General features: G+C 47.1%; 2 protein-coding genes and 1 pseudogene across 6 annotated transcripts; 1 reads left to right on the top strand and 2 right to left on the bottom strand.

The window, feature by feature from the left end:
• Positions 1 to 13,934: 13,934 nt before the first annotated feature.
• LOC148118484 (uncharacterized) lies at positions 13,935 to 31,788 on the bottom strand. Of its 2 annotated transcripts, none has more exons than XM_087900247.1 (3): positions 31,457 to 31,788; positions 29,139 to 29,383; positions 13,935 to 16,819 (listed from the first exon to the last, which is right to left on the bottom strand). In XM_087900247.1, exon 3 carries the CDS (start codon positions 15,977 to 15,979, stop codon positions 15,113 to 15,115), a length of 867 nt encoding a protein of 288 aa, XP_087756373.1. In that variant the 5' UTR covers positions 15,980 to 16,819; positions 29,139 to 29,383; positions 31,457 to 31,788; the 3' UTR covers positions 13,935 to 15,112. The 2 variants fall into 2 exon arrangements, 1 of the variants encoding a protein (XP_087756373.1); XR_015735934.1 differs by lacking the exon at positions 13,935 to 16,819 and adding an exon at positions 19,216 to 22,096.
• LOC148118485 (sentrin-specific protease 2 pseudogene) lies at positions 16,319 to 18,265 on the top strand (annotated as a pseudogene).
• A 939-nt stretch (positions 31,789 to 32,727) lies between the features above and the next one.
• On the bottom strand, positions 32,728 to 68,744 carry Slc12a3 (solute carrier family 12 member 3). Of its 4 annotated transcripts, none has more exons than XM_048428677.3 (25): positions 68,341 to 68,744; positions 67,329 to 67,475; positions 65,886 to 65,961; positions 63,977 to 64,072; positions 63,609 to 63,748; positions 63,175 to 63,285; positions 62,212 to 62,323; positions 61,882 to 62,012; positions 58,545 to 58,629; positions 57,541 to 57,695; positions 57,202 to 57,309; positions 56,749 to 56,872; positions 55,005 to 55,106; positions 54,006 to 54,161; positions 53,332 to 53,431; positions 52,388 to 52,499; positions 51,828 to 51,968; positions 49,761 to 49,867; positions 48,651 to 48,733; positions 46,754 to 46,855; positions 45,169 to 45,280; positions 41,668 to 41,754; positions 40,944 to 41,079; positions 39,785 to 39,852; positions 32,728 to 33,672 (listed from the first exon to the last, which is right to left on the bottom strand). In XM_048428677.3, the coding sequence occupies exons 1-25, from the start codon at positions 68,614 to 68,616 to the stop codon at positions 33,531 to 33,533; spliced, it is 3,009 nt and encodes a 1,002-aa protein (XP_048284634.1). In that variant the 5' UTR covers positions 68,617 to 68,744; the 3' UTR covers positions 32,728 to 33,530. The 4 variants fall into 4 exon arrangements, with proteins under 4 accessions (XP_048284634.1, XP_048284636.1, XP_048284635.1 ...); XM_048428679.3 differs by having other exon boundaries at positions 46,754 to 46,852; XM_048428678.3 differs by having other exon boundaries at positions 67,329 to 67,472.
• Between the last annotated feature and the right edge of the window lie 2,417 nt (positions 68,745 to 71,161).

Below are 71,161 nucleotides of genomic sequence, written 5' to 3'. Positions count from 1 at the left end.
TTAGATATTTTGAGGAAATTTTTAATGCTATTTGAAGTCATTTTTATGTTTAATTGACACATAGTACTTGTACATGTTCTGGGGATGCTGTGTTATTTCAATTTGCCTGGTGATATACAGCCACAGACATTCTTTTCTTTAAGTTTTAGATAAATTTTGTTTAACATTTTTAAAAAGATTTATTTATGTATTATGTATTGAGTGTTCTGTCTGTATGTATGTCTGCAGGCCAGATGCGAAGAGGGCACCAGATCTTATTACAGATGGCTTTGAGCCACCATGTGGTTGCTGGGAACTGAACTCAGGACCTCTGGAAAAGCAGCCAGTTTGCTTAACCACTGAGAAATTTCGCCTACCCTCACCTCAGACTTGTACTTAAAATCATCCCACCACAACAAAGGTGGTATTTCTACTTGTATTCTCACCTGCTGTATCCTCTTCCTCCAGTAGGCAGCAGTAGTGAAGCTCGGCAGCCACTGGGAAAGATGGGAAGTGGGGAGAAGCTGCTGAATGTATGGATCTTTCCCCAGTATCTTTCCCTGCACTGTTTCCCTTGCTGGCAAACTTTCAGAGAAAAGGAGGAGACATCAGTGATGCCTAGGTGCTGAGACCTGAAGGAGACTCAAAAATAACTCAAAAAATTTTCAAAAAGCAGACAATTATAATTGACTGTACAAATGCCCCTCTCTGGGCCCTAGTTGTGGTGCATGCCTTCATTTCCAGTACTCAGGAAGCAGAAACAGGTGGATCTCTGGGAGTTCCAGGCCAGCCTGTTTTACAAAGTGAGATCCAGGACAGCCAAGGCTATACAAGGAAATCCTTGAAAAAAAGAAAGAAAGAAAGAAAGAAAGAAAGAAAGAAAGAAAGAAAGAAAGAAAGAGAGAGATTGGATCAAAAAAAAGGTTCCCTTGCCACATAATAATTAAAACACTAAACATATATAATAAAGAAGGAATATTAAGAGCAGCAAAGGAAAAATGCCAAGTAACATATGGAGGTCATCCTATCAGAATTACACCTGACTTCCCAATGCATACAATGAAAGCCAGAAAGTCCTTGTCAAGAGTTGTGCAGACATTAAAAGACCATGAATGTCAGCCCAGACTACTATACCCAGCAAAACTTTCAATCACCATAGAAGGACAAAACAGGATATTCAATGAAAAACCAGATTTAACCAATACCTAGCCACAAACCCAACACTAAACAGAGTACTAGAAGGAAAACTCCAACCCAAGGAAGTTGGCTACATCAACAAAACACAGACAAATAATGATCTCACATCAGCAAATTCCAAAGAAAGAAAAAAACACACAAAATGACATCACCAACAATGAAAACTAAATTAATAGGAGATAGCAATCACTGGTCATTAATATCCCTTAATATAAATGGACTCAACTCACCTATAAAAAAACACGGGCTAACAGACTGGATATGAAAACAGAATCCATCCTTCCGCTGTATACAAGAAACACATCTCAAACTCAAAGATCATCATTTCAGAGTAAAGGGTGAGAAAAAAGTTTTCCAATCAAATGGACCTAAGAAACAAGCTGGTATAATTATCCTAATATTTAACAAAATAGATTTCAAGTTAAATCAATCGAAAGAGACACAAAAAGGGCATTTCATGTTAATCACAGAAAAAATCCATCAAGAGGAAGTCTCAATACTGAACATCTATGTCCCAAATACACGGCATCCTCATATGTAAAAGAAACACTTCTAAAGTTTAAATCATACATTAAACCACACACACTAATAGTGGGAGACTTCTTTATACTCTTACCATGGGAAAGGTCAGTCAGACAAAAAATTAACAGAAAAATAAGGGAACGAACAGATGTTATAATTCAAATGGACTTAACAGACATCTATAGAACATTTCATCCAAACATAAAAGAATATACCATCTTCTCAGCACCTCATAGAACCTTCTCAAAAATTGACCACATACTCAGTAACAAAACAAACCTCAACAGATAAAAAAATTTGGAACAACCCCAAGTATCTTATCGGACTACCATGACTTAAAATTGGAATTCAATGGCAAAACTAATTCCAGAAAGCTCATAAACACATGGAAATTAAACAATGCTCATCTGAAGCATCAAATGGTCAAGGAAGAAGTTAAAGATTTCCTAAAATTCAATGAAAATGACCACACAACATGCTCAAATTTATTGGATACAATGAAAGCAGTGTTAAGAGGAACATTCGTAGCACTAAATGCCTATATAAAAAAGCTAAAAAAATCCCTTACTAGTGAATTAATGGAACATTTGAAAACTTTAGAACAGAAAGAAGCAAACTCACCTAAGAGAGCTAGATGGCAATAAATAATCAAAGTGAGAGCTGAAATCAACAAAATAGAAACAAAGGAAACAATACAAATAATCAATGAGACAAAGGGTTGGTTCTTTGGGAAAATCAACAAAACCTTTATCCAAACTAAACAAAAGGCATAAAGAGAATATCCAAATTAATAAAATCAGAAATGAAAAGAGGACATTACAACAGACACAGAGGAAATACAGAGAATCTTTAAGTCATATTTTAAAAACCGGTATGCCACAAAATTGGAAAACTTAAAGGAAATGGACAACTTTCTGGATAAAGATCACTTACCAAAATTAAATCAAGACCAGATAAGCAATTAAATAGACATATAAATGCTAAAGAAATAAAAACAGTCATCAAAAGTATCCCAACCCCAAAAAAGCCCAGGACCAGATGGTTTCAGCTCACAATTCTACAAGATTTTCAAAGAAGAACTAATACCAATAATCCTCAAATTGTTCTACACAACAGAAACAGAAGGAACATTACTGAACCTTTTTATGAGGCTGTAATTACTTTGATACCCAAACCATATAAAGACATTTCTAAGAAAGAGAAATACACACCAATCTCACTCATGAACATTGATGCAAAAATACGAAATAAAATACTGGCAAATCGAATCCAAGAACATATCAAAACCATTATCCACCATAATCAAGTTGGCTTCATCCCAGAGATTCAGGGATGGTTCAACATATGAAAATCTGTCAACATAATCCACCATATAAGTAAACTAAAAATTATAAACTACATGATCATCTCATTAGATGCTGAAAAAGCTTTCAACAAAATACAACATCCCTTCATGATAAAGGTCTCGGAGAGAGCATGGATACAAGGAACATACCTAAACATAATAAAGGCAATATATGGCAAGCCAACAGCCAACATCAAAGTAAATGGAAAGAAACTCACAGTGATACCACTAAAATCAGGAACAAGACAAGGTTGTCAACTTTCTCCAATCTATTCAATATATCTCTTGAGGTCCCAGATACAGCAATAAAACAACAAAGGGAGATCAAAGGGATACAAATAAGGAAAGAAGAAGTCAAACTTTCACTATTTGCTGATGATATGATTGTTTATATAAGCAACCCCAAAAATTCTACCAAGAAACTTCTGTAACTCATAAACACTTTCAGTAATGTGGTAGAATACAAGATTAACGCAAAATCAGTAGCCCTCCTTTACACAGATAATAAATGGGAAGAGAAAGAAATCAGAGAAACATTAGCCTTCACAATAGCCACAAATAGCATAAATTATCTTGGAGTAACTCTAACCAAACAAGTGGATAGAAGGCTTGTATGACAAAAACTTTAAATCTTTAAAGAAAGAAATTGAAAAATCAGAAATGTGGAAAGATCTCGCATGCTCTTGGGTAGGTAGAATTAACATAGCAAAAATGGCAATCTTACCAAAAGCAATCTACAGATTCAATGCAATGCCCATCAAAATCCCAGCAAAATTCTTCACAGACCTCAAAAGAATGGTACTCAACTTCATATGGAAAAGAAAAACCCAGGATAGCCAAAACAATCCTATACAATAAAGGAACTTCTTGAGGCATCACAATCCCTGACTTCAAACTCTACTACAGAACTACAGTACTGAAAACAGCCTGGTATTGGTGTAAAAACAGACAGGAGGACCAATGGAACCATAGGGAAGACCTAGATATTAATCCACACACCAAAGAACAACTGATTTTTGACAAAAAGCAAAAAATATCAAATGGAAAAAAGAAAGCATATTTAACAAATGGTGATGTAGGAGGGTCACCTGTCTATGTGTTACTTTCATTGGTTAATAAAAAAACTGCCTTGGTTTTTTGATAGGGCAGAATTTAGATAGGTAGAGTAGACTGAACAGGATGCTGCAAAGAAGGCAATGAGGCAGACGCCATAATTCCCCTTCCCTAGACGGACGCTGGCTAGACTCATGCTGGTAAGCCACGACCTCGTGGTGGCATACAGATTATTAGATATGGGTTAGTCAAGATGTGAGAGTTAGCCAATAAGAGGCTAGAACTAATGGGCTAGGCAGTGTTTAAATGAATAGAGTTTCCATGTAATTATTTTGGGTGTAAACTAGCCAGGGAGCTGGGGTCTCCGCAGGAACACAGCCCAATGCTCTGTTCCTTTTGCAACAATATGATGCTGTCATAACTGAATATCAACACATAGAAGAATGAAAATAGATCCTTATCTATCACCATGCACAAAACTCAAGTCCAAATGGATCAAAAACATCAACATAAAGACAATCACACTGAACCTCATAGAAGAGAAAGTGGGAAATGTACTTGAATGCAGTGGCACAAGAGACCACTTCCTAAATATAACCCCAGTAGCACAAACACTGAGAGAAACAATTATTAAATGGGACCCTCTGAAACTGAAAATCTTCTGTAAAGCAAAGGACACAGTCAACAAGACAAAACAGCAGCCCACAGAATGGGAAAAGATCTTCACCAACCCCACATCAGACAGAGGTCTGATCTCCAAAATATACAAAGAACTCAAGAAATTGGTCATCAAAAGAACAAATAATTCAATAAAAAATGGAGTACAGACCTAAACAGAGAACTCTCATCAGAGGGATCTAAAAATGGCTGAAAGACACTTAAGGAAATATTCAACATCCTTAATCATCAGAGAAATGCAAATCAAAACAACTCTGAGATTTCATCTTACACCTGTAAGAATGGACAAAATCAAAAACATTGATGACAACTTATGGTAGAAAGATTGTGAGGTAAAAGAGTCACTCATGCATTGCTGGTGGGAGAGCAAGCTGGTACAGCCCTTTGGATATCAATATGTCAATTTCTCAGAAAATTAGGAAACAACCTTCCTTGAGACCCAACAATACCACTTTTGGGTATATATACAAAGGATGATCAATTGTACCACAAGGACATGTGCTCAACTATGTTCATAGCAGCATTGTCTGTCATAGCCAGAACCTGGAAGCAACCTAAATGCATCTTGACCAAAATTGAATGAGGAAAATGTGGTATATTTACACAATGGAGTACTACACAGCAGAAAAAAATAATGACATCTTGAAATTTGTGGGCAAATGAATGGAGCTAGAAAACATCATACTGAGTGAGGTAACCCAGATCCAAAAAGACAATATCATATGTATTCACTCATAAGTCGCTATAAACATAAAGCAAAGAAAATCAGCCTATAAATCTTAATGCCAGAAACCTAGACAACAATGAGGACCCTAAGAATGACATACATGGATCTAATCTACATGGGAAGTAGAAAAAGACAAGATTTCCTTAGTAAATTGGGAGCCTGGGGACCACAATGGGAGAGGGTTGAAAGGGAGGGAGGGGAGTAGAGAAAAATGCATAGCTCAATAAAATCAATAAAAATGAAAAAACAGAATAACTTAAGCAATCCTTTACAAAAAAAAGAACTTCAGGAAGTATTATTGTTAGTATTCAGGCACACCTGGCACCTTATCTCACACCCTGTGCCTACCTGAAGAGCAGATGGCACCCTGTACCTGAAAGAGAGAAACTCCATCTACTCTCAGTCTCTCGCTCTTCCTGATATTCTTCTGAATTGACAACTCTCTGTCTTTCTCCCACCTCTTCTCTCCTCTATTCTCCCCCTTTTTCTTCTTCTTTCCATCTCTCTCTCTCTCTCTATTTTCATGTCTCTCCCTTCTAACACCCTACACTCACAGTACAATAAACCCCATGGTCAAGCTCTTTCTATATGGCATATTCTGTTAAAGGTCATTGTCATCCACCCAACAGTGGGACCCACCAAGGTCTCTCTAATGCCATATCTTACAATCACCATCCCTGACTTATTTCTAGCTCTTCCACAGTATTATAGTAGTAAAACTTGCAAGTGGACCAATGGAAATGAATCAGAGACACAGATGTAAATCCACACATCTATGATCCCCTGATTTTATACGAAAAGCCAAATTTTACAATGGGAAAAAAGAAAGCATCTTCAACAAATGGTCCCGGTATAATTGAATGTCAGTATGTAGAAAAATGATTATCTATAACCCTGCACAAAACTCAAATAAGTGATCAAAGACCTCAACATAAATATAGATACACCAAACCTAAAAAAAGGAATTATAAGATATCTTTGAGCACACTGGCACAGGAGACAAGTTCCTGAACAGGATCCCAATAGTACAGATACTAATTGTCAACATTAATAAGAGGGACCTCTTAAAACTGAAAAGTTCCTGGAGAGCACAGGACACAGTCAAGAGAATAAAATGGCACCTACAGAATGGGAAATTATCTTCACTCTCCCCACACCTAGCTTATTTCAAAAATTTCCTTCAAAAATTTCGGATATCAAAAAACTGAATAAGTCAATTAAAAATGAGGCACAGATCTAAACAGGAAATTCTTAACAGAAGAATCTCAAGTGGCCAAGTAACACTTAAAGAAATGTTCAAAGTTCTTAGCCATCAGAGAAATGCAAATCAAAATGATTCTGAGATTCTATCTTACACCTTTCAGAATGGCTAAGATCAAAAACACAAATGACAGGCTTGGGAAGAGTTGGAACAAGGGGAACACTCCTCTTACTGCTGGTGGGAATAAAAACTCATACAGCCACCTTAGAAATCAATAAGATAGTTTCTCAGAAAACAGGGGATCAATCTATCACAAGATCCAGCTACACCACTCATGGGCATATATCCAAAGGATGCCAAATCACACCACAAATACACTTGCTCAGTTGTATTCATAGCGGCTTTGTCATACCCGGAACCTGGACAATCTAGATGTCTCTCAATGAAAGAATGGATAAAAAAAAATATGTGGCACCACATTGGCTGAGGTGTGGGTCAGACATCCTTGAAGTTATGAGCATGGAAGAGCTATCCCTATTACCCATCACTCATGTGGCAGCATGGATGGAGGGGAGATGACCTCCCCTCCCGTACCTTCCCCTCAATGCCTAAGGTGGGAGAGAGAGCTGCCCTGAAGTCATAAGAGGAGGAGAGCTGGTCCTGCCCCTCATCAGCTGCAGCACTCGGGAGATTGTCCCCTATGCCATATGAGGGCAACACAGTACAACTGACTCAGAAGATGTAGGCGTTGGACAAGAAAGCACGAGAACATTCCCTGGCCCCTGTTCATTGCTGCAATGGGTGAACTCACCAAAACAATGAAGGAGAGCTCAGCCTGGTGGTAAGGATAAGAGAGAAGTGACTGTCTGACCAACACAGTAACTACCAAGACCCAGGACCAGGCTTATGTGTTGGCCATCCCCAACAAACTCACCATCTGTGATCTGCTAGGGCACATGGACAAATTCCCTCCAAATTTCTACTACACATAGCAATAGTAGGTTAAGGAAAAGAAGTCCCAGTGAGGCTCCTGAAACCAAAGGTCTCCTGGTACCAGGCAAGACTGACTGGAATGAGTGGAACACTAACCCAGTCACTTAACCTTTGACCTACAGTCTGTCCTCCTATGGAATTTGCTGGAGTATGGATGGCCTACATATTGAAGGAGTGACCAACCAATGACTGGTCTAGATAAAGCCATGCCAGGAAATGTCCAGCCCTGACACTGCCTGGAGAACCAGAACCCACAGGCTGGGTGACCCAGAGGCCTAGGATAGAGACAAACAAAACTGGGAGAAAATGTCAAGGTAATGATGCCTAACAATATTCTGCTATAGTCATAGATTGATGCCTAGAGCAATTGTCATTAGAGAGGCTTCATTCAGCAATTAATGTGAACAAACAGAGACCTACAACCTAACATTAGGTGGTGCTTGAACAATCTTGAAGAAGGCCATGAAAAAGGATTGTAAGAGCCAGAGGATCAAGGACATTGCAAGAAAACTCACAGAATTAACTAACCTGTGCTCATAGGGGATCACAGAGACTGAACTGAAACCAGGGAGCCTCAGGCTACTGACCTACGCACTCTGCAAATATGTTGTAGTTGTATAGCTTATTCACTTAGGGGACTCCTCATAGTGGGGGACAGGTACTGACTCTGAGTCTTTTACTGGATTTGGAACCCTATTCCTTATACTAAGTTGCCTTGCCTAGCCTTAATATATAGCAAGGTGCCCAGCCTTCCTGCAACTTGATATGCCATATTTGGTTTATATTCATCAGAGCTAACATTTCTTGAACAGAAAATGAGGAGTGGATTAGGGAGTGGTAAGAGAGAGGCTTTGGTGAGAAAATTGCAAGGAGGGGAAGGATGAGAAACAGTGGCTGCGATGTTAATTAATTAAGCCTTTTGATTAAAAGAAAGAAATATAGTGGGATGTTTCTTAAGAACAACACCCAAGGGTCCTCAAGCCTGTGCATAAACAAACATTTACTGACACACTCACAAACAGGCATGCACACACACACACACACACACACACACACAAAGAGTGATCACTGTGTGTCTCTCACAAATGTGCTGCTGGACCAGTGAGGTCTGGGAAAGAGAGTGTGCACTTGACAAACAGAAACAAAAAGCAAAGTAGTGTTCACCTGACACACAACAGCACAAACAGTGTTCACCTGACACACAACAGCACAAACAGTGCTCACCTGACACACAACAGCACAAACAGTGCTCACCTGACACACAACAGTACAAAGAGTGTTATCTCAGAAGATGGTGGTAAAGTACAAGCACCAGAAGGATATGTTACAGTTTCTCTTGGTACTAAAAACAGGGCTTGAAACACCCAAGTGACTGAGGCGCCAATGAAAACCATTTCTATTCCTTTGGAATTCTGCTCTTAATAAGAAACTGGTGACCTTTAGGCATACATAGGAATTTCTGCACTTCCTAGTTGTACACTAGGAAGTTTTTAAAATTCTGCCACTGCATCCACTGAGGCCACTTTGTGCAACTGTCACCCTCGGCGTCTGTGTTGACCTGATCCTCCAGCCTGTTGTCGGGTGTGGAAAGGCCACTCTGGCCTTTAGTTATTTTCAGGGAAGGCAGCTGAGAAAGAGAAGACAAGAGTGATGAATGAAAACAACATGTAACGTCTTGTTTATTCCCTTTCTCCCAGGATCAAAATCCATCATAATTAGAGAACATAGAGTTGGTACCAACAGAGGTAAGGGACACATGACCAGGTTCCCTCATCCATGGCTGACTTTCCCATTCGTTATCCTTCCCACAGCTCTTGTGTAACTTTCCATGGCTTAGCACTCTGCAGTGCCTGCTCACCTTCCTGGGTCTTCTTGTTTTCCCTATATGTCTACTGTCTTTGGGTGGTACACTGGCTTCTATGTGCAAACCACTCTTGGGGTGCTTGTATCCCTTTTCTGGGACCTATCCTTTCTATAGATAAAAAAGTCCCATTGTGAAATTTAGATTCCTAAAATCAAGATAATAAATTTGTGTTGTTTGAATCTGTTATACTTTTAATGATTTGAAAATTGCTGCTTTGTAGATCTGGGTAATATTAAGCATGTGGTGAGTTCATTATTCCTGCTATGTAGGACAACATTGTCTTGTTTCCTATTCCTAGTGTAATGGGGGGGGAGATTTGATCATGTTTTGTGTATCTGTAGGCTGGACAGTTTCATTCTTTTTCTACTAATGATGACATTATTATTTTGTTCTCTGTACTACTGAATTCCATTATAATATTGCCAATTTTGAAACTACTTGTATGGTGCCTGAGTTACTCTGATTTTGCCTCGCTATGTGCACAGACCTCGATGGAGCACAGCATATTTTGAAAGGTCAGGTAGTCCAACTCCACTGGCAAATCTTGTCAGAGTTACTTCAGTCATTTGTGTATTCTGGGGGAAGGGAAGTGCTTACTTTACTCGGCAAACATGGGGAAGTCAGAGGACAGCTGGTGTGACCTGCGTCTGTCCTTTCCTCTTGTGGGACCCAGGGATGACACAAAAGTGATCTGGTTTGATCTGGTTTGCCAGTTAGCAGTTCAATAACCTGAGCCATCTCATGAGTTCTATATTCTACTTTCCAATTATGAATTAAATTTAATATATAAGGATCAACATTAGTAAGCCACATGTTATTTGGCTTTTTCTATAGACAAAGTAATGTACCTAGATCTTTGGAAAGGGATAACTTCAAGTACAAAGACATTTTTTCACATGGGGATTGTAGGCTTGTTCTCCCTTTCTAAGTTCCCAAGAAACTTAGTAAGTTTGGGTACTTAGAACTTTCTCAAACTATTTGAAACAGCTTTTATGAAAGGACAACGAATCTCTCATTTAGGATCATTTTTCCTAGATTTGTTTCCTATATTCAAATATTGAATGAGTTTTATCTAGTTCTTGGATACTGAGATTTTCATAAGAAAGAAAACTTGACTTAGTACCAATCCTAGACTTTGTATTTTAAATATCAACTTTTATGTGTATGATTGTTTAACTGTGCTTATATATATATATATATATATATATATATATATATATATATATAGAGAGAGAGAGAGAGAGAGAGAGAGAGAGAGAGAGAGAGAGAGATGTGTGTTTCTGGTTCTTCCTGAATCCAGAGGAGAGTACTGGATCTCTTGATCAGGAGTTATAGGTGGTTGAAAGCTGCCAAGTGAGGACAAGAAATATAATGTATTTCTTCTTGAAGAAAAACACTTTTAACCACTGAGTCATCTTCCCAGAACTGTCCAAAAATTGCTTACAATAACTTATTCTAGTGCGTGTGTATGTGTGGTGTGTGGTGTGTAGAAAAGCACGTGCCAAAGCAGAAAGGTGGAGTCAGAAGACAAACCGCAGGCTTCAGCCTCTCCTTCCACCAAGCTGGAAGCAGGGACCACAATCATGTCATCAGGCTTGGTGGCAGAGAACTCTATGTAATGCATGACACCCTGGACCCTGCCCAGGACAAGCTTCTTCCTCCCTCTTTCCTTTCTCTCTCCATCTATCACCTCTTCATTCTGTGAACTTTGAAAGTGCTCAAATGAATTTACTGAAAGTAAAGGGATATTGGAGAACAAAATACATGGGGAAATTACTTTTTAACACAACATGGCACAGACAACCACTGATACATTTACTATTCATTAAATTGAGCCAACATAAGGGTAATTTTATAATTAATTACAAATATGTACATGATGTAAAGGCCATGTAATACTAAGGTATATTCTGTGAAAAGGATGGCCACTCATTGGCTTCCCTGAGAGGCTGCCTCTATTACAGAATCTCTAAGACACATGAGTTTACAGCTCCTTCCTAAGCACACAGGCAAGAAGTGAGTGAGATTTCATGTTGATGGGACCCCATGTTTCTGCTTCAATAGAAAGAAGCCCAAACCTTCTAATATCCTCTCTTCTAAGAATTTCTTCACCTTGAGAAATTTACAAATGTCCCTCATAGGTAGTGAGAAGGGATGAATGAACACAAAACTTCCATGCTCCAAGTGAGTTCAAACATGATCACAGGCTAACAAAGTCACCAAGGATGTACAGAAAGTCCATCATCAAGCCACTTCACAGATGGAAAACCAGAACTTCAATGATCTTGGACCCCTCATATCAATTAAGAACTGAATGATGGGGGCTGGAGAGATGGCTCAGTGGTTAAGAGCATTGCCTGCTCTTCCAAAGGTCCTGAGTTCATTCCCAGTAACCACATGATGGCTCACAATCATCTGTAATGAGGTCTGGTGCCCTCTTCTGGCCTGCAGACGTACACACAGACAGAATATTGTATACATGATAAATAAATATTTAAAAAGAACTGAATGATGAATATTGATCTGGCAATTCCTGACGGGATGAAGATGGATGTGATGGTTAACAAAACCTGAGGAACATGACTCCCTTTCTGTCTGAATCTAGAATCCTGGGTGATAGCAGGATAGGACCTTCCTCTCACTGAGGAGATCTGTGGCCAGTGGACTTCCACTTCTGGGTAATAGTTGGCTATTTTAATGACTTTTCAATTGATTTTAGTTTTATTTTAACACAAGTGTGAGGTTCAAGTAGTTTCAGCCGAGCACCTGAATTTCCTATTTGTGGACAGTCATTTCCCCTTCTCTCTTGTAAATATCCCTCAATGTGAGTGTGCCTGGAAATGTGTGATTGTATGTGTATATGTGCATGTCTGTGTGTGTACATGGTGTACATGTGAGAGAGTGTGTGCATGTGTAAGTACAAGTCCATTCTCTTCATTAGCTTTGGTTTTCCACCACTAGGGTGTAAATCCCGTATCTTGTGTATGTGATGAGCATTACCTCACTATGTCACACGTCAGCGCTAAAGTTGGGCACATTCTTGAATTAATGATGCTAGAGACTGAACATAACATCGGCATGTGATACACACACTACCACTGAAGTACAACTCCTGACTTTCTAGACGTCTTTATGTATATTTTAAAGTATTGCTTAACATCACTTTTCCAAGAAGTAATTCTTCTAGGAATATCTATTAATTTACAAATACAGGTTTCTGCATTACAGAATCCAGAAAGAATGATTTAAAACTGCATTTTTTCCTTAAAGACATTCCAAGTCTCCGTGTCACTTCAGATTTCAGACAACAGTGTACTCTTTCTCTGGTTTGTCTACAGGAGTTTATTCTGAAAGGGAAGCTCCTGCTTTGGCCTTCTTAGCGCTGGGTTACAGGCATAACCACATCTGTTTTATGTTTTGAATAATGTCTTTCAATTTAATGCTCCCCACTGTTCCATAGGGGGTTAGATGCATGACTTGTGATTTTATCAGTATTGCCACAGAAAGGGTTTGTGTCTCTCTCACCACAGAACACAAGTTTCAAGAGGACACTGATTACCCCTTTATTATTATTAAAGCATGCATTGTTGGTTACTTGCTGTCTACCAGATTTCACAGGAGGAATTTTCTTTGTAATTACTAAATGTTGAGTAGAAAGACACTAACAATGTGTAAATCTCCTTTGTAGGTCTCCTTTTCATCTACTAATCCAAGAAATAATGGACTCCACGGCAAGAGAGAATACTAGTATTTTGTTTTCTCCAATTAAATTGACAGGAGATGCTTCCCTAAGAAGCAATGGACATTGGATGAGATAGCTTATGAGAATAAACAAATAAACAAACAAACCACAATCACACATTTCAGTACATCAACAAATCAAAAGCTTGTCCCCTTAGCTGTCCCTGATATTTGTGAGGGGTTGATAATCACTCGGGGCAGTTTATCTCAATTCACCTTGATCCAGTGTCTGTACCCCGAGGGCTAGTAAGATGGAGGAAGTTTGACTGTGCATTGGCTGTAGATTCTGCCTAGATGAACAAACCCTGCCTGAGCTATGATTTTGCAAAATAAATCAAAGCTAGGTCCATTTAGAGGAACCAAGTCTAAACCTCTGTCCAGAAGTGAAGTAAGGAGATGTGTCTAAATGGTTTCAAGGATCTAACCCTCCCTCCTAGACCTGGCATTTCAGAAAGATGAAGTGGAGTGAATCTACTGTTCTTTCCAATAGCATCACCCCTTCTAAGGACAGAGCTGTATTTCTAACCACCTTGAGTTCTAACTGACTTTGTGTTTGGGTCCAGCTTTTAAACAGTCACATTTCAAGAAAAAATTAAGGGATGGAAATAAGCATTAAGACTCTTGAATGCCCATGTATCAGTGGCATACGCCTTTATTCCCAGCAGTTAAGATGCAAAAGAGGTGAATATCTGTGAGTTCCAGGCCAGCCTGGTATGCAACATGAGTTCAAGAGGAGCCAGGGTTGTTCCAGAGAAAATCTATGTCAGAAAAATGCCACGAAGAAGAACCTTGACATAGAAAATGGTGGGTGGGGGTTCTCACTATAGAATGCGGTCATGAAGCATCAAACAGCATCACAATTAGCTGTAGAATTTAAGGCTCATAGCCAAGGCAACAGTGAGGTACACAGTCTTGCCTCCAATTCATTGGCTATGCTGCCAAGATCTCATGTCTTCGAGTGACTGGCTGCTAAAGTTATTGCGATTACCTCAATTTCAAGGTTTACAGAGACCTGCTACCCCTGGAGCTCCACTTTTCCCACAGAGGAAGAGGCAAGCCTTATCTTCACAGCATTTCTGCAGGGGGATTGGTGAACTGCCTCCTAACAGATGCGAATTAACTGATCAATATTTCGAGGTAAACGGACATTTTGGTCTTGTCACATCCACCTCTCTTCACTCTCCTCCTGATTCCAACACCAAAAGAGGACCTCCACTGCTAAAGAGAATCTCTGAGCCCTTACACTGCAGTCTCCAAATTTGTGCCAACATGAATAGAGATGACAAGTTGTCACTCGGTCAACTAAGTGGTTTGTCAGATACCACTAAAACAAAATCCCAAGATGTTCCACCAAGAGCCAGACTAACCTGCACTTCATCATGGAAAGTTGTAGGATGTAGCAGGGCAGAGAGCCTGTTCCTGACCAAAGGGAAGCCAAGCACTTCTTCAACCTGCCGCCCTTGGCAACACCTTGGTATTGTGTCTCTCGAACATCCTGGGACATGGAGAAAGAGAAGAGGCCAGGAGGAGGGAGGAACTGATGAAAAGTCTGAGGAGCCAGATGAGCCTCCAAAGAGGGTGAAAAAAGAACACGGTGAAATGAAGCTTGGTTGTCCAAAACCTGGGCATGATGACATGCCGCATCACCTGGAACAGGGGCCATTCCAGCAAAACACCCAACACTGTGACAAAGGCCCTCAAAAAGAGGATGTGACTGAAGTGAAGCTTGTGGGTAGTGGCAAAGGTCGCAATCGATCTTATGGCAAAATGGAGGAAAATGTAAAGAACGACCATGGTGTAAAATGTAGAAAATTAGACCATTTTCAGCACGGTGACTATGAGCTCACTGACCCTCTTCAGCACAGTGACGATGTGCACACTGACCATCTTCAGCACAGTGACCTTGTGCACACTGGACATCTTCAGCACAGTGATCTTGTGCACACTGGCCCTCTTCAGCACAGTGACCTTGTGCACACTGGCCCTCTTCAGCACGGTGACTATGAGCTCACTGACCCTCTTCAGCACAGTGACGATGTGCACACTGACCATCTTCAGCACAGTGACCTTGTGCACACTGGACATCTTCAGCACAGTGATCTTGTGCACACTGGCCCTCTTCAGCACAGTGACCTTGTGCACACTGGCCCTCTTCAGCACAGTGAACATGTGAACACTGGACATCTTCAGCACCGTGACCTTGTGCACACTGGACATCTTCAGCACCGTGACCTTGTGCACACTGGACATCTTCAGCACAGTGACCTTGTGCACACTGGACATCTTCAGCACAGTGACCATGTGCACACTGCACATCTTCAGCACAGTGACCATGTGCACACTGGACATCTTCAGCACCGTGACCTTGTGCACACTGACCATCTTCAGCACCATGACAATGTGTACACTGGACATCTTCAGTACAGGTACTATGTGCACACTGACCATCTTCAGCACAGTGACCTTGTGCACACTGGCCTTCTTCAGCACAGTGACCATGTGCACACTGGCCCTCTTCAGCACCGTGACCATGTGCATACTGGCCCTCTTCAGCACCGTGACCATGTGCACACTGGCCCTCTTCAGCACCGTGACCATGTGCACACTGGCCCTCTTCAGTACAGGTACTATGTGCACACTGACCCTCTTCAGCACCGTGACCATGTGCACACTGGACATCTTCAGTACAGTGACCAAGTGCGCACTGGCCCTCTAAGAACTGACAGACTTGCAGACCCCCTGAAGATCAAGGGTTGCATGGAAGAGAACATTTGTGAAGGGCAAACCATTCTCTTCCAGCCCAATCAATCTAGCTCCCCTGTCACAAAACACCACTCACCAGTCACTGATGAACAGGGCTATTCACCAGAGTCACACTGTGAAATGCAGAAGAGAGTGAGAAAAAACCTCAAAAATGAGAGATGGAGACACCACCCCTACTCTGACGCTCTGGGAGGAGCTCGGGTTGAAATCTGTAAAAATACTGTCACCAGGGGCATCGCCAACATAACCAGGTTAATGCCTAAGGCCAAGGGGAAGCCTTTGGAGGAGCAGGAGATGGGCAGAGGCCAAGATCAGTTCCCTGAGGTAACAGCTGACATGGAGAACGAAATCGCCAGGGCGCTAGGCCCAGGGCCACAGGACGAAATCTTAAGTAGTTCATTCAAGCTGAACATTAGTCGAGGAGACATGCAGACTCTTCGGAAGGGCCAGTGGCTCAATGATGAGATCATTAATTTTTACATGAGTCTTCTCATGGAAAGAAGCACATCTCCAGGGTTTCCAGCACTTCACATCTTCAGTACGTTTTTTTACACCAAACTGAAGGGTGGGGGACACAGGGCTGTGAAACGGTGGACACAAACTGTGAACATCTTTGAAAAGGACATTGTCCTCGTGCCGGTACATCTGGACATCCACTGGACCCTGGTGGTCGTAGACTTACGAAAGAAGACCATTGTCTACTGGGACCCAATGGGAGAGAAGAGACCAGACATCCTGGCGATGATTTTCCAGTACCTGCAGGATGAGAGCAAAGCGAGAAGGGATATAGATCTGAACCCTGTGGAATGGAAGCAACACAACATGACCGCAGAAGAGATGCCTCTGCAGCTGAATCAGAGCGATTGCGGCATGTTTACCTGCAAATATGCAGATTATATTTCGAGAGACCAACCCGTAACCTTCTCCCAGAAGCATATGCCTCTGTTTAGGAAGCAGATGGTATGGGAAATCCTACATAAATGCTTACTGTAGCGGTACCCACTGGCTGCTCAGGCTGCTCTGCAGCCCTTCATGGACACTGCCAAGGACCACAGGCAGGGTGGGTGAAGAGCCTTAGGACACATTCTGGGCTGTGAAAAGTGGGTGATGCACCGACACCATTCTAAGCAGTGCTAACTTGGAGCAAGGAAGAATTGCATCTGAAGAATGTATAAGATGTGTGTGCCCACTATGTGTTAGAAACTCTTCACCCACTTAAACATGATATGCTTTTAAGCATGCTATATTCAAGAATTTATTTGGGACTAATGTTAATGTTTAATTCTTCTTTCAATTGTTTGTTTAATTTTTTTCAGTTTTCCTGTTTTGGTTCTTAAGTTTTGTTGTTTACCACTGATTTCCAGTTATTTAATGTTTAGTTATTAGATGCTTGTAGGAAGTGTTATTTCTAAAGAAATGCCAATTCAAGGGCCAGTTTCTACTATGAATTGTCCTTATGTGGGACGTGAAAGGTGTTTCCCAGTACTGTTGAACTCTGTCCATGTGACCCTGGAATCAGCCCAGCTAGGAGTATTTGAAAAAGTGTCAGAGACATTTCAAGATACTTCATAGCCTCAAATAAGATCTGTTTACTCTTTGAATGCTAACGAAGTCCTTATAATGCTAAATATATATTTATAACTCAGGTCTCCTTTTGTATCAATCTCACCATTGTGTGTGCTCTAATGAACAGTTTCTTCCAAGAAAGTTATATTTCTTTAGCCATATTATCTTTGTATAAATTAAGCTGAAATCATATAATTTCATCATTAATATTTATAATTATCTAACCCAAAATTTATAATTACTATGGATTTAATGGTTGTTATTTTATGAGGCAAATTTAAGAATGCTATATTTTAAAGAAGAAAGCTTGAATTTAATTGTACTGCTAATTGTACATGGTGCTTTTGTGTTTCTGAAGTTCACTTAATAAACTTTATCACTGTTTGAACATACTTTACAAGGTCTGCTCCCTGATATTGCTCGCTTGGTGTCATAAGGTTTTCTGAGAGAACTGGAAAGCAGATACCAGAGCATAATTGGTCAGTTTAGCTGGAAACTGTTCATACATCTGCATCAGTGATGGTTCCTTTTTATTGAGCCTCTAATGCAACCCTCCCCTATACTGGCTTGTAGGAGGAGCTCAATATTGCAGAACACATTAGCACTGCGCAGAACTGCAGCAATGAATCACCTTGATGTATGCAAGTAGGAACACAGGTCTCTGAACTCCACCTGCATGGGTAAGCACAGTGCTGCAGGTGCATCCCTGTGCACACCCATACAGAGAAAGTTCCTGACTGCCATTTAACCTGACAGCTTATGGGATGACACTAAAGACTAAATTCTTTGCACACCAGGGCCATTAGAATTATTAAAGTCTATCTTGTTCTTTCCCTTTCTTGGTCTTTTAATTCTTCTACACAAGTTTTCCTGTTTCTAATATGTAGTATGAGGGGCCGGCTTGTTGGGGTATCTGTCCCACCCGGTACCCCAAAGCTGGCAACTCCCAAGGAAAATCACACACAGGACTCCATAAGATTGTAAACTGATTGGCCCATTGGGTCAGGCTTCTTATTAGTCCTTGTAACTTATATTAATCCATTATCATTATCTATGTTAGCCATAATGGCTCAGTACCTTTTCCAGCGGGGGCAGTTTACATGTTGCTTCTTCAGTGATCTGCGCAGGAGTGGCCGAGAGAGCTTCTGCTTCCAGAATATCCCCGGTCTTTTTGCTCTACCCCTACTTCCTGTCTGGCTTTCCCGCCTATATTGCCTGCCTGGCCAATCAGCGTTTGATTAAAATATAATTGACACAATACAGACAATTCTCCCGCATCATAATATAATCTGTTCCCCCACTCAATTCCAGCTTTTGAACAGGAGAAACTCTCTACCTCCATAGACAATACCATAATTGTCTGAGTATTTCCATGGGTTACACATAGGCCGTGTTCAAAAGATTACCTGTTCTGTAAATGTCCAAATACTACAAATTCAAGAATCTGCAGCCAGCTACCAAGAGTGGACCTGCAACATTACTATGGTAAAACACAAAACCTACTATGCACATCCAACTGATGTAAACCAGAACATGTTGACGGGTATAGTCGTTGAGTTTAAAAGTTGCATGAATGTTTGCTCCATCATCCTTTCTGTAACTTGTGTAGACACTCACTGTACTTTTGTTTCCAGACCCAAAGAAGCATGCAGAAACTATATTAATTACAACATTTGTTAAATGGTTCAAGAGTACTCCTAGATAGCTTTTGCATCTTAAATTAACACATTTCTATTCATCTATGTATTGTCACGAGCCTGTGGCTTGCTGGTAATGTCCTGGCATCTTTCACTTTCAGCAGTGATAAAGCCTCTGTTTGACTGTGAACTACTCTCTATATATATTTTGTTCGAATTTCTCACATGACTTTACTCTGCTAAGACACTGGCTGGAAGAGCTTTATTCATCAACCAATAAAATAACACATATGCAGAAGGATATCCCACATCAAACTTGCATGCTTTCCTTCAAGCAATAATTTAGGACACAGAGAGAGACGGAAGATTCCATTTAAAATTATTAGACTCAATATGGAGGTGTACCAGAAACAACTTTCAGCAGAGAAATGGGTCTCGAATCTGGGATGTCTGGAAGGCAAAGCGATTATGAGAACACAGGATTGTGATGCAAGTTGACAGGCTATCAGCTGCAGGGCAGCTTCTTCTTCTTCTACACTAAGCTTCAAACCTCAGTCTTTCATTGTAAATTTTACACAAGGAAAATGATTCTTTTTTTCTTGTCACAGGTTAATCATGACATGGGCAAGAAATATAAAGATTCTTGAAATCAGATCATCATTTATCATGGCATTTTCCCACTTCCCAAGCCCCATGTCAGCCACTACATCCTAATTTTTAGCTTTATTAATCATAAAAGAAGATCTGAGTCATTTAGCTCAGAGGCAAACTACTTGCAACTTACAGGAACATAGTACAGTGGGTTTTACCCCACTGTCGGACCTTTCCTATTTTTGTCCCTCACAACCCCAATTTTTATTTATTGGGCCACTGGCAGTCAGCCCTGAAGCCCTAGTTTCTTCAGAAACTGTATTCATCATAGTCAAGTTCCTTGCTGTTTCAGTATAAATCTTTTGCCAAGTTTTCTAATAAGGCAAAAAAAAAAACTTCTGCGTTTTTCCTAAATTTCTCCAATTCTTTTATCAGTCAGGTTTTTTCCCCAGGTCTTACTTTGCAGCTTTAATGCCTGCCCGCTCTATCAGTTCAGGAGGACTCATATTATCATACATCATATCCATCTTTTCAGAAGCCACTGGGAAGGAAGGAGAAAAAGAATATGAAGAACAAGTACAGTAGTAGTATTGCTATAACCAGAATCATCTGTAATTGCCAAATGCATATATAGATGCCATAGAAGTGGTCCTCGTGGCACAAAGGCTGCCCGACTCCACAAACATGGCAAATCTATCACTGGTAAGTTAGTGTAAAGAGGAAGATTATGCAAAAGAAATGAAAAATGTACTTATTAACATTAAGTTCTCTGTTGTATACTTTTATATTGTTTAGTGTACATTTGTATATTGATTTTTGAAGCTATCATAATACATTTTTCATGTTTTCTTAGTATTTCATTTTTCCTTTTCAAAACACAACCTCTGTAAAAACATACCATCTTGGGTTAGTCATGTGATTCATTGGTAACTATCAGGTATCCTGTGAAAGCCTCGTTATATTATTCAAACACACGTGTCACCTGGCTTTTCTTCAATCTGTATAATGAATACTTGATGCTCATTGCCAATATGTGCCCCTTGTTTTTAATGGCCAAATGCGTTTGGGAAATGCTGAACACAGAGTATTAAGCATGTTTGTTCACTACAGGTCATTCTCAGAGTTTTTCCTATGCTAGTGTTCACTCTGAGTGTGCAACGAGTGGATACAGTAAATAGTTGATCAAATATGATCAGGTGCAGTGTATTGTAATGCTACTGTGTGCAAAGCACTAGGCTCAATCCTGGGCACAAGAAGAAAGACTGATTGTCCAAGGAAGCACTTTTGTTTTGTCATGAGGGTCACTTTTCCCTGGAGATGCTCATTTTTCTCAAGTGCCAGTGAGGGCACAAATACGCAGTGAATAAGAAGCATCTTCATTTAGCTTATGAACACAAGAAGGATTTATGTACAATACAGGGTATGGACGATATCACATGGGAGAGGAGCAAACCATGTAATGGTTGGCTGACATCTCATGAGTTTGTTAATACTCACATGTAAGTGTTCACCCTTGAAGTATCAGTGCCCTGAGACTCGAGGGCCTAACCCTGGATTTACATACATGCAAGTCTAGTAGAATTTGTTATTTGATGGTGGAGCCAAAGGTGGTTATGACTCCACCATTTTATATATTTGTAGGTTTGCATGTTTTCATACTTTTCTTGGTCCAGTAAGCTTCTTAGTGACCAATGAACATAATTAAACACTCCTTTCATCAGTGTATATATCAAACAGTCATGACACACTTGTTACAGACATTCCTATTAACAGTAGGAAGACGGATGTGAAGAGCAGTTCTTGATCCAAGCACTTTGGAAATTGAGGAAAATTCATGAAACTTTCGTGCCTAGAGTAATCTGTGGCACAGCTTTCCCTTCTGATTTTTCAGCTCCATCTTTGAGGCCACCTTTCCATTATCACTGCCTTATCAGACTATTGCCTTCCCTCATCATTCTGCCGTCCTCCTTGCAAGTCTCCACGTCACAGAAGACTCACAGCACTTTTGAAGACTGCTCAGTGTGGCTTCTTCTGATTGATTATATGGGTCCCATCATACTCCTAAGGAATTAGTAAAGTCTTCAGGTTATAGTTTTCTTTGTTCAGTTTTAAATGCCATTATATAATTTCAAGCTCTTTAGAGATGAGTTAGACCTGGGACCAAGGTGTAGCTGGCAGAACACATGCCTAATGTGGTCAAGGCCCTAGACTCCATTCATAACATTCATAGCGCAGCAAACTGGATAAAATAAAAAAGAAGAAAAATTAAAGTTGTAAAAAATATGTAACTTTCCAGGTTCCGTGAAACGTTGCTTTAATTCACACACTAGTGAAGCATGGGTAGATCTCTGTGCTAGGTTGCACAGCAAGGCCTCACATTTTTAAAAAAATATATATATATGCAAATAACTACTTCTTAGAGATGAGGAAGTCATAACGTAAGAAAGTTAATTCACCAATAATTCAGACTGCAGTTTCTGATGCTATGATACAGTAGTAGTATTATCACAGCTGCCCAGTATTCCTTAATGAAAACCATTTACTGTGTCATCCAAGATCTCATCTGACAAGCATGCTACATTGTTACAGGAAAGTGATGGAGATTTGCAGAGTCAAGTAGGAAGCAGGCCACTGGGATCCCATCTGGAGGATGATGGTAGAAGTATGATGGTACAGATGGGTACCACTCAAAGACCAGGTTGCGTTCCTTGTCCTGGGAGCTTGCACTGCATCATCAGATCCCTCAGTTCAGTCTTCTTTAGCCCTTGCTCATTTGCAGCAGGACTTTATGAATAAAGGACTCAGGGTCAGGATTTAAGTTGTCGTCCAGCAGACTGGGGACATTAGTCTACAAACCACCAGTTCTGGATTACTGGCCAGGTCTCAGTAGTGCTGGGAGACAAGTTACTTTGGTGTTCAGTATCCTGAATATCCCATTGAAGCAATAATTAAGTCCTAGTTACTGTTCCGTTACTGTGATGAAAGGTCATAAACAAGGAACTTTGAAAGAAAGTGATGGGTAAGATTTGTTAACCAGTTATCTTTAAGAGGTTGGACCAGGCTGGGCAGTGGTGGTGCATGCCTTTAATCCCAGTACTTGGGAGGCCGAGGCAGGTGGATCTCTGTGAGTTCGAGGTCACCCTGGTCTACAAGAGCTATTTCCTGGACAGGTTCCAAGGCAACACAGAGAAACCCTGTCTTTAAAAAACCAATAGAAAGGGGTGGAGCCAACTTGGGGTGTTACTTTTTGGGACCCAGAGAAAAATGGTGGATGGCCCAGGTGCTCGCTCTCTCTGTGGTTCCCTTGCAGCACAGCTGAGTTTGAACTTCTCGTTACTGTTTCATGAATTTTCTCCTTATAATAAGTAAAAATATGATTGTTTTATCTCTTAGCTAGCCTGGTTATCTTTTTTATTATTATTAAAAGATTTCCACCTCCTCCCTACCTTCCATTTCCCTCCCCCTCTTCCCACTCCCCTCCCCCTCCCTCTCCAGTCCAAAGAGCAGTCAGGGGTCCCTGTCCTGTGGGAAGTCCAAGGTCCTCCCCTCTCCATCCAGGTCTAGGAAGGTGCGCAACCAAACAGACTAGGCTCCCAAAAAGCCAGTACATGCGGTAGGATCAAAACCCAGTGCCATTGTCTTTGGCTTCTCAGTCAGCCCTCATTGTCCGCCACGTTCAGAGAATCCGGTTTGATTCCATGCTTTTTCAGTCCCATTCCAGCTGGCCTTGCTAAGCTCCATTAGATCAGCCCCAACGTCTCAGTGGGTGGGCGCACCCCTCGCGGTCCTCCTGAACATGAGGAGAACTCATGTTCTCCCTCTTTCTGCTCCTCATTTGGGCCTTGGGAGTTCAGTTCCGTGCTCCAATGTGGGTCTCTGTCTGTATCTCCATCCATTGCCAGATGAAGCTTCTATGGTGATATGCAAGATATTCATCAGTGTGGCTATGGGACAATGCCACTTCAGGTTCCCTCTCCTCAGCTGCCCAAGGAACTAGCTGGGGAAAACGCCATGGACACCTGGGAACCCCTCTAGAGTCAAGTCTCTTGCCAACCCTAAAATGGCTCCCTTAATTAAGATATCTTCTTCCCTGCTCCCATATCCACCCTTCCTCCATCCCAACCATCCCATTCCCCCAGGGTCTCCCCATCCTCCCTCCTCACTTTTCTCTCCCCATGTCCCCTTACCCCCACCCCACCCGCACCTCCAAGATCCCATTTTTTGTCTGGCAATCTAGTCTACTTCCAATATCCATGAGGATAACTATATGTTTTTCTTTGGGTTCACCTTCTTATTTAGCTTCTCTAGGACCACGAATTACAGGCTCACTGACCTTTATTTATGGCTAGAATCCACTTATGGGTGAGTACATACCATATTCATCTTTTTGGGTCTGGGTTACCTCACTCAGAATAGTGTTTTCTATTTCCATCCATTTGCATGTAAAATTCAAGGTGTCATTGTTTTTTACCACTGAGTAGTACTCTAATGTGTATATATTCCACACTTTCTTTATCCATTCTTCCACTGAAGGGCATCTAGGTTGTTTCCAGGTTCTGGCTATTACAAATAATGCTGCTATGAACATAGTTGAACAAATGCTTTTGTAGTATGATAGGACATCTCTTGGGTATATTCCCAAGAGTGGTATTGCTGGATCCTGGGGTAGGTTGATCCCAAATTTCCTGAGAAACCGCCACACTGATTTCCAAAGTGTTTTCACAAGTTTGTATTCCCACCAGCAATGGGTGAGTGTACCCTTTACTCCACATCCTCTCCAGCAAAGGCTTTCATTAGTGTTTTTGATTTTTGCCATTCTGACAGGTGTAAGATGGTATCTCAGAGTTGTTTTGATTTGCATTTCCCTGATCGCTAAGGAGGTTGAGCATGACCTTAAGGGTCTTTTGGCCATTTGAACTTCTTCTGTTGAGAATTCTCTGTTCAGTTCAGTGCCCCATTTTTTCATTGGGTTAATTAGCATTTTAAAGTCTAGTTTCTTGAGTTCTTTGTATATTTTGGAAATCAGACCTTTGTCTGTTGTGGAGTTGGTAAAGATCTTCTCCCAGTCAGTAGGTAGCCTTTTTGTCTTACTGACAGTGTCCTTTGCTTTACAGAAGCTTCTCAGTTTCAGGAGGTCCCATTTATTCAATGTTGCGCTTAATGTCTGTGCTGCTGATGTTATACGTAGGAAGTGGTCTCCTGTGTCCATGTGTTGTAGAGCACTTCTCACTTTCTCTTCTATCAGGTTCAGTGTGTTCAGATTGATATTGAGGTCTTTAATCCATTTGGACTTGAGTTTTGTGCATGGTGATAGATATGGATCTATTTTCTTTCTTCTACAGGTTGACATCCAGTTATGTCAACACTATTTGTTGAAGATGCTTTCTTTCTTCCATTGTATACTTTTAGCTCCCTTGTTGAAAATCAGGTGTTCATAGATTTGTGGGTTAATATCCGGGTCTTCTATTCAATTGCATAGGTCGACTTCTCTGTTTTTATGACAATACCAAGCTGTTTTCAATACTGTAGCTCTGTAATAAAGTTTGAAGTCAGGGATGGTAATGCCTCCAGAAGTTCCTTTATTGTGTAAGATTGTTTTGGCTAACCTGAGTTTTTTTTCCATATAAACTTGATTATTGTCCTCTCAAGGTCTGTGAAGAATTTTGATGGGATTTTGATGGGGATTGCATTGAATCTACAGATTGCTTTTGGTAGAATTGCCATTTTTACTATGTTGATCCTCCCAATCCAAGAGCAAGGGAGATCCTTCCATTTTCTGGTATCCTCTTCAATTTCTTTCTTCCAAGACTTATTGAGCTAACGTCTATAGTTGGCACCCAGTTCCTGGGTCTTGGGTGTTCACCGTTTCTAGCTATCCATAGTCAGGCTCCACGTCATTCATTTGGGTATAGAATTCTCATGCGGCAGATCTGAGAACCCATTAGCTGCAGTCCTTCATATTTTCTCATTTTAACATCTGATCTGGCTTCTGGGTCCAGGTTTTTTCTGTGCAGCAAAACTCAGGCTTACCCAGGTGTCTATGTTCACCCTTCCTAACTTGCTATTCTTGTGCTTGTGTGGCTTCTGACCAATCAGGGACTTCCACGGAACACACAGTCAGTGATTTATACTAAATAACTATTTTTAATCTGAGCATATCTTTAGCTAAATTTGATTTTGCTAAAATCAAATTCAAACCAGCCACATGGCTAGAAATGTGTTGTGACACCAACTGGCAGGTAACAGTTTTTGCACCTACTCCAGCTCAAATTCAACCACAGGTAAGATTTATAATTTAAGACATAAACTATAAATTATGACATAAAAGAGCAATATAATGGAAAATTTAACAATCCAGGAGTTCAATAGCTTTTTTACTTATAACATATACAATTTTATGCAAAGTTTATATGATTTCCCTCCTACATTCCTCTTTTTGATTCTGGGGATTACCTTTGTCTTTCACATTTTCTCCTTAAAAACATGGTTTGATAATAAGATCAAGAATGAAGCACTTTCAGAAATGATACATTCTTTACAGACTGATAATGACCAACTAAAATGGGAAACTCAGCACTCTGGAGAAGGATACAACCAATTTGACAAACAAAACCCAGTCAATGACTGAGGGTGCTGAGACATTGTCTGAGAGAATTCATACTGTTGGATGTATTAATTGGACTCTGTCAAAGAGTTATGATAGACTGACAGATAGAATGTCTCTCCAGGAAGGTAATGAGCATGCTATAAAGATTATGTCCAAGGATGAGATGTTATCTTTACTGGAAAGACTGTGAAGTCTTTCCAGTAATCCTCAATGTGGGCATTAGAAAAGAATTCTGGACAGGAGATCCAGACTTTCCAAAAGGCAGTGGTAAGAAATATTTGAAAAGATTGAGGAACTTGTTGAATTTGATGACCAGGGACAAAAGGTATAAAGACAACATGTAGCCTCATCAGTACGTACCAAACTCTGGGATAGCTAACTCAGAGTTCTACCTGCCTTTCTGGTGACATCATCAGCAAGAGCATCTGGCACTAAATACCCTAAGGTAGTCAAAGAATGTACATGGGAGCCCGTATGTATGACTTAGCTAAAGGAAATAAAACAAGCAACTGCATGTTATGGAATACAATCATCCTTTGCTAGGGAAATGGCCAAAGGTGAGCTCCAAGCAACAAAGCAACACCACAAGACTGGATTCAGCTAATATCAGTGCTCCAAAAAATGAACGATTCAAATAGGGGTAACAGACCCAGATGCTAGATTTGTACTAATTGAATCTTCACCTATTGAGAATGCCAACTAAGAATGCAAAAGGATCCTTGGGCATTTAAAGGTCAGTCAGTACCAATGGATGAATGGATCTTGCATACTAAGAATGTTTAGACACTTGACTATAGTACTGAAGCTTGGGTAGGAGAAGCAATTTCCAATGGCTTGTACCAAATGTTATAATTGTGGTAGAATAGGACATCTGAGAAGGATATGGTAGAAATTGTTATAATTGTGGTAGAATAGGACATCTGAGAAGGAATTGTAAACAGGGATTCCTAGGAATCATGTCTCCTCTGGGAATGGCAAGAATAGGAGGACTCAGCCTTCAGGTGTATATAGGAGGTGTGGCAAAGGGCAACAGTGGACCGATGTATGTAGGTCAACAAAAGAGAGACAATGTAACCTGATACCATCAGGAAACGGGAGTCCATCACAATCCCTCCAGAGAAGGGATCATCCCTCAGTCAGAAGGCCTTTTACTGTACTTAGGAAAGAAAGATTACCACAATCCAAAGTCACCACACTGTGGGGCCTTGGGGTATTGCTTTCTGATTTCCAGCAAAATGGCAATAGATTGACAGATTGGGAAGACATGAGCAATGTGCCAGAATCATTTTTTCCACTTTTCTCTTCTTTCCTGGTTTTGGTAGTCTTGTAATGTAGCCCAGGATGGCTTCAAACTCATAATACCCTGATTTAGTCTCCCAACTGCTGTAATTATAGCTGCGTACCTCATCAGGTGACACTTCACTTCTCTATAGCAGAAACAACCTAAGATTAATCTTTAAAAATCAGATTATCCTTAGAGAGAAAGGGTGGATCAAGAAATCATTTTCTCAGATGCACATGCTATGCTAAACTTTACAGTGAACTATTTTAAATAATTGTCATCGTGGTGACATTCATGGAGAGGAAGAATGACAGCCACACAGATGCTATCTACCCCTTAGTTGACTTACACTGTCTTCTGTCTCAGTCAAAAGGTCAATGAATTTAATCAGAGGAAACAGACTCTGAAACTGGGAGCTGGGAACTGTGACTCAGTAGTAATATCTTGCCTAGCATGAGAATGTATATAAGTTTTGTCCACAGGGTCATGAGAAAATAATAATAAAATGCATTTGAAGAGAAAGAAGTGAGAACCCCTAGAGACTTTGGAAAGGGAACAGTGAGGGGAGTTTGACCCACCGGATGTAAAGTTATCACAAGTAGGGCACAGTGGGTCATGCCTAGGATCACAGCACTCAGTGGGTGAAGGAAAGGATTGGGAACTCAGTTACCTCAGGCTACATGGTCAGAGTTCCAGGCTAGCCTGGGTTACATGAGACAATGTTTCGAAAGAAAATAAAAGTATAGTAATTAATTCAATGTTGTACTGAGGCAAGAATGCATTAACAAATGAAACCAAAGAGTGGCCAGGAATAATCCTGCATTTCATGAAACTGACTAAGATAAAAACAAACTAGTTTTACAAGAGAGGCTTTGGGCAACAGAGGCGGCCCGGTGGTTGAGAGTGCACAGTGACCTGAGTTCAGTTCCCAGCACCCAATTTCAGGCAGCCCACTGCCACCAGAAAAGTCAGTACCAGAGTATGCAGAACCTTCTGGACTCTTTGGGAACCAGCACTCATGTGTACGCCCCCATACGACACACATGCTTACATGTAATTTAAAAAAAAAGAAAGAAAGACTAAATCCTCAAAAATTAAAAGCCTACTGAGAAAAATAAGAGAAGAAAGTTGTTTTAAAACTTCAAATGTATCCTGAAAGTCCACAATGTCAGAAGATAAATCTCTGCTTAAGAACTTCCATATTTGCCAGATGTGGTGGCTCACACCTTCAATGGTAGCAAATGCAAGGTTGAACTGTTGAATTGTTGTAAGTTTGAGGCCAGCCTGGTCAACATAGTGGGTTCTAGAACAGCCACAGCTACTTAGTGAGACCTTCAATATCCAAAGAAAATGTCAAGAACCCTTTAAGAAAACAGTGATAAAGGTACATACCTCTCTGACCTCAGGGTAGTAGACTATTGCTTCGATACCATGAAGGCTATTCTTGGTTATCAACTTGACTACATATGGAATGCACCATAATCCAGAAATGAAGGCACATTCGTTATAAGTTTCTTGAGGCAAGAAGATAACAAGCCTTTGATCTGGATCTTGAAGCCGGAATACACATGCCTTTAATCCAGGCCTTGGTGCTGGAAGGCACACTTTTAGTCTTGGCCACATCTTCTGCTGGAAGCCTATATAAGAAAAATGGAAAAGGAAGTGGTCATTCTTCGCCTACCTGCCCTCACCTTGTCAACATATTCATTTCATGGGACTGAGAAGCTATTAGATTGTAACATGAGGGGGGCCGGCTTGTTTGTGTTTCTGTCCTGCCTGACCACCCCCCAAGCTGCTTAGTCCCAGAGAAAAATCACACAAAGGACTCTATAAGTTATAAAGCTGATTGGCCCTTTAGGTCAGGCTACTTATTAGCTAACTCTCACATCTTGATTAACCCATTTTTCTGATCTATGTTAGCCATGTGGCTCAGTACCTTTTTCAGTGGGGCAGCTCACATCCTGCTGCTTTGGTGATCTGGGCAGGAGTGGGAGGAATCAGCTTCCTCCTCCCCAGAATTCTCCTGCTCTCCTTACATCATTTCCACTTCCTATCTGGTTTTCCCGCCTACACCTCCTGCCTGGCCAATCAGTGTTTATTTAAAACATGATTGACAGAATACAGAGAATTCTCCCGCACCATTTCCCCCTCTTTTTTTAAAAAAAAAAAAAAAAAAAAAAAAAAAAACAAAGGAAAATATCCATAGTCCATTTTTTGAGAATGTATGCGTAGTGTTCCAGGCTACTTCCAGCTGGTTGGGGGCGCTGATAATCTTATGGAGACCTAAAGAAAATTTAGAGTTATGATCAAGTCCTGACTGAAGTATCCTGTGAGTCTTGATCATCTCGGGCAGCAGTCTTGAACCTGTTCTGGATGAAGAACTCAGACATCTGGGCCATTTGTTCCTACCAGAGATTGCTCAGGTGGTTTGCCTTGGTCAAAGATGATTTTTCTTAACTCTGAATAAATCCAGAGCCTCTCGTTTTCTGTGGAAACAAAAGCAAAATCTCTTCTCCAAAGTAACATACCTTTTGACTTCCATTTTGAAGTCAAGGTATTTTCAAAATACCTATTTTGGATTAATTCTGCAGCATTTATAAGCAAATATCTTTTAGCAGCTGTTGCTCCTTCCTCAGCATTTAAACAATTCAAAAAGAGCATAATAGCATATAGTATCAAGATTCTCTGTGTATTTTCCATCTTTATGTGGCTTTACTTTAACCTCTATTTCTTTTATTTTTTACATTTAACTTTTGGCTTTTTGAGACAGGTTCTCTGCATATCTTTGTCCTGGAACTCTCTCTGTAGACCAGGCTATCCTTGAACTCCCAGAGATCCGTCTGTCTCTGCCTCCCAAGTGCTGGGATTAAAGGTGTGTACCACCAAATCCAACTACTCTCTTTATTTCTTTTTTATTTTAAGGCTTTAAACCTTTTTTCTTTCAAGCCTGCCTATATTTTTAACACACTGTAAACCATTTAGAGGTTTTCTTACTCTTTGAATCTCTCTTTACTGGATATTTCTCTTTTTTTGACCATATGGGTCTTTAATTTGCTAAGGAATATGGAGAAGACAACAGTCAAAAGCTCCTATGGCTTTTGAAGGTCCTTGCCAGGAAGCAAGCTGCAACATTGTATCCATAGTCCGGACTGCCTGCTTGAAAGTCAAGAGTTTTCCCTGACAGGACGGCCCAGAAAGGCTGCATTTTAAAACAGCGCAGCTTTTTTCCTGCTACGGCTGAAAACTGAAATGCTTTAGTCTAGTCTTTCCCAAGCTTTCTCAGGCTTTCTGTGGATGCAGTTATCCATGTGGGTGCCATTCTGTAACATGAGGGGGACTGGCTTGTTGGGGTTTTTGTCCTGCCCAGTTCCCCCAACTGTTTAATCCCAGAGAAAAATCACACAAAGGACTCTATAAATTATAAAGCTGATTGGCCCATTAGGTCAGCCTACTTATTAGCTAACTCTTACATCTTGATTAACCCATTTTTCTGATATAGTTGGGCACCATTATGTAACATGAGGGGGCCTGTTATTTGGGTTTTTCTGTCCCTCCTGGCCCCTCAGCTATTTAGTCCCAGAGAAAAATCACACAAAGGACTCTATAAGTTATAAAGCTGATTGGCCCTTTAGGTCAGGCTACTTATTAGCTAACTCTCACATCTTGATTAACCCATTTTTCTGATCTATGTTAGCCATGTGGCTCATTACCTTTTTCAGTCGGGCAGCTCACATCCTGCTGCTTTGGTGATCTGAGCAGGAGTGGGAGGAATCAGCTTCCTCCTCCCCAGAATTCTCCTTACATCATTTCCACTTCCTATCTGGTTTTCCCGCCTACGCCTCCTGCCTGGCCAATCAGCGTTGATTTAAAACATGATTGACAGAATACAGAGAATTCTCCTGCACCATTAGATCCTTGAACTTTCCATTCCTAACTACTCATGGTTGGACTACAGCCTGTAAGTTATTCCAATAAATTCACACACACACACACACACACACACACACAGAGAGAGAGAGAGAGAGAGAGAGAGAGAGAGAGAGGGAGAGGGAGAGGGAGAGGGAGAGGGAGAGGGAGAGGGAGAGGGAGAGGGAGAGAGAGAGAGAGAGAGAGAGAGAGAGAGAGAGAAATATCCCATACGTCCTGTAACTCTAGAGAACCCACACTAACACAAATATCAACAATACATAACAGTGTTAGGCATGTTGGTACAGGCCTATGTTTTATGGAAGTACTGGGGAAACAGAGGTAGGAAGATTTTTGGCATTTTGAGGTCAAATTTGTCTACATAGCAAGTTCCACCATAGCTAGGGCTACATAGTAAAACTGTGCCTTGACAATAAAGCTTAAATAAAATAATTGATCCATTTGAACAAATGAAAATAAATTTAGTTTATCAAGAAATATTGTTTCCAAATGTCAAAACACAAGCTATAAACTGAGAGAATTATGTTTGCAATGTAACAGCCTACAGACTAATCTGAAGACTACACTAAAAATGAAAACTCACACATCAGTGAGAGGCAAAGACATGTGTAAAAATTTAGTTCCAAAACCAAATTCCTGTGAAGATGTGAAAAGATTCTCTCTCATATGATGTGGGAAGTTCTTCTGTATATGTGTTGCTTTTATTGGTCAATGAATAAAGAAGCTGTTTTTGACCAATGGCTTAACAAAATATAGCAAGGCTGGAGGACATGTATAGCGAGAATAGGCAGAGTCAGGGAGATGCCATGTAGCCACCAGAGGGGTAGGATGTGAGCTGCCAGCTGGAACCTTGCCACTAGGCCACGAGCCTTGTGGTAAATATAAAAGAAAGGAAGTGAGTAAATTTTAGATGTAAGAACTAGCTAACAATATGCTTAAGCTATTGGCCAAAGAGTATTGCAAATAATATAGTTTTTGAGTGATTTTTTTTTCAGGTCTGGGCAACCAAGAACAAACAATGATGTCTCAAATGAAATTGGTTAATCAGAAGCAATTTGACAATAAGTGAAACGCTCATTTATAAACTAATTTTTAAAGGAAAAAATATAAACAGTGAAACAAGGTGGTGTGATTGTACACGCTGTATCCCCAAATCTAGGGAGGTAGAGACATAAAGATTCAGGTTTCACTCCATGTTTACACAGAGAAAGTTTAAGGCCAGCCTCGACTGCAGAGTGAGGTCCTTTCTCAAACACTATGGAATTAACAGGGTGACTTGATTGACATCATAAGAAAGCTTTAACCCCAGGTGAACTCAGGGAGTGATCTATGGTTTTATTTTCTATGTGGCATTAATAAATGGAAATAAAGAAAATCTAAAACAAAGTCACAAGCAAACATTACCACCAAGTCTCAGAGAAAAAAAATCATTTTTTGAGTTAGTACCTTTTATGTGAATGAAATAATAATAACCGAGAATAAAGTCTACCATATGAGCAGTTTAAGGAGGCAGAGAGAGGGCACACTGGGTAGGAGCACTCATTGTTCTTGCAGAAGACCTGGGATTGTTTTCTTCCAGCACCCACATGGCCCCATCTGTAACTCAAGTTCCTGAAGATCCAGTGCCCTCTTCTGGCAGTTTTAGAAAAAACTAAAGCTTTTTAAAAAGAGAATCTTCCAGAGACTTCCACGCAGCTTCAAAGCCAGAAGGTGTGTCTGTCAGGGCTCAGTCAGTTTGGAAACACAGCATCTTCTAGAGAGGGAGCAGCAGGTGTGAGGACTCCGTGCGAAGCAGAACACGGAGCTTGTCTCCAGCTGGAGGGTTCTGACTCCACCCCACACCGTCAGCTTTGGCCGTCACTGGCAGTAAAAGGTAAGCACGTTTTCCTGGTTCCCTCGTATAAGGACGACAGGAGGTCTGAGGTCCTGGGACAGGGTCTCCAGCCAGGCCATGTACAGCGAACTGGGGCACTTCCCCTTCCTTCCGATGGGCAAGGTGCTGTGGGAGGAAGGGTGGCAACAGAGGAATTACCCGGGGCTCCCCCACACAGCCCAGCCCAGGGCTTGTTTTCTGAACGGTTCATCAGCTTGCTGTTCGTTCATTGTTCCTTCCCACTCACATTAAGGCCTCCCTGCTGTTCTTCAGAGAGGTCCTCAGGATACCTGGAGCCACAAAGCATTTCTAAGCAGACCCACGGCCTGCACATTCCCTATGACCCATTCAGTCCCCTCCAGCCCTTCCAACCTCAGACACAGTGATAAACGCCAAGCTTGCTCCTGCCTCAGGACCTTTGCACTGGACGCTCTTGACACTTGGTAAACATGCCAACATGCCCAGCTCTGGGTGGCTCCTTTGAATCATCCAGGTTTCTGCTTGAGGGCAGTTCCTCTGATTGACCACGCCTTTCCAGCCAATCCCCCATTTGACTGCTTTCATAGCCCTTCACGATCTTAAAGGCATCTCTAGTGGTGTTTCTTTGCTGTCTGTCTCTCCCGCTGGAAGGTGTGCTCATCCACCCGCAGGCTGGGTCCATCCTGACCTCTTCCCTCTGTGCCTGGAATACTCCCTGAGACAGCCAGGTTCAGCAGGGTGTTTGCTGAGTGACAGAGGCCAGCCCACCGGGTCCCGAGCACCATGCCAGGCTGGCCCTTCCAGCCACCCACCTTCCCAGAGCCACAGTGTGATGTGTTCATGTGCCGTGGCTGCACGTCCCGCCCCACCCCCTGCCCCATGGAGGCTCTCAGGGCAACCCTAACACAGCCTCACGGGGCCCCATTGTCCCAATTGCACAATACCGTGCAAATAACAAGATGTCCTAGAAAGCTGTTCAGTCATGTTTGGCTGTTTACACCAGAAAGTGACTTTGCTACTTAACGATTCTAAAGACGCACTGAGACTAAGTCCCGGTGCCTTACGGTTCAACTTCTGGGAAATACAGGATCCCACAGAACCGGTTGTGGTGCATAAAGCTGGGACACCAGTGTTTACAGGAGACTTGGCAATCTGACAGCCCCTCCACAAGCATGATTTTACCGGAGCTTTAGCATAGCCCGCCAGTGGACAGGGCCCCGGCACTACCCCAGGCCAGCTGGAGCAGCCAGCCAGGCAGATTTGCACTGGGGTTCAGAGGTCAGAATCTGACCCTATCAAAGCTGCTTGAAGCATTGGCTTTGCCGTGTCCTCAGCTACGTGGCTTTGGCAAAGTGCCCGACTGGCCCTGAGCCTCAGAGTTCTCTAAAGTGACAGGGACTACGCTTGTCGGCTGTCTGTGGGCACACACTGGGTGCAGGTAGTAGAGATGAGCCTCCAGCCAAGTCCCTAGATCTTTCTACCAGCTGCGCCTGCTTGCTGCAACCTTGCATGCCCACTAAGAGCCTATGACCATGAACTAAAATGCAGGGCCAGAACACTGGCGGGACAAGCACTGCCCTATTTTTAAAAAGCGAGGTCCTGAGGAGCAGGGAAGGGGCAAGCACATCATCTATCCTACAAAGCGGCTGTCTTCATTTGAGAGCGTTTGTGATAGATAGTCCCTGGAAAAGGCACAGAAGAGAAGAAAGGCCAAGTTTAGCTGTCACAGGCACTCCTGAGGCCGAAGACACTACCGTCTGGGAAAGGCTGTATTATTTGGGGGAACTTAATTCACCAACTTCAAAGGTCACAGGGCACAGGTGCCTGCCAGTATTCATGAAGTTCCCTCCCTCAGTGGAACCTGTGGCCCTGTCCCAGGGACAGCACCTTTAACTCACTCCGGCACCGGCATGACACGCTGACTCTTGCCAACAGGATATGCTCTCCTGAAACGGCTTATCTGGTTTCCCAGAGCAAAACTGGGACCAAAACAACCTTCTGTTCAAAATTGCAGGGCAGCGTTGGGTCAGCGCTAGAGTCAGAAGTGAAATCCACGAGCAGAGTCACAGAACAGGCTCTTAACCCAGTTGGAGGCTGTGGGGCTGGGTACTGTGCCGGCTCAGTGCCTGTGAGGTGTAGCTACTCTCGCACGTGGGTGGAGCTGTGGGGGTGCTTTGTCAGAGAAGCCACTGATGAGCAGACAGCCAGGTTCCGCCTCCAACCAGCGCTAGACTAGATGGCCATTGCACCTGGTCCCAGAGAGGGATGTCGCTTGCTTGTTGTCCTTCGCTTGTTGTCGGTGACAGGGGTCCCGAGTCCCTTCCCAGCCCCCTAATTTCTAGGGTCCCCAGGTCTAACGAGGTCTAACTGACCTCAACTACACCTTGAGAAATCCGGGCTGGTCTCCAGCTTGGAGGGTTGTGACCCACACCCACACCCATACACACACAGTTGTTCTGTGCTCCCCAAGGAGTTGGCCCAAGAGCTGGGGCCCTGTGGGGTGACAGCTGCAGTTGCTGGCTAGGGTGGGATTTGTGCAGGCGTCAAATCCAGGGTGACTGGACACACCATTGCTGCTCTTGGCTAATCCAGCCAAGCCCAGCTGGAGAGAGTTTGACTTCTCCTGAAGTTTGGGGGGTAGAAAGGAAAAGGAAGAAGAGGTGCTACTCAGGAAAATTTCGCATCATGGGGCCCCTGAGAGATCCGTTCATTTTGCAATCTTTTTTGAGGGAGGGGGAGGCAGGCTTTGAGGCAGAGTTTCTCTGTGAAACAGTCCTGACTGTCCTGGAACTCACTCTGTAGACCAGGCTAGCCTCAAACTCACAGACATCTGCCTGCCTCTGCCTCCAGAGTGCTGGGTTCAGAAGTGTGTGCCACCACCGCCCGGTTAGATTCATTTTAATAGCAAATAAATGTGGGGTCACAGCTTGGTGAAAGAGAATCTTGAATCCTGCTTCAGTGGTCATTGGGGAAACCAAGGCTAGAGAGACACGGGCCTTCTTACCAAGGTGACACAGTGAATTAGCAGCACGTCATAATTGCAAGTTTGTTTCTTTGAAGAGACTGCATTTGGGAAGCTGTAGCGTATCCCACCCTTGCACCCAGGAGAGGTCCACCCCAGTCCCCCACCTAGTTAGATGTCTGGAGCCTGGGATAAAGCCACCTCCACCGCCTTGCCCTCTGACTCAAACCACACCCTGGGCCTAACATTGCCTGAGGAACATTCTCTAAGTGGTGTTGGTGATGAAGCAAGCCCCTTTCCTCAGCACTTTCTCAGTAGGAAAACATGCTCTCCTGCAGACCCTGGGAGGTGCTCAGACACAATGGGTGTCACCAGACCACAGAAGTGTAGTCGCCCAGGGCCCTATGACCGCTCTTCCAGAGGTCCTGAGTTCAAGTCCCAGCAACCACATGGTGGCTCACAACCATCTGCAATGAGATCTGGCGCCCTCTTCTGGTGTGTAGGCATACATGCAGGCAGAGCACTGTATACATGATAAATAAATATGCACTTAATTTTAACACCTTCGTGTCTCAGTCTTGACCCCTTTTCAATGTTGTAAGCCACACAGAAGGGCATTTCAAGGTAGAGTTTAACTTGGCAACTTCCTGTGTGGGACCCCACTCACCGACTGGCTGAGAGCTGAAGACAGGGAACCAGCCCTTGAGGAAAAGGTTGTGTAGCCCTAGTGTCCTCTGGGGTGACCCAGGGAAGGACTGGCAACTACTTGCGGTCCGATCTCTGTGCCTTGGTGCTAACTGTCTGAGATCTTGGCCACCACTCTACACAGAACAGCACGAGTCACTAGGGACTCTGAATGTCTTTCTGTCCTCGGACACATATGAAGTGACTTGCAGGAACAAGGTCAACAAGCCATTTGCTGTGATCTGAGTAGACAGAACCAGCTAAAATCCAACCCCGTTGAAATGCTTCCGTCTGCCCTTAGAGGGTGCTGGGCAAGAGGTTTAGGAGCTAGGGGTTTAGGGAGGTGATTAGGCCGAGAGGTTAGCACCCGCTTTACAAAACAGCTCAAGAGAGTTCCGACCACGTGCGGACAAGGGGTCTCACAGTGACATGCGAGTCTATGACCAGAGGCTGGCCTTACCAAATTCCAAATTTGCTAGCACTTTGAGATTAGCCCTCCCATCCTTCAGAACTATGGGAAATGAACTCCTGCTGTTTATAAGGGATCCGGACTGTGGTATTTGGTTGCAGTTCTGAGTGAACGAAAGACATGATTCCTAAACCTTGGTTCAGTGAGTGTCTGGAGCTACCGCTGGAGTACTGTCCAAGAGACATACCCCCCCCCCATCCCCACAGCCTGGCCTGGGTCATACTCTGGCAGATTTCCCATCGCTCTGACCATTAGCGGCTGACCAAATCCTGTGGTAGAAATAAAACATCATTGCTTTCCACACTGGGGAACTGGCTGGTGCCATCTGACCCCTACGGGCCTGCAGACAAGACTGAAGGGCCAGACCTTCCAGAAGCGGGGTTCTGATGCCACGCTTATCACGATCCCACGGTGTTTGTTCTCAGCCTTCTCCTGCCACCAGAAGGCCTTGGGCATTTTAGGTCTTTACCCGCTTGCCATGCTGAGGTTCTCAAAGGGGCACTTACACGGCCTAAGGGGAACAATGCTGGTGTCTCCTGAAAAGGAAGTACTTCTCACTGAAGTAGAGACCCCATTTTCTCTTGTCACCCTAAAGGACTCCTTGGTGCAGTCTCTTCTTGTGAATCCAATGTCAGATATGGCCTATGAACTCTAGGGGGCAACCAGGTTGGGAATGGACCATTCTTGAGTCTTGAGCATTCTAAACCCAATATGGTGCTGAGTTTGAGGCCTCTCTGCAGTAGGTAAACAATCCTTGTCACACCCTGACTGCTTGTCCTGGTTAATTTTTGGTCAACTTGACACAAAGTAGAGTCAGTCTTTTAAGATCAGCGTAACTGAGAAAATGTCCTCAGCAGAGACACATTTCGTATGTTCATGGCCTGTGAGGTGTTTTCTTGATTAATAGTTGATAGGGGAGTACCTAGGCCTTGTGAGCAGTTCCATCCCTGGGTGCTGTAAGAAAGGAGAGTGAGCAAGCCGTGAAGAACAAGCCAGTAAGCAGCGTTCCTCCATGGCCTCTGCATCAGCTCCTGCCTCTAGGTTCCTGCTTTGAGTTCCTGTCTTGACTTCCCTGGATGACAGCCTATAAGCTGTAGGTTGAAATACACATGTTCCCCCGCAACTTGCTTTTGGTCGTGGTGTTTATCACAGCCATAGAGACCCGACTGTACTGTTCATGTCAGCAGATACGGGCTGGCTCTCCAGAGCAGACAACACTTGGCAGGTCTGCCAGGATGTTTAGACTCATGCCCACCGAGAAGGATGCTCCTGAGAGCACATGCACCCATCACCTGTCCATAACAGTGACCCTCTCACTATCAAGGAAGACTGACACTGGCCTTCCTCCTTGACCCTGGCCTTCCTCCTGCGGATAGTAAGAATAAGAAATCATGTGGCTCATATCAGAACATTCCTTGAAATGAGCCACCTCTTGACATGTTCATTGTTGCTGACAGACAAAGAGGCAGAAGTAGAAGGATCCCTGGTCTGAGTTCCATCTGTATTTCAAAGCATGCTCCGTGTGTTAGCGGCTTTATGTTCTTGTGTGGTCCCATCTGAGCAGAGAGAGGACTTGGCCCCCAGCAAGCATAGGAAAAGCCTTAATAAAATCCATGTTACCCTAAACCACAGGTACGGGTGTCTTGACTGGCCATGTTCTTGGAGAGACCAGAGTCACATGGAGGCCCCTCCTTGCCACTGTCCCCATTCCTTTGCTCTGCCCTGGCTAACATTGGGAGGGGGGCAACATGGACTGGGTGTGGGTCCAGCGGAAACAGTGCTGCCAGAGCGGCCTCCGCTCCTGCTGTCCAGAAAGGACACTCACATCATTAAGGGATGACAAATAGCCAATGAGGGCAATCTCCAAACCAGGAGACACACTGGCTTCTGGGATGAGCTGCCTCTGTTTGCCAAGCCCGTTTGGCACAAAAAAGAGTAAACAAGGGACAGCAAGGAAAATCGACAATGCCTGGGACACGTGAGACCTGTGATCTGCCAGCTGACACTCAGACCAGCGCCGACAGGCAGACATCGGACTGGCCATGTTTTCTGAGCACCCACCAAGCTGAATCTGCAGCATTCTGAGTCCCTTGGAGCTGCAGGCATCATCCCAACAGGCCACTCCTCCCGCCAGCCGGACTTACAGGAGGATCAGCGCGGCATCCCGAGAGTAGTCCAGCAGGATCTCATTCAGCCTCACCTGCCGAAGGGACTGGGGCCAAGGGAACCAAGGTCACTTCCTACCTCCTCAACAGCACCCCACCCCGAGCTTGACCGGATGCAGAATTATGCCGCTCAACAATGCCTGACTCCTCAGCCCCAGGAGAGCCTCCCTGAACTTCAGAGTGCCACTCTACGAAATAGGTATGATCTTATCCTCCCCAGGGGATATGGACAAGATCAAATGAGCTAACTCTTGGCTCACTGCTGGGCACACAGAAGACCCACTGGGGAACTATTTGGAGCAGGGGCAGGCTCCCAGTGGCAGACTTTGAGAAGGCTTTCTTTAGACATTTTGCTTGTTCAGTACTTTGTAAAGAGCCAGCTGATATCAGGCTGGGAAAATTTCTAAAGTCCCCAGGTGTGGGGACATGGCTGGCGGACACACCTTAATCTATGGCTGTCTCAAGTCCCTCCGAAATGAAGTCAACTCCTGGGACCTAAAAGTGGATGGATACTCAGTGTAGGGAAAGGACCCAAGGCAAGTGAGCTAGCCAAGTCTGGGACTCTAACCGTCTCACTGTGGACAACATGGATGCCCAATTTTTTGTTATGAGGGCTGCCTTGTACGTTGTAGGACATTTATCAGTTCCCCTAGTTTCTATGTAATATGTAATATCCCTTGAGATGTGACCCCAAAAAATATCTCTAGACGGTTGACAAATGTCCCTACCTGGGGAAGGGTGGCAAATGGCCCCAGTTCAGGGCCCCTGACTTGAACTACTGAGAGACTAAGTAAGGTCTGCCCCTGGGTGCCTGTTCCTCCCATTTATTCATCCCACCCAAAAATGTCATTGTAGCCATTGTCAAAACAGCATCCTCCCCACCGTACACACAGTTCTGGAAGAAGCACTCCAACCCACCAGTGGCCAGCACCGTTTGCATAGCAGGAGGGCCAGTCTACCCCACCAAAGACAGCATGGGGCTCCACAATGTCGTGGCTCAGCCCTGTCATGTGACCCAAGGACATTTCAGACATTGGGAAGGGAAAGCAGGGTGGGGCCTAGTGGGAAATCTGAAGCTCAGGATAGGGACACACAGGTGGGACCCCAGACCCTGGTGAGTCCCTTCCCTGTTTTGCACCTTAATTCTGTTCTTGTTAATCTCCTCATCGGAGATCTTCCAGGGACAGTCCCTCCTCATCTCGGCGACAGTGGCCTCATCCTTGAAACCGTCATTCAGGCGGAAGGGTGCAATCATGTCCTCGAACCTCTTGGTGCTGGGAAAGAAAGTACAGGTAAGGCTGGGTGGCATGGCCTTGTTTCCAGGGGACAGGAACTTGAAGGAAACTCAAGGGAGGGACACAGGACATACTCCTGAGACCAAACCTACCCAACTTTGTCATTTTTATTAAATGACTTACACGTGGCCTCAACTCTTAACAGTTAGGTCTGACATTCATCAAATTTTCATACGTTGTCCACTGACCTGGTCCCACCCCAAGTACTGCTAGCTACCCCACTGTCAGCAAGAAAGACTGGACCCCATCCTCATTGAACTTCTGATCAGCTGGGCAGTAGTAAGCAAATAAACACAAATAAGCAGGTATCTGAGGAAGATAAGCCCCAAGTCCTCCAATAGGGAATAACAGGCAAGGAAGGCCTCTCTGCTAGCTGAAGGAAACGGGTCCTTCTGAAGCCAGCTGTGTATACAAGGCAGAAGGTTCTGGGTGGAGAAGCAGTTGAATGTACAAAGGTCCTGAGTCACAGTGTGAAGAGCAGCACAGGAACCGGTGGGGCTGGAAGAAGGGAGGAGCAAGCAGAGGAATCTACAGGGCTCGACGGCCTTTCTGTCACGCGAAACTCACTGCTCAGCCTGAGGCTTCTGATTGATGTCCGGAAGGATGTGAACTTCATGAAATCCCAGTCTGAACTTGCTCAAAAGAGAAACGATCCTGGAAGAGAGACGCAGAACTCAAAAACCAATATCCATCCATTCTGATGTTCCTCACGCACCCGATGATGGGTAGCACCGAACAGAACAGATGTGGCTAGCACAGGAGACAAGGTGGCCAGGGAGTGAGAATCATGCATGGAAAAAGTCAGAGAGTGGCCAGCACTGTGGGAAAATATTTGACAGAATTCTCCGAGGGTCTGCTGGTCAGGAAGAGTCTGGGATGCTGCTAGGTCTGGGACCACGCTCTGAGAAGTGAAGGTCAAATGAAGGGGAAGATGAAGAGAGAAACTGAAGAGAGGTGGAAGTCGAAGACAGCAACACACAAGAGCTAGGAAGAAAACCAGAAAACTCCATGCTAGATGGCACCAAATCAGCATCAAATGGAGAAGCCCACCGTGATCTATGCAGTTGGGAAAGACTTCTCATCTGGTTGGCTGGTGCATGGTGAAGAAGGTATTATAGGCCCAAGGAGCTGGGACAGGGCAATGTCCACACTGGAATCACTCAAGGATCTTGCAGAACATACCTATGGGTCCCCAGCCCAGGGCTGGGTCAGAGCCCTTAGGCAAGGCATGGACTGGGTGATGCCCCCAGGATGGGATGTGCCCCCTGAGCTGAGGCCTGCTGGACTCACCGGAGGAAAAAGTCAGTGAGCAAAAGCGGGAGATGAAATGGCTGGGAATGCACAGAGCATCCTAGGAAGGAGCTGAACGGTCCAGGCTGGGGCCCCTGTGCCAAGACCCCTGATGGCTCTTGAACTTAGGAGTGAGACAAAATTTTTTCTAAGGTTTATTACGTATGGGGGTGTGTGTGTGTGTGTGTGTGTGTGTGTGTGTGTGTGTTTCTGTGTGTGTATGCCGTATGTGTAAGGATGTCCAAGAAGGCCAGAAGATGTCACATCCCCTGGAACTAAACTTACAGGCAGTGTGAGTTGCCCATGTGGGTACTGGGACTCCAACTTTGGTATTGTACAAAGTCAGGAAGAACTATAAATGGTTGAACCATCTCTCTAGCCCCCTCGGTCCACTAGGCCTTTTTTGCTTGGTTGGTTAGTTGGTTTGGATTTGTTGTTGTTGTTGTTGTTGTTGTTGTTGTTTGGTTGGTTGGTTTTTTGAGACAGGGTTTCTTTGCTAGCCCTGGCTGTCCTAGAACTGGCTGTGTAGACCAGGTTGGCTTCAAACCCAGAGATCCACCTGTCTCTGCCTCCCAAGTGCTGGAATTAAAGGCGTGTGCCACCACCACTGCTCAAGTTGGTTTGGTTTTATTTGAAGCCAAGTCTCCTGTTGGTCAGCCTGGTCTCCAACTCGCTATATAGCTAAGGAAGACCTCGAACTTCTGACTCCCCTGCCTCTGCCTCCCCAGCACTGACGATCACATCTACATATGCAGTGCTGAGTATCACACTCAGGGCTCGCGCACACTTGGCAGACATAACCAGCCATGCTACATTCCCAGAAGTAGGGTTTGAAAAGCAGAGATGTGGTGGCCTCATCCTGGAACACATTAGAGGCCCAGCAGGCCTGGCATAGAGACAGCAGGTCGCCTAAGCCCACTAAGTGGCAGCTGGGACAGAAGGTTTTTTTGTTTTGTTTTGTTTTTTAATAACTGCTGTAAGAGCGACAGGCTGTTACCTGAGGGAAACACCTCACATTACCCAGCTGCCACCCAGAGCTGGGACAGGAAACAAAGGCCTCCCAGAGCCTTCTGGTCTGTTTACTCTTTAAGCGTTCTGAAAGCCAGGTGCTGCTGTCCTCACCCCTGCCCTTGGCCTTGCCAAAGAAGGACCCTTTTTTGGTAAAGTTCTCACCGCGTGTAGGGGAGAAAGGGGGGGGGGGGAGGTGACAGGGACGATACCGCTGGGTCTCACAAACTCAGGGTGACTGGAAGAAGGGAGAAAGGTGGAGCCCTGGAGTAGGAGGAGCGATGCGGGTCTGGGGCCGCTTCCGGTCCTGTCCTCAGGGCCGCACTGTCCTGGCATAGAGCCTGCACCAGGCTCTTTTCTTGGGGCAAACTGCCCCGATTTGTCCGAGCTGGTCTCATTTTTGACCTTTAATCTTAATTTCCCTGGTCGGAAAGTCACCGTTGCCCAACTCCTCCCCTACAACTCCGGCCAACTCGACACCTCCACCTCCGCGACCACGCCCCACGACCACGCCTCCGGGACCACGCCTCTCTGTGTACGTCTGTGTCTATTTCAGGCAAGTCACCTTCTGCCTTCTGCCTGAGTGCCGTGATTTGCATACTGTTTACCCCATGAACTCAGGTTAAAATTTAATCCTTGGTGTGTGTGTGTGTGTGTGTGTTTGTGTGTGTGTGTGTGTGTGTGTGACCATGGAAACAGAATCAGGTTCTGGTGTTTATGGCCAGAACCTTTGGGACATGTTTAGGATTGGACCCGGTCATTGAGGTTGCATCTTATGATTGAACTGCACTTTGGTGGCTTCATGAGAAAGAGGGAAACACACACACACACACACACACACACACACACACAAACACACACCGCCTGTATCTTGGTAATGTCCTATGTCACCATAACCACAGGTCTTTGCCAGTAAAAAGGCCATCACAAGATGCGGGCCTTAGACCGAACCTCCAGGACCATGAACAAAAGGAAACCTCTTTTCCTCAAGAGACAGAGGGCCTCGGGAGCTGTGTGACAGCCATTTAAAAGGGGCCAAATAAGACACGTGTCAGAAGCAAACTATCTTCTAATTAAACAGAAAACAACACTTGTTGCTAGAAAATGTAACAATGAAAACCCATATAAACACACACCGTCACCGAATTCTGGCCAGACGGCATGGTCTGCCAAGCCAGTGAGCCAGGCCTGCTGTGTTCGCTTAGACAGGACAAATAAGTTCAAAAATAAGCTAGCCTTACACTAAGATCTCTGGCCAAATCAGCCAGAGACCTGAGAGGGAATTAAAATCACTTCTCACCAAGTGCTTTGGTGGGGTTTTTGTTGTTAGTGTTTCGTTTTGTTTTTCCTACTCTCATTTGCTACTGCTCCTGGGCACTTAGGTTACCTCATGTCTCTCTGGGAACCTGCATCCCTGCTTGGGGGACTGCGTCAGAAAGGTTCTAAATAAATAAATAAATAAATATTAAAAAAAAGAAAGGTTGCAGCCTCGCTTCACTTACCTCCATCCGGCCTCTCACATGACTCTGTCCTCGGAGAGCCTCCTGATTCCAGCACTTACCACCTGTTCATACCATAGCGAACACCAGGGCACCTGGGTCATCTTAGGGGGAGACAGGAAGCCAGCACTTTGGAAATGGAGAGAGCTGGCCTGGGCTTTGGGACAATCTCAGGGCCACCCAGGGACAGAGGTGGGTACAGGGACAGGGAGTCAGGCAGCTTCAGGAAGTCAAGATGGCAGGTCCGTTCAGCCCCATGGTCCCCACTTACGCCTTTCTCTCTTCGTCCATCCTGTTGATCTGGCCCCCAACAAACACCCGGATCTTGCATTTGCCCCATCTCCTCTTGCGGTGCAGGAGGTAGGGGATGAGGAGGGTGAGGCCTGGCAGGGACAATCCCAGGAGGCAAGAGGGGCAGACTCAGGACAGAGCCCTCTGTGTGTTTCCACCCCATACTGCCACAGCGAAGATAAGGTGCCTCTGGACCTTATCTGTGGAGGAACTCACCAGACTAAACTGGCTTTGGTACTCAGTGGGCTGTGTTTTATTTGGCTAATGCAGGAGTTTGGGCTTTTTCTTTACTTTTTTTTTTTCTTTTGAGACAGGGTTTCCCTGTGTAGCCCTGGCTGTCCCGGAACTCACTCTGTAGACCAGGCTGACCTTGAACTCAGATCTGCCAGCCTCTGTCTCCTAGTCATTTGGCCTCTTTGAGACAAGGTATTATGTAGTTGAGGCCGACTTTGAACTACTGATCCTCCTGCCTCTACCTCCCAAGTGCTTGGATTGTAGGTATGTGACTCCACAATGCCCCCAGCCAATGAGGTGGGTTTTAAACAAGCAAGCTGGCACTGAGCACTTGGCATGTGAGGTGGGGGTGGGGAGGTTGCACGTGACCATCAGGATGGTCCTCACTTATTTCCTGAAAACTGAACATCTGACCAATGTGGAGGAGCCATCCGTCCCTGTCATTTCTCCACACCCACTCAAGGCCCAGCCACCGTGCGATCAGCGTAGGCTCCTCTGTGCCTCAGTTTCCTTTTTTCAGAGAGAAAGACTTCATTGGGCTAGCCCACAAGAGCACTTGCTGCCAGGCAACGGATTCACATAGCCCAGCCTGCACAGGTTTCAGTGAGCTACACAGTTACTCCTGGATATCCACAGGGGAATTGACTCCAGAACGTTCCTTCAGACGCCCATACCTGCAGGTGCCACACTCCTTCTCCAGTAAGGTGTAGGATCTGTGTGGAGCCTACACAGGGCCTTGCATATCCCTTAGGTAATTTCCTGTCACACCCGCCACAGAGCATGTACCATGAAAATTGTTTCTGGGTTTTATTGTGGAGGAAATGGGGCCAGAAATATTAGTTTGTATATGATTGATACAAGCTGTTTTTTTTTTTCTTCAGTATCTTGATCTACAGTAGGACGGGCCTGATGTGGAAGCCACAAACACAGATGGCTGATACATTCACTTAGGGCAGGGCTGTGGTCTCTTTCTGACTCTATCAAAGGTAGAATCATTAAAGTTTGGGATTTGTGTTTTAAGATCAGGACAGGCTGGTAGTGGTGCAAGCCTTTAATCCCAGCACTTGGGAGGAAGAGGCAGGCAGATCTCTGGAGGCCAGCCTGGTCTACAAGAGCTAGTTCCAGGATAGGCTCCAGATCTACAGAGAAACCCTGTCTCGAAAAACAAAACAACCACAACAACAACAAAAAAAAGATCAGGACAGCCTATGGCCTCTGTCCACTTTGCTGGCTTCTGGGTCCCACCAGAGGCCACAGCAAGCACAGCCTAGGAGGGCAGGTCAGAAGATCCAGAGTCCCAGGGGACAGGGATAAGTCTGAGGGAACCTGACCTCCATCATCAAACAGCCAGTAGATGTCGATGGTCTTCTTGCCTTGCTCCGACTGGAAGATGGTGCTGGCCTGCTCCTCCTGGACCAATGCCTCTGGGGCTGCTGAAGAAGGGGCGGGTCTGAGCAGAGTCCACAGGCTCACTGCCAGGACCTGCCAGAAAACAGCCTGCTTTCCCAATTGGGGTGGGCTGGCCATTGTCACCAAGGTGGGTGTGCAGTGGTCTGAGGCATCCTGCAGGCCTGGCCAGACACCACTAATCTCCTTTCCCATGCTTCTTAGAGTGAGCCCCTTCCAGGCTCCCTGCTCCACTCTCCTGGACCCTGAGGACCCGGGGCGACTGTTGTCTGGGTGCATGCTCTTCCTTCTCTGCAGCAACCCTGTTCAGACGGAGCCTTCCCCCCCTTTTTTTCTCCTCTTTTCCCACCTCACAAATGCAGGACACCCCTGCACCAGCTGCCAGTTCTCCCCATCCCAGGTGTCCCTGAAAGAAGAGAACAGCATGCTACTCCTCCCTGTGTATGACATTTAAACATGACGGGGGGGGGGGACTTTCCAAAGGGTGGAACTTCAGCCCACAGCCCCGGAGCCATCACTGGGTTGGTCATCGTCAACAGGAACCCAAAACCTACAGCCACCCGACCTCAGTCTTCAGGACACCCCTGTCACGAGAGACAGCCATTTACTCTTGGCCCAGTTCCCAGATGACCTGACATGAGCTACCCCACAGTCCAAGAGCACCCCAATCTTCTGAGTGGGGGGAGCAGACCCGTGCCAGACACAGAGAGATGGCTTAGTGCTGCTGCCACTGACTCCCCCGCCTTCCTCTACTGGGTCAAATACTTTTAACCACAAAAACAGGGGGACAGCTGGGCAGGAGCTTCTGCCTGGGGATGCTGGGGTTCTCACCCCGTGGAACTCCCCTAACACTTAAAGAAAGTCCCTCTGTCCTTCCCCAGGGTAACTGGCTGCTGCCTGCTTCCCTTTGCCCTGGATCCGGCCCTGTCTGCCTCCAAGCCTGCTATTTTGACTTCCTCTTGCTCTTCCACAAGACAGACCACTGACTGGTAGAGGGTGCCCCCCGCCCCAGACACTCTTTGCCCAGCTCCACTCTCCTCAGCAACAGGCAGAGAGGCCTCTGAGCACCCAGCATCCATTTTCTCAGGACACTTTCACGTCTACCATGATAAGCTTCTGATTTGTCCCCAGAGGCAGCACCCTTGTCCCCAGATGTAGCACCCTGGATGGGGAGGGGCTTTGTACGTTCCCTGCCTACAGCAGTCACAACGTCTAGGTTGCTGACTCTGTCACAGTGGCCGCATAAATATTTACTATCTAGATGCTATGGGCAGGCATGTCCTTGGCCCCTGATGACAATGCCCCTGCCTGCCAAGATCAGAGTCCTGCTGGTGTGTCTGCCAGTCCTGACCTCTCTTGGTCTTCCCCACATCTAACCACCACTGATTCAGACTCTCCACATCAGGGACAACTTCCAGATACATTCCAATTATGGGCCCCAAGGACAGACTTGAGATCTTGAGATGGTCCAGTGCCCATGGCCTTTAAATATTTTCCTTGTGATGTTTCTATGTGGGCAGGCGCCTCTTTGCCTTTTTCTCTCTCTGATCCTCTTTATTGACATGGTTATCTGAGCCTCATAGAGTGCGTGGGAAGTTCTAGTTCCCTGTCCACCTAACTAGAAGCATGACCTTGACCTGGTCACTTCCGCATTCTGAGCCTCACTTCCGTTTGGAAACCACGGGCTCCAAAGCACCATTAAGGGCTGGCTATCTACAAGTCAGTGGCCTCGCTAATTCTTCCCTTTCTTCCTCGCACGCGCACGGCTTAGAAGAGCCGTCGGGTGTTGACAGGGGCTGATGGCATGCAGTGTGTACTCACTGTGCATCTGCATCACCTCGGAGACATTGAGCCCCTCACGCATCCTCAGGACACACACGCCGTAGTTGAAGTCAAAGGCATCGCTGGAAAGGAGATGTGGGGTCAAGCCGCTGGCCCTGGGACCTGGCTCCCAATGTCTAGTGTTGGTCTGTGGGCCTCAGTTTCCCTGTGTGTATAGTATACAGGCAGAACTGGAGAGTCATCTGTGACATTCCTGGGTCCTGCTTCGTGTCACGCCCATTCCTTCCCACCTCTCTGCCGCAGTAGTGGGGCTTGGGGACTTTAACCTCCACTTCACACAGGAAAACCTGTCCTGTGTCAGACGGTAAGGAACAGAGTAGCTAGTGCTAGGACTATATGGCCGGGACTGTAAACCAAAGGATAAGTGTACCTATAGGAATGGCCTCTCTCACATGACAATACCAAGGCCTCCCAGCTCTCTCGTTAGACTCCTTCAGTTACAGATCTCTGGACTCTCTTGGACACTAGAGCAGCAAGGAACCTGGGGACCAGATTTTCTACCCCATGTCATAATTGGGTTAAGCAGTTGGGGTGACAGCTGAGTCACATAGTGGGTTAGCAGCAGAACCGGATGTAGGTTCCAGTGCCTTGCGGCTCAGCCTTGGGCTTGGATGGTCCTTTCCCTCTGTGTGGTATAGCACTAGAAAGGCATCCCAGACAGGCATTCCTCACACCTGCAATGGGAAGAGCTGGCGGGGCTGCAGTTTAGAGACAACCCTGAAACCCTTGGGCCTTCTTCCCCACTTCAGCTCCCAGCCTGCCAGAGAGCTTGAGCCTGTTTGCTTAACAACCACCCTTCGAACTACCCTGGGAAGCTGAGCTTCCCAGCAACCCCGGACCTGCATTCTGAGGGGCACAACTGTCCAGAGCTTTCTCCAGCTTGCCCCAGTCCCCACCCCCGTTCCACCCGACTCTTTGGTTGCCTGCTGACTTCAGTGTCTGTGAAGGCCAAGGGGAGACCTCGGTTCCACCTTAGCCTTCATCAAGTGACTCAGGTGTCTACACAGCCACTACTCTGCTTCCCCAGGCCCAGGGAGCCCCAGGGGCCCAAGGCAATAGCTCCCAGACTGCACCTTCGCGCTCACTCACTGCAGGATGCCAATGTAGTCCTCCACGGTGGCCGGGTGAGCAGACTGCCAATTTTTCTTGAATCCAACCACCAGAATGTTGGGCTTCATTCTTCCCAGCCCTGAGGCCTGTCGGGTAGGGGTGGAGAGTCAGTCAGAAGATGGAGTGGTATTCAAGCCTTGGGATCAGTAGGGGCTCTGTTCTGTGGCAAATGACCAGGGTGGGGCTCTTGCTTATCCCAGCCACCCCTACAGTACATGCTTCAGGGGCTCAGGGTTCTGTTCATCCAGAATGTGTGCCAAGTTAGAGGACTCTTGGGCTACCTAATCTATATATCTTCTCTCTCCCCTCCCTCCCTTTCTTCACCCTCCCTCTTTCTTTTCCTCCCTCCCCCTATGGTTGATCCTCCAGGAGTCTCTGTGTCCAGTGTGTGGGGATTATAGGCGTTCACATCCTAACAGGCTTTTTCTCCCCCTCCCATCCCCCCCCACCCTCCCCCCAAGATTCTTTAAAACATTTGGAGTGAAATCAATACAACATTGACCATTTTAGAGTAGGCTATGGTGGCTCATGCCTTTAACTCCCAACACTAGAGAGGCAAAGACAGGTAGATCTCTGTGAGTTTGAGGCCAGCCTGGAGGTCTACACAGATAGTTCCAGTTAGCCAAGTCTACGCGGGGAGACCCTGTCTCCAAAAGAAATTAATCATTTAAAATTATATAATTCAAAACAAATAAATGCAAATCCATGTATCTACATATAGATATCAAGCTGGGCATGGTATACATGCCTCTAGTCCCAGCTACCAGGAGGCTGAGGCAGACAAGGGTTGGCTCAATGAGAGAGCACTTGCTTAGCACTCTACCTGGTCCCCAAGTACCACTACCCCCATCCTTCTGACTCACAACCCCCAAAGGCTAAGGCAGGAGGACCTTTGTGTGAGCCTGAGGAAACTGGGGCTCACCAGGAGCGTGGGCCAAAAGCTTGTGTGCTCTGCATAGTAATTACTTGTCTCAAACAAAACAGAAACCCACAAAAGCAAGGAAGAAGAAGAAAAGAAAGAAAGAAAAGCAAGTGTGCACTCCACTATGGCATCGTCTCTATCTACTTCTAAATTCTAAAGTGTTCTCTGAACCTCTCCCCAAAAGAGACCTCACACATTTTTGGTTTTTTTTTTCATGTTGAGAAATACCACCATTGAAAAGGATGCTCAGATGCTTCACGAGGAAATGTGGAGCAGTAAATCCATTGCCTAGAGGAATGTTAATCTGAGAGATGGTTACACATGGCTGTGTGGGTCCACTTACACAAATGTGACACTTTGTGGTTACACACCGCTGTGTGTTGTCCACATTCGCAAACATGTCCCTTTGTGGTTACACACCGCTGTGTGTGTCCACATTCGCAAACATGTCCCTTTGTGGTTACACACCACTGTATGGGTCCACATACACAAACGTGTCTCTTTGTGGTTACACACCGCTGTGTGTTGTCCACACACACAAACGTGCCACTTTGTGGTTACACTCTGCTGTGTGGGTCCACATACACAAACGTGTCACTTTATGGTTTTCCCTTATACTAAATGTAAGTTATATCTGACAAATCAAACGGGAAGAAGGGTTCAAGTCACATGGACCTGAACTTCCAGCTACCTAGGAGGGTGAGGCAGGAGGATTGCAAGCCCTAACCGGCCTGGACTGCCGAGTGAGTTCAAGACCAGCCTGGACAGTTTAGTGAGCCTCAGTCTCAAACACTATCTTTTAAGTAAAAAGGGCTTGTGGATATATTTCAACGGTAGAGCTACTACCTAATATGCATTCAGAGCCTGGACCCAATCCCAGCACTGCAAAAAAAAAAAAATTAAAACTAAACTAAATTTAACTAAAATAAAACAAAACAGAAACCGGATCCAGGAAAGCCACAGAGTCCCCACAGGTTCCCAGGGGTCCTGGGTATTCCAGCAGAGCTTGAGACAAGCAAGTGGGGGACTCTGACTTCAGCCATTGAAGCTTAAACTAGACCCGAGCATCCTGCCTTGCAAGCTGCCTCTCTAAATAAGTCCTGTAGGAAGCCTGGCCGGGGCACCTGCATGAGAGTCTGGACCCCGCTTCGAAGGTCCTCAGCAATGACATCCGAGTAGAAGGCCTTGATCTTCCTCTTGTGCAGCCACTTGGTATGCCCACTGGCCATGTGCTGCAGCTCGGGCACTCTCTGCTTTCGGGGTCCCTGTGGGTGAGGGACAGGTGGTCTCAGGGCTGTCCCCACCATCCAGCCTGACTCAGGCTTTCTCCTGTCCTAGAGGCTCCCCTGAGACTCAGAAGCGCCTAGAGGTGTTCTTGGTTAGAGTAGGGGGTGGGGGAAGAAAAAGAAGAAGGAAACTAGAGGTAGTGACTCTTGGGTAAAGGTAAGGCCACCTCAGCTACACAGTGAACTTGAACCAGCCTGGGCTTCACAAGACTATGTTCTGAAAGAGGGGCCTGGCCAGACTCTGCTGGCTCCACTTACCCTGCCCCTCCTGTCCTTTGGCAGACATTAATTCAGGTTCAGTTCCCTCTCCCCTATCCCTCCAACCCCTGTCTCACCCCCAACTCCCCACCAGGGTACCAATGTCCCTCCCAACCCTTCCCCCAACCCTGAACACTCACAATGAGCACATGGCCACAGATCATCAGACTTAGGTTCTGGGTAAATGTGCTCACAAAGTCCACCAGCGCCGGGCGGAAGTTGGGGGGTCCCGTGAGCACCAGGCACTGGGGGCTAGGAAAAGAGGGGGCATGGCATGAGGCATCAGGAGAGAGCCCTTAGGGCTTTCATGCTAAAGGTAGGTGCCCCTGTACTCTTGAATCCTGATGGCCCAGGGTGAGACTGTGTACACTAGGACACATTTTCCCAGCTGTGACTCAAGGGGTCTTTCAGGTGTTTTTGACATCATGAGACTAAGTCTCCTTGTCCTTCTTGCTTGGGCCATCAGACTCGGCAGCCTACAGACTTCCTTTGCCCTGCTAAGCCCAGCATGGCAAAAGCAGAGTAAAGATGAGTCACAAGGAAGCCATTGTTTACAAACTCACTGTACCTTGGCCAGAAGCCTGAACCTTTGTGTTGAGAGGCAACACAGGACTGCCATCAAGCAGGCTTGCCAATCACAGCCAGACTCAATGGTTCACTTACCAGCTGGGCAAACAGGGATTGTTAACATCTCCAAACCTCGTTTGTCCTTGCCTGTGTCTGAGGTCTCAGGGGTTTGTCATGACAAACAGGGACAAAGGAGGTAGGGCATGAATAAATATGATTATGGTACGGTCAAGTGGGAGGAAGATGGGAGGTGAACAGCCTCTGTCACCATTGGGAACCAGCTCTGGATAACCAGGCTGATCACTGCTGGCATCCCAGGATTGTGGCCTGGGAATTGCACCAAGCAACCCTGACAGCAGAGCGGCTTCCGCTGTGGAAACGGAGACACGAGGACCCCTTCCTTGCTTTGTCCCTGTCTGGCAATGCCAAGCCTAGCCGTCCAGTGGTCATCGGCTCTTCTGGAGCAGAGGAACACGGCTAGCTCCCGCCTCCCAGGAGGCCCAGAAGCCTTGCTCACCGGTAGTTTTTGATGTGGTCTTCCACCTCATTGAGGCCCATGTTGTAGCTCAGGGCGAGGTTGTAGGAGTGGGCCTGCACCGAGGAACCCCAGTTCACCTCTGAGGGCAGAAAGGAGACAGCAAGACTCAAAGCTGCAGGAAGCAACCAGCCAGATGGGGGACGAGGGAATGTCTACCTTTCTTAGGCCCAGAGCACGCTGGGAGCAAGGCCACAGACAGATGGACAGCTCTATGACATGCAGGTCTAGAGTCAAGTGCCGTGTGTGGTCCCCTGGTTCAAGGTTGTAGCAAAGTCTTAAACTCCTACTCAAAAACAGCCCTCCAAGAGGACCCAGAAGGGCAGGCTCAGAGGTAGAGTTCTAGGGTTATCTCCCTCAGACCGGAGTCAGCTACATGCAGGTAGGCCATCTTTCTCAGTGCCTGCCCTCACACAGCCACCCTTGGCCACCCTGGCCTGGATGGACACTCTAGCAGGTAAGGCCCTCTAGGAATCTGACAGGGATCTGGCCCCGAGTGGGCGTGTTCCTTTGAGTCCCTGGCTCAGGAAGGCTCAGGTGGAGGTCAGCTCGAGTCCCATTTAAGGGCAAGGCTCCAGCTGGGATGAGGGACCAGCCTGGCTGCATGACTGCCCGGGTAGGGAGCTGAGCACCCCTGGGGAACCACGGCCACACACCTGGCTTCTTGTAGATCACATAGAGCAGGAGGAAGAGGACGACTCCGATGGCAATGAGAGCCGCCCACCAGGTAAGCAGGAACATGATGACCACTGAGATCACTGCCCCGAACAGCGCGGCCCACTTGCTGTAGTATTGGAAGGAGGGTCTCCATCCTGGGCGGGGGTAAGGTCAGTGCATCTGCCCGTGCTCGGGGCCTTCTCCTTCCCAGAGCTGCAGCTGTGCCCATGCTACCGTCCTGGTCTGTACCCACTAGTCCAGGAATTCCTAGGGCCCCACCAGCCTTGACTCCAGGGGTGGGCTAGGGAGGCTCCAAGGTGTACCACAGTCTGGCCTGTAGGGCATTACCATGGTGGCAAGCTATACCAGGAAGGGAACATCTGGCCCTGGCCAAACATAGCCCCAACATCAGCAACACTGCCAGCTCTCAAGGGTTCTGTGGAGCCCAGGGAATTAAAAAGATGGAGGGAGACTTGAGTCTGCCTGACTTTGTGCCAGGTTAGGCACTGTACCTTGGCACATCTTGGAGTGTGCCGGGCACATTGTGGCCTGTGTGGGGGAAGTGTTGGATTAACCGGCCCTTTGAAGATCTGGGAGTCACTAGCCAAACTCTTCCTCTACGCTCTTTACTGCCATCTGCTAGAAGGCTTTAGCAACAGCCCAGAAATCTGTGAAATTTAATGGCCACAGTTTAAACAGCGCCCCCTAGAGGTGAGCCGTGAACAAATGGCTGCACCTTCTGGGACTGGGAAATTCGTCCCTTTCTGGGGAATCAGGCTTCTGACTAGGGAGAAACTAAAGAAATTTCCGTGGCCCGTAAAGGATGCACTGTGTTCAGTAAAGAATGGCTGGCTTTGTTGGGGTACAGACATTCTCTTCAGACAGTTTTCAGTTAAGGTTGCTTTGGACAGCTCACCTGCATCCCCGACCCTCCCGTTTCCCCACCACCCCTCTGCACCTCTTCCTGTGTGTGGGGGGGGGCGGGCGGGTCTGCTTACCTGGTGAGTTGGTGATGGAGGCATGGAAGCAGCTGAAGTTGATGAGGGCATAGGAGCAGAGGAAGAAGTTGGAAATGATGGGGGCAATGGTGTTGAGCTCAGCTTCAAAAACCCAGGGAGAGAGGGGCAGCGTGTTGGGCTCCACCACGGAGGCTGCCTGGCACCTAAGCCCGTAGGGTAGCCCCTGGCACCTAAGCCCGTAGGGTAGCCCCTGGCATCTAAGCCTGTAGGGTAGCCCCTGGCACAGCCAGGCCTTGCCACTCAGTCAGCTCAACCTTCTCATCTGGGCAGCGAGCCCTTTCCCCACAAAGTTTAAAGGGTCAGTGTCTTAGAAAACCGAGGGAGCCGGCAAGATCGCTTAGCTGGTAAAGAACCTTGCCACCAAGTCTGCTGGCCCGAGACAGAGATTTAGAACCCATGGGGTGGAAGGAGAGAACGCCTGTAAGTTGTCTACTGACCCTCACATATGCCCCCTCCCAAGATAACAGATGTAATAAAAAATTTTTAGAAGAAGGTAGAAGACAGCGGGGACAGGCTGTGCCAGGCTACTGACCAAGGGCAGTGACTATGATACTTTTGGACCGCAAATTAATATAAGGAATACATTTGGCAATGTGAGCCAGGACCCCTGAGGGTGATTCTCAGCCTTCCTAATACTGCAACCCTTTAAGACAGTTCCTCATGTTGTGGGGACTCCCAGCCATAGCATTCTTTCATCGCTACTTTGTAACTGGGATTTTGCTACTGCCAGTTGACTAGACTTCTCTATCCCCTAGGTGAGAAACCCCTTCATACAATGTGGGATCCAGTGCCTAGAATCTTCCCTTGGGTGACAGCAACCAGACTATTAGAGCAAGCCTTATGTGCGTGCCTGATGGAGTCAGCCTGAGCAGCAGGGATCTGGCTGTAGAAGGAAGGTGCCTTTGAGTGGGGCCTCCACAGCCTCCTATGTCCCCATTTCTGCATAGGGAGCGGGACAGCGGATGGCAGGCCATGGTGTTGTCACTTTTCCTCCTTCACCGAATTGTTTCCTTGGCTGAGTTAGCCAGGATATTGGGTATCTGTATCTATGGGGGTTGTGCCATCACACATAGGCTGGCTTTCTGCCCGTCTGTGGCTCACGAGCTATGCACTCTTGCCCCCTACTCTACAGATGAGCAAACTGTGACTCAGAGAAATGACTTATCCACAGCCACACGGCAGGTACGGGGCAAAGCCAGCGGAAGCCAGTCAACCTAACTGTTATCTGGGCACTTTCTCCTGGGGTGAGTCCTGAGGCTGGGTGAGAGGCTGGCTGGCTTTGACTAGTTTGTGCATCTGCAAAGGTTTGATTGAACCAGCCAGTTGTATCAGCTTGGCTCACCTCCACAGCTACCCTGGGGGTGGGATGATACCCCAGCTGTCAGGACACTGGAATGCAGAGGCAGGAAAGGCAGAGAAGGTCCCCTCTAACTGTATAACGGACCACTACCTGGAGTGGCTTCTTGGCCACCCTGTCTGGAGGTGGGAAAGGATCGTGAAGCTTTTCCAAAGGCCCTCCAGGCAGGCCTTCACCCACTCAAGGGTTACTCAGTGGAGTTGGGATGTGCCTTGGTGGTAAAGCAAGCATTCAGTATGTGCCTGGCCCTAGTTAGTTCCATTCCCAACACCAACCAAGTGCTATTCACAGAGTATCCAGTGACACCAGGGTTAACAGGAGCGGATCCTAGGACCTCCCCAGAAGATTGGGGAAGGAGTCTCTTACCAATGATTATGAAAGCCACCGCGATGATGTACGCCAGCAGGTAGCCACGCACAGGCTCCTTGTTCTTGCCATAGCCTTTGCCAAAGAAGCCAATCAGTGGGTACAGCTGGTCTTGGCAAAGGCACTGTGGACAGTACATCACACTCAAGGCCTGGCTGGGATCTGTCCCTTTCCCCTTCCCCGGGTCACCTGTGCTCCTGACGTGGTGTGGCCCACTCTCTGACCTCAGCAGGTTTCTATTGGAGGGAACCGGGGAAAACCCAGCCCTCTCCTCACCTGGAGACAGGGCTGTTTCTTTTAAGAGTTTGCTAGCCTGTTCCCCGTTCCCTCTACCTAGATCCATATCACATGACACCCTGAGGCTTCACAGCAGCCTAGGAATCTGTCTACTAGGTGCTCGGTGCTCAGCAATCATAACCTGCCACTCCCAGCGGCCTCTTTCTGCAACCTTACCTGGAAGACCTTGGCAGCAGAGACAAGACAGGCCAAGGCAGAGGACAGGGTGGCCCCAAAGATACCAGCTGTGATCAGGGGTGCGAAGGCGGACACCATGCTCATGGTCTGTGGGAATAGTCAGGGGCTGAGCGAGAAACCCTACTGTGTACCTCTCTTCCCCGCAGCAGGCTGTGGTCCTGACATCAAACACCCAGCGGGGACCCGAGGCCTACTCATAGGCAGGAGGTGGGGATGAGAGCCCTACCCAGGCAGGAAGCCCTGCCCCAAGACTGGGCAATAACTTCCCACAGTCTCCTCTAGCCTCGAGTGCCCTTCAGCCAGGCCCACCACTTGTACCTGGTAGTAGTTAATGAGGCCATAGCGGCAGCTGTGCCGCTGGGAGCAGTCGGTGAAGTTCCAGCCATAGCCACAGGCCAGCCCTTCGCAAGTGCCTGGGCCCGGAGTCACTGTGTCATTCAGGTCCCCAGAGGCATCTCTCACCACACAGGAGCCTGAGAGGAAATAGGTGTGTGCTGAGGGGTGTGTGTGTGTGTGTGTGTGTGTGTGTGCTTGTGTGTGTGTGTGCTTGTGTGTGTTTTCTTTCCTTGCTTTACCTTCCTCTTCTGTGCATTTGTGTGTGTGTGTGCTTGTGTGTGTGTGTGTGTGTGCTTGTATGTGTGTGTGTGTGTATGTGTGCTTGTGTGTGTTTTCTTCCCTTTTGTTCTTTGCTTTCCCCTTCTCTTCTGTGCATGTGTGTGCTTGTGTGTGTATGTGTGTGTGTGTATGTGTGTGTGTCTTTTCTTCCCTTCTGTCTTTTGCTTTACCCTCCTCTCCCATCCCCCAAGACCAGCCACCTCGGCCGAGGATGAGACACTGTGGACAGGCCGACTCCTCCTTTATCCCATGACAGTATTAACGGCAGCAGCAAGCATGGGTGTCTTTTGTTGTACCCGACAATCTGAGCAAGGCGGTTCTCTTGTTGTTGCCCCCCTCTAAACCCAGGCAGGGAGAGCTGCAGGGACCTGCCCAATGGCCTTAAAGCAGAGACCTGGCTCTTGAGCCCCTAGTGCCTATAGAAAAGTTCAAGTCCCCGGGCCACCTGTGCAGCTTGCCTCAAAGGTGAATGCTGGAAGCAAGAGCACCTTGCAACTCAAGAAAGATGTTTCCCTGATCTGGCTTCCCTGACCATGAAGGCACTCTGCCACTGTAGAGGGGACAGATGCCCCAGGACCAGGGCTCAAGGGCCTTGTTGTCTAGCTCCCTCTGTTAGAAGCCAGCCCCACACAGCAGCCTCCTTCAGCCTTCTACAGAGCAGAGCCTCTTTTCTCTTTCCCACCATCTGCGCATTCCTGGCTACTCACCAATGGTAGCCGAGATGGCGAGGTAGGAGATGGTGGTCCAGAAAATGGCCATGAGTGTTCCCCTGGGGATGGCTACAGCAGGGTCCTGCGGGAAGGCATGGTATTGTCAGGCAGCCTGGGGCATTCCTTTGGGCCTCGGTGCCTTGGCGGAAGCCGGCGTGGGCAACAGACCCTAAGCTTGGACCCTCAGAACCTGTTCAGCCCTGGAAGAAGAGGGCCCATGACTGAGGACCCACAAGACGCTCATCACCCCGTGACCCTGTGGTCCCAGGGCTGAAACCGATGAAGATGTGAAACCTCATCGGCTCCATAGCCCACCCGCAGGGGACCCTTGGCAAGGCTCACTGTGGGTCCGGGGGGAGCAGGGAGACCTGTGCCTGGCTCCCCACCTCAGGCTCATTCGCGAGCAGAGGCAGCAGCCAGCTACAGCTGGAAATTGATGGATCAGTCAGCCAGCCCCGGACCCTGTTCACCTCACTGAGTCAACGGGAAATCACTATTAGCTGATTACTGTGTCTGGCTCTTCAGCAATAAGGAGACAGAAGAGAAGCCCCAAACATTCTCCTGCTCCAAGAAAGAGATTTTTCCTAATAATAATGACACTCCTTACCCCCCACCCCCACCCCAGCTGCCCCCACACAGGTCACAGCCCCCTCCTAGGCATTCTCTCCAACAGAACTTCCTGAGACGGCCTATGGCCTATGCGATCCCACCCAGCTAGTGGGGAACCGAGGGGAGCAGGGTGTGAGGAGGGCACCAACCTCTGGAGCCCTCCCGCAGTGCTGACCCACACTCCCACAGCCTCAGACTCCAGGAGCTGGAACCTGAGCAGCGGCACAGGCTGTTTTTTCTACAGTTGCCTGTGGAAAGGTAATAACTGCTCCCCCCCCCCGGGAGACACAGACCCCAACCCATGGGGAGGCCACGTCTGCCATGGACTAATTGTCTGCAAACCTTCCCATGCTCTGTGGGGCCCAGTAGATAGGTCGCAATGTGGAAGAGGGGGGGGCAAGTGAGCTGGCGAGAACGAGAGCAGAGGCCCAGAGTGTGGGGAGGCTGCAGTCTGCGGAGATTTAAATTGGTTGGGGTCTCTGTTAGGGGATCCTATGACCCTTACTAGCAGAAGGTGCCCTCCACTGGAGACCCCCACCAGACCCCGGCTTGCCTGTACATGTGTCCATGTCTGTCCTTTCTTCATTCCCTCCCTGCCCCCTAGTCAGGGTTTCAGGAGCCAAGCAGAGCTGGTCCTGGTACAAGCTGGGTTAGAGTGAGCCTCAAGTGATGACTGGTGTCGTATTAGAAGAGGGACACAGATGTCACCCAACACTAGAGTGACACAGATTAAAATGGCAAGCTCTAATTCAGGGGGGCCTTGTCAGGATCCCACAGCTAGGACCAAGCTAGGAAGGACCCATCCTCAGACCTTTGAGGGTATAGTCATGTTGTCGGCACCTTCACTGAGGTTTCCCGTCTTCTGCACTGGGAGAGGGCGGTTACAGCTTTAAGGCCCCTGGTTTGTGGGACTTTGCAGCCATAGGAGGAGCACCTAGCCCTCAGCCTCCACTTGCCATCCCTGTCTTGGTCAGACATCCGGAGGCTGGCTCACAAGTCAGGCCCACCCCTTCCTAGCTGTGGGCTCTGGGAGAGACCCTTCAACACCTTGGAGACTCAGTTTCCCCATCTAGTGCAGCAAGGACTCATAAACGGAAAGCACAGATGGGGAGCATGTCCTGCATACCGCAGGCCAGGCCAGCACAGCAATGTGGTACTGGCATGAGCACCCAAGCTCAGGTCTCCACACGGAGCTTGGTGCAGCAACGCACATCTGTAATCCTAGGACTCCCAAGGTCAAATAGGAGGTAGGGCCAGGAGAATCTCCAGCTCCTGAGCCAGCTAGCCCCGTGTGTGCAAGGGTGGGCAATGAATAAGCCCTGTCTCCAGCAGGTTGGAGAGAAAGATCAACACTCAAGGGCGTGCTCTGAATACATTACATGCACCTTGAATGTGCATGCTTACCCTGACCTCTGCACGTGTGCTGTGGCATGTGCATACTTGCACTCATGTGTGCACACCTCCCACATACAGTGATAATTTTAAGCCATAAATAGCTGTTTAAAGGAAAGTTCCCAAGTCTACGAGCTTCTATCGTATGGCTCCTCGCGGTTATGAGGCTATGGCCAGCCCCTGACTTTTCTATGCTTGGCGTACTGAGACGATGGCCAGCTCCCCACGTGCGCAGTCCCTGCTCTAAGCACTTTACATGAGTCAACTCTCTGCATCTACACCTGATCTACTAGTCTTAGAGCTGTGGAAACTGAGTCTTACAAAGACTGCCCGGAGTTCTGCTGCTGAGTTCAAGCCCACAGGAAGGGCAGTGCCGTGTTCAAAGGTCAACTTAAGGCCTATGGACAGAGGGCATAACAAAGGATTCAGGCTGTCTAAACACAGAACAGGCCTAAGGATGAGCTGAGGGTAGGCACCCCTGAGGATAGGCACCCTGAGAGTAGGTACTTCCAACGGTAGGCACCCCAGGCATCTTGCAACTGCCTTTGTGAGAACAGTGTGATAAGCAAGCATTCTCATCCTCTGGCCTCACTAGGCGATCCAGGCCTAGCCAGCTGGGCAGACTGCTTTCTGTGTTGTCTCCAGGAACAACTGGGCTTCCTTGCTCTTGGTTTTGGTCTGGTTTTGGCCAGGCTGGCTCTGAACTCCTTGTGTAGGCAAGAATGATCTCCAATTTTCCTGATCCTCCTGCCTCAGCTTTAGGAAGGCTGGGATTCCGGGCCTGAGCCACCATGCCTCACTTGCCCAGTTCTTAATTCTGTGAGAAGCATGACTTGGGGAACACCTCCAAGAAGAAGGAGACCAAGGTCAGAGTCAGCTCTGAGTTCAACATGATGCCAAGCATGTCACTGGCTCCCCAGCTGGCACAGCTTTGGTTTCTACTGGCAAAAGCCCTCCCATTGTCTCAATGCACAGCTTTTTGCTCTGCTGCTTTAAGTTCAGTTCACCACCATTCAGTCAACAAACACACTGAATGCCTAGCTTGTGTCTGACTCTAAGCAGGAAATAGAGACAGACGCTGGCTGACACCTTACACTGGGTACACACCGTGCAGGATGGAAGGCCCGGGAAAGCTGTTGCAGGAGAGATTTGCAAGGGAAGGGGCACAGAACTTTGCAGAGTAACAAGGACAGGACACACTAGGTCTCTTATTTAAAAGCTGGGCATGAGTAAATTAGTCTTCAGGGCAGAGCTGGGGTCCTGGGAATGATGTCAGGGTTCAGGGATGCATGTCCTCTGTGGTGCCAGACAGTAAGGATGGGGCTCTGCTCACCTTAAGGTCCCCGGAGATATTGGCTCCTGCCAGAATGCCCGTGGCCGAAGGGAAGAAGATGGAGAACATCCCAAAGAAGCTGCCATCCGTGCCTCTCCAGTCAGGCACTAAGTTCTGAACAAAAATGTCCCCTGGAAAACCAGTGCCCAAGTCAGAGCCACCCAGAGGGTTTGGTCACCTAGCTCGGCCCCGTCAAATCCGCAATCCGCTCCCCAAAGCCTCTGGCCCTGGGAGAAGATTCCAGCCCCTCGCGTCCATTTAATGAGTCAGATGCACAGACCAACTGTCCCCATCCACAGAACCACTGTCAGGGCTCCTGACCTCACATACCATGGTAGCTGTAGAAGCCTTTGGAGGCCTTGTCTTCAGATGCTGGGATCAGTGTCCCCACCAGATAGTTGGCAAAGGAGACCATGATGACAAGAAAGAATAGCACCTGGGCCTAGAGCAAAGGACACTAGAGGTCAGAGGAAGGTCAGATGTTCCGGCCTTCAGGGGCCTACCACGGCCCCCCATTCTAACCCCCAAACTATTTCTCCATCTCAGTCAGACAGTGAGGCGTCAAGGATATGACTGTGAGCAGGATGGCCTGAGATCAGAAACAGGCTGTGGTGGGATCAGGCTGGGGGCCTGGAGTAGTATCTGCTAGCAGAAGACACCCAGAAGGGTGAGTTAACCACTGAACCACCTGAACCGAGAGGCCAGTGAGCAACACAGAGAAGAGAAACATCTGGCTCACACCCCTCCCAGACTGAAGTCTCCCTTCTGGTCCAGCCTGCTGGCTGTAACCCAGCAATTCTCTTGTTTCATGTATGAAACCACTGACATTTGGCCAGATACATGGACACGGGGGTTAGCAGGATCGAAGAGCACATTTTCCTGCCTCCCTTGCAGCTACGTACGGCTACAAGACCAGGTTCTGGCCAATGGGGTGTGAGCAGGAGTGATATGTTCAACTTCTGGCTTGAGTCTAAAAGTATGGGATAGGGAATCCCTCCTTTCCTTTTGCCCTTCCCCTTTCGCTCTATCCGGATCACAGACATGATGGTGGCAGCCCGTGTGGCCACACTCAGGAATGGAGAGGTCACAGGATAGAAGGAATCTGCATGCCTCTCCCCACCACTGTGGAAACCAGCGTGCTGGCCCTACGCCACACTCTTTGGACGGTTACAGGAGACAGACCAGGGTCTGTCTCAGGGTCTATTTGTCCTAGCAGCAAAACTGTAGTCCTAGCTGATACACTAAGAAGAGGCAAAGCCAGACCCAGACCCATGCCCGTCACCTCCTCCTCACCTTGGACTCCCACTCCATCCCAGCCAGTGAGATGGCCAGCAGCACGGTGACAGTGACCACGCCGATGATACGAATGTCGTTGATGGGGTCTACAATGGGTGTGCCATACTCCTGGGGGGAGCAGGCGAGCTGTGTGTCCTGTCTTCTCGGGTACTCCTCCAGAGCCCCCCACTTTACTTAGGGCACACCATTAGATGATTAGCCCCACCCCAAGGGCTACTGCATGGGCCTGGACAATATGGTCCAAAGGCAACATGGATCCTAAAAGGGAACTTATGGGAATGGTCTGTAGTTAATGAGAATTTTATTGCCACCCGAAGTGGCCAGACATAACTTTGGTCAAGGGTAGGTAGGATTAGGCAGGAGAAGGAAGACCTGGTCGAGTGTGAGAAGCAGTATGGGGAAGCTCCTTCTGTCCCAGGCCTGTCCCTCACCTGAAGCAAGTCCCGGACGGTCTCCGCAAAGCCCACAGTGTGCATGGCCGTACCCACAGCATTGGCAAAGGCGAAGATGAGGCCAATGGAGCCCCCCAGCTCTGGGCCCAGACTCCGGGAGATAAGGAAGTAGGTGCCACCTAGCAGGGTTAAACAGGGAGCCAGAGAAAGAACAGTGTACTGCAAGGGGCGAGCAGGACCCAGGACACAGGGAAGGCAACTGAGACCGTCTTGAGAAGAAGAGAGCTCCCATAAGATCCCATCTAGAGCCATGTGGGCATTATGGGGGTACACCAGGGGTGGGGTGGCAGCTCAGAGATCCAGAGCAAAAGCAGAGTCCAGGTGAAGATGACTCTGGGAGAACGCACCTGACTTGACCTTGCCATTGGTGGAGATGGCCGAGATGGAAAGGCCTGTGATAGATGTCACCATGACCGACAGCAGGATGATGAGCCAGGTGAGCACTGTGTGGGGTGAATGCAAACACCCCAAAACTCAATAAGCACATTTCTCAGGTGAGACTCCATGGTGAGTCTCAGGTGAGAAACCCGAGTCAGTTCCCCAGGTTCCCATGTGACCTGAGTCCCTTTCCTTCTCTGAGCCTCGGTTCTGTCACCTGAGAAACAATGGGTCTCAGCCAGAGGCTGAGGTGCAGCCCTGTCACCCCAGCATTTGGGAGGTGGAGAGTTCAAGGCCAGCCTGGGCAATACAGAGAAAGGCCCCATGTCAAAACAGAAACAAGGAGCTGAGCCTGGTGACACATCTTTAATCCCAGCACTCAGGAGGCAGAAGCAGGCAGTTCTCTGAGAACTCTAGGCCAGCCTGGTCTACAGAGAGTTCTAGAACCTCCAAGTTAACATAGACCCTGCTTCAAACAACTCCCTTACAAAAACCCCAAAATCAAAAACAGTAATAACACCTGGATGTGGTGGCACATGCCTTTAATCCCAGCACTCAGGAGGCAGAGGCAGGTGGATCTCTGTGAGTTTGAGGCCAGCCTGGTCTACAGAGCAAGTTCTAGGACAGCTAAGGGTACACAGAGAAACCCTGTCTCAGAAAACAAACTAAAAAAAAAAAAAGCTGGTAATAAGGACTGGGATGTAGCTAGGTCGGGAGTCCTGGGTTCGAGTCCTAGAACCATGTAACCCAGGTCTGATGGCACACACTTTTAATCCTAGCACTTGGGATGTGGCAGCTAGAAACCTAAGGTTCTCCTTAGTTACATACCAAGTTTGAGACCTGGGATATACATGGCTTCTGCCTCAAAATGAAAACCAAGGGCTAGGACAGCTGGGAGGTAGCTAAGCGCTCAGTAAGCACAAACCCTCCACAACCCACACGAAAGTCCTAGGTTTGGTGGCATGCATCTGTGAGCCCAGTATTGGGAGGGATCCTGGGCTTGCCGACCAGTCTACCTAATTAGTGGGATCCGCACCAACGAAAGACCCCTCCCCAAGGAGGTGGGTGGTTCCTGAGGTAGTAGCCTGAGGTTATTTTCTGGCATCTGCACATTCAAATACAAACATGTGTGTGAGTGTACACACACGCACACGCACGCGCACGCACACGCGCATGCGCACACACACATACATGCACACACACATACACACACACACGCACACACACACATGCACATGCGCACACGCGCACACACACACACGCACACACACATGCACACACACATACACGCACACACGCACACACACACACACACATGCACACACACATGCGCGCATGCACACGCACACTTCCCCAGACAAAGTTAAAGCAGGTCTATCTACCTCCTGCCGTGAGCTAAGTGGGAAGTTCACATGCCAATGTGCGAATAATAATAATGTCCAGGCATGGAAATCAAAGCACAATAGTTGCCTTGTCCTTGGCACCTTCAGGTAGCAAAGCCTGCGCCGTTTTCCTGAGCCTTGTACACTCGCAAGGGCTCTATAAGGCTGGTACAATTATTGGGCCCATTTTCCTCAGGAGAGTGTTAGGAACCTCCACAAGGCTACCTAGCTTGGTGCCGGGCTCAGCATCTGAACCCCGGTCTTCTAGAATCCCAGTTCCGAGCACAAATACTCTGTGACAGGCGTTGACTCAGTGGGGTCGAGTGACTCACCAAGGAGCCCTGAAACTGGTGACTCTACAGCCAGCGGTCCCTCCAGCCCCACCCTCCCCTGTGGCTGCTGCCTTCTGAGAGTGTGCTGGGAAGGAGAAGGCCTAGCCTGCTGCCTCTACAACCCTAGGGGCCTTGCTTTCCCCGCTCCAGGAGGCGGCACTCACCGATGCCCGCCTGTGCCGTGATCCAGGGGAGCCGCAGGTAGAGGATCACACCCCAGATGTTGAGCATGCATCGGATCTGGGAGGGTGGGGTGGGGTGACAAGTTTCCTGAGATGCCCAAGGTCAAACCCTCAAGGGCTTGTTCCCAGGCCCAGGGACACCTGATGCATCTGATGCTTTCCGCACCCTGGGATCAGGCTGCCTGGCTTGGGAGCCGGAGAGGAGGACCGGTTTTCATCCCATTTCCTCCCATCCTGCCATGGAGGCCTTGAATGGGCTTCAGCCTTCCCATCATTCACCCTGTTCCAAGCCCCAGACCCTGCCAGGTTCTAGCCATTGCCTTGGGCAGCTATTGGGCCAGGGCATGGTATACTGGAAGTGTCAGCAAGGACCCACATGGAGCAGAAATCAAAGCCCAGATTGTTCCCACATCGAAGACAAAGCCCGAGCTCATCACTGGGGCTGAAATTCCGAGTGGGAGGGCCTGCTGTGGACTTGGGCTCTGCCAAGTTCTAGGGCCAGGTAGGGGCATGTGTCCTTCACACATGAGGTTTCTGGGGTTCTCGTCTGCTGAGATGAAAACCAGGACGTGTCTGGTTCTGGACAGCACAGATCAGGACATGCTCCAACCCTGGCTGTGAACCCCCAGGGGCGAAGGAAAGCTCTGGTTCCGAGGGAGAAACGATCACAGTGGGTTTGCAGAGTTAGGATCAGAAGCTTGCCTCCTGCCTGCCAGTTCACCTACAGTTCTCCTACATTTCACCCCATCCCCTTTATAGAACGCTGTAGAGTCTTTCAAAGTCAAGGTCACTTGATTCTTTACCATCTGAAGGCTCATTTATGCTCCATGTGGTAGCTGCAAACACTTCTCCATTAGGATGCACTCTGGGGTGTGTGTGGGGGTGGAGGGCGGGCATGGGTTGTGGAGGGGAGTGTAGATGCGTGTGTTAGTGCTACCCTCTGGTGGCTCTATGGGGGAATTTCTCCTAATAACTCCCTCGCAGGCGTTGCTCCAAGAATTTTCACAGCTATAAACTAATTTAATGCTCAATTTTACAGGTGAGGAAACTGAGGCAGGGAGTGGCTAAGAAGCTTTTCTAAGGCTACGAGATTAGTGAGTATCTAAGTAGAGCTCTTCCTAGGGTTGGATCTTGGCCAAGAGCACACAAGAAGTTTGGGAAGCCTTCACCAAATACAACTGGAGATCACTGTGTTTCTTCTCTCAGTCCCAAGTGCTGGCAGTGTCCCCCTAAACAGACTGTGGATGCTTCCTCTCTTCACTTTTGCCCCTGGGATGTCATCTCACCACCATCATCATATGGGGAAACGGAGGCCCAAACTGAGCCCAAGATCTAACCACCAGGATCCGATAGTCAAAGCTGGGGCTGAATGGGGCTCTACCCCCACCCTTTCTTGGCATCAAGTTCGAGTCCACACTCACTCACCATCACCCCCTTGACCCAGCCGAAGCGCACAGGCTCCCCAGGGCTTTTCTCATTGTTGTTGCCGGCTTCGTCCTCCACAAGTCCATCAGTCAGCTCCCGGCCTGGCCGCCCATCAAAGGCCAGGGCATGCAGGTGGCTACCCTCCTGCTAGGGAAGGCCAGCAGAAGTCAGGAAATGGGAGTTGGGGGCTGGGTGTCGGTGTTCAGCCCTGCCTGCCCTACTTTGCCACACAGGAAGCCCCTGGACACTTTCCTAGACACAATGTTGCTTGAAGCTTGGAAAGACACCAAGGAGAGCTAGCTCAGCCTTTGGCTTGCTCCTCCCCGTCTAGGGCCGAGGGCTGGAACTGACAAGCTCCCAGTCTGAGAAGGGAGACAGATTATTTGACCCTTGGGAGGTGAAGGGTTTGACTCAGGTCACACCCTGGGTCTCTGGTACAGATGGACTTGAACCCAGACCGCTACCCCAGCATGACAGGTCTGGTTTGTATCCTGGGGACTGCAGCCCACACTGGGGCCTTCTGTCCTTTCTTCCTAGCACCTCATCTCAGCATCCCTGTTTCAATGGGGGTCTTGTTCGGTCCCTCAGGAGGGCTGTTCTGAGGCAGAGAGGAGGTCTGGGAGTTAGGTGAGTCCCTGCTCCTGAGCCAAGAGTAATTCTGTCCACTGTCAGTGAGGAAGTGAGGTCATAGGGGTTTGGGTTGTCCAGCTTCCCAGAGAGCAGAGCCAGCAGGCTGACATCTGAGCGGGCCTACCATGCTCCCCTCTCACGACCTCTCCCAGGGGCGTGCACCTGCACTTGCATGAGCAGCCACGCTATCTTTGGGTGGCCAGTTTCTGAGCCATGAGTATTATGTGTGCTCTGAGCTTCACAACACCACCGTCCACTGGTTCATTTGAATATCTTGATCCTTGAGGAAGATTCCTAGCCATCTTCCCAACACAGAATGTGTTGGGTAATCAGACCAGAGTCACACAGCTGGGAAGCGGCCAGTCTCTGAACTGGTACTTACCTTGAGGAACGAATGCAGGTCAGCCAGGGTGGGCCGCACCTTCCGGGGCTCGCCGGGCAGAGCGCTGTTAGCATAGTGTTCATAGGCAGGCACCACATCGATAGTGTTGTAACCGAAGGTGCGCATGTACAAGGTGCTGCCGTGTGTCAAGTGGCTGGGGTGGCTGCTGTCACCGGCGGCCGGTGGGGGCTCATCGCCCCCCAGCAGGGTGCTGATGGTGAAGCGCCCGCTGCACAGAGCATCGCCAGGCATCTCTGTCACAGGGAGCTCCGCCATGATGACTCTGGGTGTCAAGGGAGGGGAACAGAGTGGGCAAGGACACGGAGGGTGGCTTTATAGGCTGGGCAGAAGGCGGGAGCTTGTCCCAGACTGCCCATGGCTGGTGAGCAGGGTCTCTGCTAGGGGTGGGAGGCGGAGCAGAGCCAACTGCTGTCCTGCCCCCATTTATTTGATCATTGACACGGGGCGGGGGGCACTTAGGAGCAGGAGGGCTGGGCTAGCCAGAGCCACACCACTGCGTCCAGAGGCAGCTCTTCTGAGTCTAGGGTAATAGAGGGTCTGCAGCTAGGCCCCACAAAGCAGCAGTCATGAGAAAGGACCTGGAGAAGGCCTGCTACAAGTGCCCTCATTACAGCCCTCTCACTGGGGCCACAGTATCTCTTTCCTTTTATCTACTAGCTTGAATGAATGTCATTTTAGGACATACATATTAAAAGGAAGTCTATCTTCTGATCTCTGTCTCTCAGTGTCTTTCCTGATACATCTCAATATATACAAGCCATTATGATTATGGCTTATGGGAGTGTACAAGTGACCTCAAACCAGACCTGCAGCTACTTCTTGGCTGACAAACCTTGAGGGTTTGGTGCTAGCCACCAGCCTCCAGGGCAGACATAGTGTCACGCCTGAGCTACGCATCACATCCACGGGCTTGGACTACAGAGTTGTGGTTCACAGAGCCCATCTGTGCCTTCCCTTCCTGGAGCCACGGAGCGCTCCCATTGGAGTAGGAGGCTGGTCACTGAAGGGACGATGAATTAGTGGATTTTTGAAACATGAATTAGTGGATGCTTGATGCGTTCTACAGAAACAATGGCCACACGGCTGTGAGGGCTCTCAGAGTCGGCTCCTACGCTGACGGCCCCACCCATGTTGTCTTTTCCCCCAAGAGGCTGGGTGTTTAAGGACCGACGGATGTGAGGCATAAAAGCCTGGCCTCCTGCCCTGCCTCAGGATTTCCCTGGATCATCTGAGGCTTGGGGTCTACAGCACAGCCTGCTTCCCTCAGCCCTCCCAGACAGGCCCTGAATACTCATTTCTCAGTCTGCTTCTGTGGTGAGGCAACCCAGGTCCTTTCAAGAACTCAAGAAGACCGTGCATGTTTACTGCTGCTTTATTCACAATAACAAAGAATTGAAATCAACCTTGTCTATCAACAAATACATGAATAACACAAATTATATATATGTGCATAAATTGTGGGTTTGCACACATGTGCACACACATGCTACTCAGCTCTAAGGAAAAAAAAATGAAGTTAAAAGTTTTCCAGGAAGATAGATGGCCTTAGAATGAATATTAGGTGAGATCCACAATCTCAGAAAGAAGCAACACATTTCCCATGTGGCATCTAGACAAAAATAAATGTCCATGTATAAACAGAAGTGTTTATGGGTACAGTATAGCAGGAAGAAAGAACAAGAAAAGCTACGTATTGATGAGGAAGGGCTGAATGCAGTAATGACATGAGATATGAAACGGGGGGAAGCTAAGATTTTTCTCCTTCTAACCCTGTCACAGAGGTTTTTGGTTTGGGTGGTGAATAAATGCAAAAATATATATATTCGATACTAAAGGTGTAAAATACAAGGTGAAGTTTCCCAGCTTCCGTTTCTAACTGTGTAGAAAGTCATTATGCTGCATCAACTTCTGGTATGGTAAATTTTGGTGTGCAATGTTTTTTATTTATTTGCAAGGTTTTGGTTTTTTGGGATAGGGTTTCACTGGGTGGCCCTGGTTGTCCTGGAACTCACTCTGTCGACCAGGCTGGCCCTGAACTCACAGAGATCTGCCTGCCTCTGACTCCCAAGTGCTGTGATTAGAGGTTTGTACCTCCACCATTTGGTTGCAAGATTTTTTTTTTATAATAAAGTTTATAACATAAAAAATTAGAACTAAGATTGGAGACCTCTTGTCACTGCCCAACAGGCCTTTGCCAGCGCCACCCCCACCCCATGCTGTGTGGTGGTGGGAGCCAGGGACTGGGAGAAGCCAGGCCTCTGCTCATAGCAGGGCAGGGTTCGCAGAAAGTGACACCTAGAAACAGACCAGCCCATCTATGAGGTGAGCTGACAGCTATTGGAGTGGGCCCTTGGAGAAGAGTCAAGGTGTGGACAGCCGGGGAGGGCTCCTTGGAGGAGGCCTTTTAGCTGCCTTGTTCCTCCGGAAGCCCTGGGATGAGCTGAAGGCCAGAAGGCTGCTGTCTACGCATGTCCTGGGGCTCCGCTTAGGCCCAACTCAGGCTCCAGTATCTTCCAGTGGAAACTGGAGGGAGGGAGGCATTCCCACTCCCTCCCACTGGGCCCTGCCTCTCAGAGCCTACCCATGTCCTCTAGAGGACCTGCCCAAGGCATCCAGACCCTGGGACCTCCAAGAGGAAGGGAACACTAGCTAGTGGATGCTTTCAGGAGGCCCGGCTGGCCCCTGGTTCTCTGGGTGTGTCCAGCTGGAGGGCCAGCAGAGATTGCTGAGGCCAGTTAGAGTCCAGACTGTCACAGAGTCACCCAGTGAGCCTGGGAAAGGTTTACAGACCCCAGTCCTC

The sequence above is a fragment of the Myodes glareolus genome, chromosome 22 (assembly GCF_982192425.1).
Source record: "Myodes glareolus chromosome 22, mMyoGla1.1, whole genome shotgun sequence".
Classification (NCBI taxonomy): Eukaryota; Metazoa; Chordata; class Mammalia; order Rodentia; family Cricetidae; genus Myodes; species Myodes glareolus.
Note: the sequence above shows the minus strand (reverse complement) of the source record. Positions and strands in the feature narration are given on the sequence as shown.

Coding starts and splice junctions, on each gene's coding strand:
- LOC148118484 (XM_087900247.1), bottom strand. CDS start 15,979: ATGTCCAGTGTGCACATGGTCACGGTGCTGAAGAGGGTCAGTGTGCAC.
- Slc12a3 (XM_048428677.3), bottom strand. CDS start 68,616: ATGGCGGAGCTCCCTGTGACAGAGATGCCTGGCGATGCTCTGTGCAGC. Junction 62,324..63,174: donor GGATGGAGTGGGAGTCCAAG/GTGAGGAGGAGG, acceptor CCTTTGCTCTAG/GCCCAGGTGCTATTCTTTCT. Junction 54,162..55,004: donor CTCCATCACCAACTCACCAG/GTAAGCAGACCC, acceptor ACCCCCGCCCAG/GATGGAGACCCTCCTTCCAA.